Genomic DNA, 72,089 nt, shown 5'->3' with positions numbered 1-72,089 from the left:
GTGTGTGTAGGTCCAGCGGAGGGCTGATCCTGCCTTGTTCCTGTTCTGAAATCCCTTGCCTTGGTTCCAGTCCTGCTTTGTTCTTGCTCCACCCATGCTTGCATGCTCTCACCTCCCATGGTGTGCCTTGGGGCTCCTCCCTGAGTCATGCCGTGGCTCAGGGGTTGACTCTCTCCCATGAGCTAGTGACTGTGCCTCCATGCTCTCAACATCCGCCGAAGTCTATGTTCACAACAGAATCCAAAGGCCATGAGCTCGGTGAGCGTGTGTCTGTGACGGGCTCAAGTTCCTGCATATTGTTTGAATCTTGTTCCTTGCCTAGAAAATTTTTTGCTCCTAGTTTCTTGGACTCTTTTGCCTGGTTAAAAATGTTTTTTTCTGTTTGCTTTGCTTTTTGAGTTTGTCTGGATTATCACCACCCACAGGAGGTTCCTGCATCCAGATTTTTTCAAACCAGTCCAGTTCTGGAACTCCTTTCGATCAGCAGGAGGCGCCTGCACTTGTTCCAGAGACCATCTCTGCTCGTCTCGCAGAGATGTGGTATTCCATCCTGGGTTTTACACGACCCGCAGGAGGCGCCTGTGCCCAGGTTTCCACATCAGTTACCAAATTCTGCTTCTTCGCTGAGCATCATCAAGCTTCAAGGAGTATATGCCTTCTTGAATTAAATTACAGCAGCCCCAGGTCCTTGGGTTTGAACGACCTGCAGGAGGCGCTTGCACACTAGACCTGGTTTCATTCCACCAATTCCAATTCAGTCCACGCCTCCCTCATCTCGGTGCTAGTCATTGGACTAATTTCAGCTAGCAGGCCACCTTCCATCCTTCTGGTATCCTTTGTACAGCTTCTGAGCTGAGAGTCCGGATTGGGAAATCCAACTTGTTCTTTATTCATCCATCTGATGCAGTCTCTGCTTCCAGACTAGGTCTGTGATGGCCACCATCAGGCTTGTCTGAAAAGCCTGCATTGTTCTTCAGCTCAGGTTTCCATCAGGAAGGACCCCTTGCTCCATCTAGGACTGCTCTTCATGGATGACCAAAACTGGCCAGCTTTCAAATTGTTTTCCACCAGTAAAAGCTGCCGCTATAAGGATTTCTGCTATCAACTGTATTTACCAATCTTCCTGAGGATCGAAGAGCGTTGCCTTAAACATGGCTGGAATGCTCCACTCACTCCAAGCCTTGCCTTCTGGAACCTTATCCCTCGTCTTAAAGCAGCTTATTCGATCTGAGTCCAAGGGATGGCTTCTACCACTAATCTGGAGATCTTCTTCAAGAAATGGTCCCTAGTATAAAGCTGGACATTTGATACTGTTGAACTTCTAGCTCCTTCTGGAACAATTCATCTCTCCACTTGTCAACTGCAACTCCATGTGCCATCTGTCTTTAAGGAGTATGAAATTGCCCCAAGACCAACTTCCCATCCTTTGAGCAATGTTTAAACTGTCTTGCTCCACCTGGCACTCCTCATACCAATGTTTACCTAAACAATTGGTATCTGCAAGCTTGCATTCTCCTGATACACCATCTTGCATTCAAGATGGTGTATCAGTGATGCCTTAAACCTACTATCTGGCTATCACTCTCAAGAAGAAGATGTTGTGGAGGTGTTACTCACTCACTTCTCAATTTAACAATAATCTGAACTGGACCATCCCGTAAGATGCTATTTCTACTTCTGTGCCTCCAATTAAATCTGGGTCATGTCGTCTTTTGATTTTCATCGTGTGTCTAAGTGTCTTCAGTATGTTGCTTCGCTTTATCGCTTCAACTCCTTCCAAACCTTGAAGATCTTATATTTGGACACCCAAGTTCCCCAGCTGGTATAGAAGATATGCCTTCTTGCCTTCAGCAGTTGAGAAGAGGCTAAAGGGGAGGCTTTGAGAAAGGGGTGCTGTTACAATCCTGCTCGCGGAGCCCATCCGATGAACAGGCCCTTCACTTAATCCAGGCCGCCGCTGTTGTCTGCCTTCATGGTCTAGTGCCGCTGCTGAGTTGCTGCTCCTTTGTGGCATGCAGCCGCCGCCACCAACCTTTTGTCTGAAACCTGAATCCTTGCCTGAGATCTTCTGAGTAACCTGAATCCTTGTCAGAGTCTCCTGAGTATCCAAGTCTTTGTATGAGTCTCCTGAGTACCCTAGTCTTCGTCCAAGTCGTCTGAGTAACCTGAATCTTCATTCCTTCCTAGTTCCTGAGTTCCTCTCTTGTCTTGTTCCTGCCCTCAGCCTCCGTCTAGGCTCACGCACTCATCATTCCCAAGCGGCGGGTCTGAAAGGGCTACTGAGTGGCTGGAGGGCTACTCTTGTGACCAGCATTGCATTGCCGGGTCACACTGGTGCATGTAGGTCCAGCGAAGGACTGATTCTGTCTTGTTCCTGCTCTGAAGTTCCTTGCCTTGGTTCCAGTCCTGCTTTGTTCTTGCTCCGCCCATGCTCGCATGTTCTCACGTCCCACGGTGTGCCTTGGGGCTCCTCCCTGAGTCATGCCATGGTTCAGGGGCTCACGCTCTCCTATGAGCTAGCGACCGCACCTCCATGCTCTCAATATCAGCTGAAGGCCACGTTCGCAACATTTCTATAATGACTTATAAAGTAAAGCAGCAGATACCTATCTATATCTTACAATTTTCTATAACTACAAGCAACAGAGTACAACAAAAGTATCGCTATCAAATAAGTATTCTTATATTTCTTTTTAAATGGTTTCTTTAAAAATAAGAGTAATCATCAGTAGTTACTCTTATTTCAATTGTCAAGAATTGATACTTTGTATGTTTATTTCTTTAATAATGAAGACAGTCTGTATGAATCAGATGAAACTAAATGGTAAACATACAGGTTTTTTTTGTTTCTTTTCATTCCTTTCTACTTTTTCTTTTCCTTTTCCTTTTCCTCTTATAGTAGTATTTATTTCTTTGTCTGAGCTCAGGCCTGGCTTGTCTCAATGTCTTATTTATGTGTGCACTTATCTGTTCTTCTTCTTCCTTTCTGTCTTTAGTCACTGGTCAGATATCTTCTCTCTTCTTAATTCTCCTTTCTTTGATCCTACTAAATTAAAAAGAGAAACTGTCTCCCTTTAACTGCTCCTGATCTTACAAATGCTACATCAGTAGTATTCCCTATTATGAGTGTCCACGAAGGCTTGTTGTAGCTGTATATTTACTAGCTAAATAAAAATAAAGGATAATTCTTGAGCCCAATTCTTGATGTCAAGGAACAGTTAACACTTGTCTGTGACCTGTCCACATCAACATATTTTTTTGCATGGGAGGCAAAAGTGTAGAGGCATCTTGGTTTTGAATAGATGGCCCTAGCTCCCTACCTTTGATTTAATCAGCTAGAAGGGATATACTATTCCCTACAGCTCATCCCCTTGAGGTTGCCTGGATGATATAATCCTAATCTGGTAAGTGGGGGGTGAATCTAAGGATAGTGAGGCAGTGTAGATTTGATTTGAATGAAGGAAGACATGTGTTGTGTGCACTCCAAGTTAGGCCCCCAGCCTAACTCAGAGAGGGAGAGGCAAGGCCCTGCCTGGTCTTTGTAATAAAGCTTGGAGGGAAGAAGGCAAAGAGAGGATTTTTAATTTTAAAATTTTTTGAATATCAGACCTGTATCTTCTAGGAGGCAGAAGAACCCTGTCCAGGAATGGAGGAGGAATGTTTAGACCTTTTTCACCCAGCCAAGAAGAGGTTACAGAGACCACAACATGCAACCTATTCTTCCCCCGATTTCAGGATCACCCTGTCTCTGGGTAGGGCAATTCTGGGTCACACAATGTTGTCCATTGCTGGGCCATGTGCTCCCTTAGGAGGTGAGATATATGCACTCATGGCTGAGATAATGATACCGCAGCCGGGTGGCTTGCTACTCTGTCCCAAGATTGCACTGGGCCTGCCCTGATGCCCTTTGGGTTTCCGGGCTGGTAATACAATCAGGTTCTACCAGGGTTTGTGCTTGCAACTCCCCGCTTCCCGTCTCCTGATGAAGCCCTCAGGACTTCTACCCTGGGGCAATCACTCTGAGTTTCTGCGGTTTCAAGAAGACTGAGGGCTCCATCTCAGTGGGATACTCCCTGCTGTCTTCGGCAGTGAGTTGCTTGCTTGGGGTTGATTGACAACGGGGCGACTTGTGCTTGCCCCAGCAGTCTGTCAGTCTGCCTCCGTGTGTTCTTTGCTCCTTCCGACTTCCAATTGGTTTGTAGGGGGTAGTGGAGATGAAGTTAAGAAGCCCATGGAATCTCTCCGTATACCTGCAGGGAGAGATACTGTCTTAGTTTTTTTCTCATTCTCTGGGTTGCCCAAAGGGCCTTCCTGCTCCCCTGTGACAGGATAGATGAACTGGTTCTGCCAGGTGCTCTTGAGTGAGCTTCAGGCCTATTTTATCTCCCTGCTGGGAAGCTTTGGGCTACAGGTCTGTTTCAAGGATTGTTCTCATCCACTGAAACCCTTGACACTATTCTAAGCAGTTAGCTAGGTCTGATGCTTCAGCACGTAGTGTCTGTCCCAGACCCTGCCATATGGGCCGATTCAGTAAAGTCCGTGGGAGAGCGGGCGAACGCTCACTCTCCCGGCGCGCGCAATTCAGTATTTTAATGAGGCCTGGCGGTAGAACCGGACAAAAGGAGGCGTGGGTTTGATAGCCAACGCTCAATTTTGCTGGCGTCGGTTCTCAAGCCCACTGACAGCCACGGGCTCGGAAACCGGACACCGGCAAAATTGAGCGTCCGGTTTTCGACCCGACAGCCGCCAGCCCATTTTCAATTTTTTTTTTCTTTTTTTTTTTACTTTTGTTTACCCTTCGGGACCTCCGACTTAATATCGCCATGATATTAAGTCGGAGGGTGCACAGAAAAGCAGTTTTTACTAGGGATGTGCAGAGCAAAAGTTTATGTTCATAAGACCATAAGTCGAAAGGGGGGGTCAATTTCGGTCAATATGGACATATGGAGAATTCCATAAGTTGAGTCTATGTCCATACGTGCAAATAAAAATGTAAACCCCTCACCCTCCTTAATCCCCCCCCCCAAGACTTACCAAAACTCCCTGGAGGTCCAGCAGGGAGTCAGGACGCCATTTCTGAACTCCTTTGCGAGGAGCACGTGACGTCGGCGTCACGTCGGAGTGACGCGGCGTCACGTGATTCCCCACGCGTTCACTCCGGGACCCTCGTTGCAAAGGAGTTCAGAAATGGCGTTCTGACTCCCCGCTGGACTACCAGGGAGTTTTGGTAAGTCTTGGGGGGGGATTAAGGAGGGTGAGGGGTTTAAATTTTTATTTAGGATCAACAATCGCGATTTCCAATGTATTCAACATAGCTATGTTGAATAAGTTGGAAATCTGATCATTTTCGCCTCATCACTTTTTTAAGTTAAAAAACAAAAATAAGTTGCGTTTTACATTTAAGTTCAAAACGAATGCACACCCCTAGTTTTTACTGCTTTTCTGTGCACTTTCCTGGTGCCGGCAGAAATTAGCGCCTACCTTTGGGTAGGTGCTAATTTCTTAAAGTAAAATATGCGGCTTGGCTGCACATTTTACTTACTGAATCACACGGGAATACCTAATAGGGCCATCAACTAGGGGTGTGCATTCGTTTTGAACTTAAATGGAAAACACAACTTTTTTTTTTTTTTAACTTAAAAAAGTGATGAGGCGTAAACGATCGGATTTCCAACTTATTCAACATAGCTATGTTGAATACGTTGGAAATCGCGATTGTTGATCTATATAAAAATTTAAACCCCTCACCCTCCTTAATCCCCCCCCCCAAGACTTACCAAAACTCCCCAAGCTGGCCAAAAGTTCCGTGAGGGTCCGGGAGCGGACGCGTGGGGAATCACGTGACGTCCGCGTCACTCCGACGTGACGCCGACATCACGTGGTCCATCGCGGTTCTGCTCCCGGACCCCTCGTTGGACCCAAACGGCACTTTTGGCCAGCTTGGGGGGGCCTCCTGACCCCCCCAAGCTGGCCAAAAGTGCCTTTTGGGCCCAACGAGGGTTCCGGGAGCGGACCCGAGGGGAATCACGTGACGCCGCGTCACTCCGACGTGACGCCGACCTCACGTGCTCCTTGCAAAGGAGTTCAGAAATGGCGTCCTGACCCCGCTGGACCACCAGGGAGTTTTGGTAAGTCTGGGGGGGGGGGGGGATTAAGGCGGGTGAGGGGTTTAAATTTTTATTTGCACATATGGACATAGACTCAACTTATGGAATTCTCCATATGTCCATATTGACCGCAAATGACCCCCCCTTTCGACTTATGGACTTATGAACTTAAACTTTTGGTCTGCACATCCCTACCATCAACATGTACTGTATCGGCCCGGTAGTTAGCTGCATATTCTTCAAGCATGATGTTGATTTCTTCTGCCCATTCAGCCTACCAACCATACCTGGGCACTCTTCTCCAGACTTTTGGCTGTCAATGGTCAACAGTCTCTTTCTAGAGGGATCTCGGACCCCAAAGAAACTGTGCAGTTTTTGTCCTAGAGTCTCTCTTGTTACATTTCTGGTTCCTTCCTGTATCCAGGAGGATCTAGATTGACTGTTTTTCTCAGAAACCCTGCTTGTACTGTTTTCTGTAATGCACTGTTGCTTCTGCTTGCACTTGCATCACTCCCCTGCCTCAGGCATCCCTGCTGTCTCAGTCTCTTTCTTGGTTTCCTTTGTAGAATCCAACTCTTCTCTAGCTTGCACCCCTGGTGGGTCGGCTGCCACTCAGATAAAGGAGGGAATAGTGCTCCAGCACTATGTGGTTTACCGCTTTGTCCTGCTTGGACAGCCTGTAGCTCGGTATTCATCCATATGTGAAAGCTAGCATCCTGCTTGTCCTAGAAGAAAGCAGAGTTGTTTACCTGTAACAGGTGTTAGTCCTCACAAAACCCTCCCGCCTCCCCTGGGAGTTGGTTTCTCCATGTATTAGCTATATCATGAACTGAGGGACTCTGCCTAGGGGACAGGGTGATGACTACAGCTGCACATGTTCAGTGGGGCATGCCGAAAGCTCTAGAATCTTTGAGATCAAAGTTTTGTGCCGGGCTCCATCCGATGATGTCACTCAAATGTGAGGACTACCATCCTGCTGTTCTAGGAGAACACCTGGTACAGGTAAGCATCTCTGTTTTAGTTGTGCTTCTAAATTAAATTAGAATGAAGTTGAATAAAAGAAAAAGGATTATTTTGATCTCTGTAGATATGAGCTCTGCTTTTGATGCTATAGATCATGAGCTTTTGTTAGGTCATGTAGCAGATTTGGAGATCTCTGGGATGATACTTAAGTGGTTTAGATTCTTTCTTTCAGACTGCTGGTTCCAAGCATGCTGAGGGAATGAAATCTTGTAATTGAAACACATGACCTGTGGTGTTTCTTAGGGATCAATTTTATCCCTTTTACTGTTTAATTTATCCCTAGCCCACTTAGCTCCTATGATTCAGAGTCTTGGATATAGTTGCTACTTTTATGTGGACAATATCCAGGTATTTGCACCAACTACAGATCAAACAACTGATGTTGCTAACTTTAACGAATGCTTGGATGAAATTGCCTTATTGTTATTGGAACATAAACTTAAATTAACTCTTTTAAATGTGAATTGATTTGGTTCTTATATCAGAAGGAAGAGAACCAAATAGCCCTTATGATGAAAGTGACTATTAATATTTTGCTATTATTAAAGGTTATTACAATTTTAGGTGTAAGGCTAGATTTCTCCCTATAAATGTTAGCTCAATTTTTAGGACTGACAAAATCAGATTTTTTAAAATTATCCACATAGGGGTAGAATTTCAAAGGGTTACACGCGTAACCCCCGAAAACCTACCCCTGCGCGCGCTGCCTATTTTGTATAGGCTCGGTGGTGCGCGCTTTCAAAAATGGTGCAGGGATTTCAAAAATGTGCGGTCCGGGGGCAGGGCCAGGGTGTGGTGGCAGTCCGAGGGCAGTCCGTGGGTGTTCCCGAGTCCTCCGGCACAGCGGCCGTGCCGGAGGTTCGCACGCCGGAGCTGGCCGGCGCGCACAAGTTACGCCTACCTCGGGCTGGTGTAACTTTTGAAACAAAGGTAGGGGGGGAAATTAGTTAGGGCTGGGGGGTGGGTTAGATAGGGGAAGGGAGGGGAAGGTGGGGGGGACTGAAAAAAAGTTCCCTCCAAGGCCGCTCCGATTTCGGAGCGGCCTTGGAGGGAACAGGGAAAGCCATCAGTGCTCCCCTCGGGCTCGGCGCGCGCAAGATGCACATATGTGCACCCCCTTGCGCGCACCAACCCCGGATTTTATAACATGTGCGTGGCAGCGCACGCATGTTATAAAATCGGGTGTACATTTGTGTGCGCCGGGTAGCGAGCACAAATGTATCCCGCGTGCATAATATTTAAAATCGGCCCCATAATTTGTAGGTTAAAACTTTTTTTTTTTAGCAAAGATATGATCTGTTGTTGCTTACTTTTTTCTCACCTGGATTACTGTAATTCCTTGTATATAGGTATAACAGAGACCTCTCTGAAGTGCATTTCAGTTATTGCTAAATACTATGGCGAGAGTGATTTTTAGGACTTCAAAATTTGATCATATCACACCCTTTTTAAAGGAATTACACTGGCTTCTATTCTGAGCAAGGATCACTTTTAAGATTTTGTGCCTATAGTGTGGTAAATTTCAGGAATTCCAGCTTGAATTCCTTTGTTAGTTATGCAGACAGAAGATTTGAGACTATGTAGTTAGGCTAGGCAATATGGCAGAAATGCTAAAGGTAAGAGAACCAAATATGACATAGTTAGTGCATGCAAGGAATTGACAGTTCCTCTTTAGGGGCTGATGTTTACCATATTTAGTAATAAGTAAAGCTGTTTACTGCATATAGGACTGTTTACATGAATATTGAAACAGAGACTCAAATACTGACTGATTATTTGTTAATTGCTTATTATCAATATTTCTAGATCATATATAAAGTGTGAATTAGATCTGTGCCAGTAAGAAATCTTAGGTTCTTGGCTTTGATTGGTAACCTGTTTCATCAGTTTGTATGCAATCTTGCCCCCGGATTCACCCTCTTGTTTTCCTGTCCCTTGGACGGACCATCAAATTATTAACACGACACTCAAACTCTCAGGACATCCTCCCACTTCATTCCCAAAAACCACTATTCAATTCAGGAAACCCTGTTCCACAGACCTTCTCAGCAACCATCTCTCTAATGAATTATCTCAACTTGATCTCTCCAACGCTTCTACAGCCATATCTTCATGGTGCAACATCACCAATAAAATCGCTGATCTAACCTGTCCTTCAATCACCAAAGTAGTACAACCTTCGCCTGACAACAGGAAACCCTGGTTCACCACTGAACTGAAGCTGCTTAAACAAGAACTAAGAAATAAAGAACACACATGGAGAAAAAACCCATCCCCCACAACATTAGCTGTATACAAAACCACTCTCAATGCCTACAGGATCAACATTCTTAAAACAAAGAGAGATTTTTTCTCTAAAAAAATACATCATTTCATCTTTGTATTAAACAATTTTTATTATTAAAGCACATAACATAACAGCATAACTGCAACTTCTAATTTCAAGTAATCCCCTTGAGAGGGCCTTTTCCCTTAACCCTTCCCGCTCCCACCCTGTCTCCTCCCCCCTCCCAAACCCACCCACTATTGTACATAGTATTGTTAAGTACATTAGATTCCGTACTGGTGAAGTCCGCTAAACAGCAAACCACATTCAGAGCCCTCAGCAGTTAAGAATGAGACTCCGGGCCCGATGAGGCAACGCCTGGATGTATACCGACCACACCTGAAGAAAGCTTTGTCGTTGTTGGGTGTTGGCGTGGGAGGTCATATTGTCCATTTGCATCATACGGTGAAGATGGTTTCTCCATGTCCAGTATGAGGGACAGGTTGTCTCCTTCCAATTCATCAATATGACTTTTTTCCCCACCGCAAAAGCTTTCCGGGCAAACTTACGGAGTCCTGGTTTCCGAATTACAGTTGTGGGAATACAGTCAAATATGATCATGTATGGTGATACAGAGAGATTTACTACTAACAGACTGTTCAGATAGGGGTAGATTTTCAGAGCCCTGCTCGCCTAAATCCGCCCAAAACCGGGCGGATTTAGGCGAGCAGGGCCCTGCGCGCCGGGAAGCCTATTTTACATAGGCCTCCCGGCGCGCGCAGAGCCCCGGGACTCGCGTAAGTCCCGGGGTTCTCGGAGGGGGGCGTGTCGGGGGCGTGTCGGGGGGCGGGCCCGGTCGTCGCGGCGTTCCGGGGGCGTGTCGGCAGCGTTTTGGGGGCGGGTACGGGGCGTGGCTACGGCCAGGGGGCGTGGCCGCGCCCTCCGTACCCGCCCCCAGGTCGCGGCCCGGCGCGCAGCAGGCCCGCTGGCGCGCGGGGGATTTACGTCTCCCTCCGGGAGGCGTAAATCCCCCGACAAAGGTAAGGGGGGCTTGTAGACAGGGCCGGGCGGGTGGGTTAGGTAGGGGAAGGGAGGGGAAGGTGAGGGGAGGGCAAAGGAAAGTTCCCTCCAAGGCCGCTCCGATTTCGGAGCGGCCTTGGAGGGAACGGGGGGAGGTAGCGCGGCTCGGCGCGCGCAGGCTATACAAAATCGATAGCCTTGCGCGCGCCGATCCAGGATTTTAGTGGATACGCGCGGCTCCGCGCGTATCTACTAAAATCCAGCGTACTTTTGTTTGCGCCTGGAGCGCAAACAAAAGTAGGCTGTTCGCGCTCGTCTGAAAATCTACCCCATAGCGTATAAGTTTCCCCCAGAAAATTTGAATCGCTGGGCATTCCCAGAATACATGAAGCAGAGAGCCTCGAGAACAGGAGCAACGAAGACAGGACGCTGATTGCGTCAGTTTCGCATAAAACGCTATTTGTGGGGTCACATACGCCCGATATAGCAATTTCAATTGCATCTCTCGATAATACATGTTAGGGGTGGTCTCCATCAACCGTCTCATGCTGGCCTGAAGTACCCCAACAGGAACTTGAAACCCCCCATCCTTATACCACCTCTCCGATACTTTACGAAACATCTCAGCCGATGTAGTGGGATTAAGCGTGTGATAGTAAGTCGACAGGGAAGGTCCGCCCTCCTTGCCCAAAAGAAAAAATCGTTCCAGCGCATTCAGGTGGGCTAGATCCTTATGAATTGCCGGTATGGCCTGATAGTAGTGTCGGAACTGCAGGTAACCAAATATGTGGGTACTTGGCAATCCGTGTTCCGCCTGAATTTCGGCAAAGGAAAAGAGGGTCCCTGAGTAGTTTATCAAATGACCCAACCGGGTAATACCAGTCTTCTGCCAGTCCCGAAATACCCGGGATTGCGAGCCTGGCGTGAAATGAGGGTTCCCCCTAATGGGTAATAAAAAAGCACTATAGGCCGATAGCCCCAACTTTTGAGTTAAGTATCGCCATGCATAACGGAGAGGTGCAATGAGTGGGTCTCTACGGACAGACTCTGCTAAATCTGTGGCAGAACACATTAGAGCAAAGGTTATGTCTAGGGGTGTCAACAGCGTGTGTTCCGCTAGGCGCCCAACGTAAACAGAGCCATCGGATAACCAATCCCTGACCACCCTAAGATTGGCCGCCACCTCATAACGTTGCAAGTCAGGCACTCCCATACCCCCCTTGCCCCACTTTAGCTGTAACCAACGTAGCGGTATGCGGGCCTTTTTTCCGTGCCACAAAAATGTGCGCAGCAAGGCCTCGAATTTCTCCAAGTCCTTCCTTCTGATATGAAAGGGAAAGTTCTGCAATACATATAACCATTTGGGCAATAAAATGAGTTTAAATAGATTAACCCGTCCTCCCACAGTTAAGGGTAACTCCCGCCATCTCTCCAGCTTGTCCTGTGTTGTTTGGAGCAATGTAGGTATGTTGAGGGAATATATAGAGGCCAGATCAGTGGATAAGAGAATCCCCAAGTATTTGAAAGCCATCCCCGTCCACCGAAGAGGGAAGCACCCTATCCACCGCTCCCGCAGAGTGGCCGGGTAGCCCATTGCCTCAGACTTGTCCCAATTAATGCTAAGCCCCGAGAACTCCCCAGAATCCTGAAATAGGGTCAAGAGCGGAGAAAGTGAACGCTCTGGTGACGTAAGAAAAATCAAAATATCGTCTGCAAACGCAGCGTACTTGAAAATTTCACGCTCCGTGTCGGAATAGAATAGCAGACCCCGAATGTTAGGGGCCGCCTGTAACGCCAAAAGCAGGGGTTCCACCGTAAGTAAAAAAAGCAAAGGGGACAGGGGACAGCCCTGACGGGTACCTCGTCCTACTGATATGGGAGGAGATAGTTCCCCATTGACCAACAAGCGCGCTTGAGGATTTGCATATAACAATTGTATGGCTTGTAAGAAAAACCCTTGAAAACCCATTTCCTCCAGCAACTGGAACAGTAAGCCCCATTCCACTTTGTCGAAAGCCTTTTCGGCATCCAGGCTGACCACCAAAAAAGGGAGGTTAGTGCGTTTACATAAAGCCATCGCCACTGCCACCTTTCTAATATTTGTGAGCGCATAGCTTCTCTTAACAAACCCTACCTGGCCTGGTTGGATCAATGAGGGCATTATTGTACCAAGACGGTCCGCCAGAATTTTTGCCAGAAATTTTTGATCTATAGTCAGCAAGGATATTGGTCGGTAACCCGTCGGCTCCAGCAGGTCTTTACCGGGTTTTGGGATAAGGGTCACATGTGCCGTATTTCCGGATGACGGGAAAGATCCCTGGCGTATTAGAGCAGTGAACACTAAAGGAAGGAGACCCGATAAGGGTTCCACCAAGCATTTGTAAAATTCCGAATTATACCCATCTGGCCCAGGTGTTTTGAATGGTTTAGCCTGCTGGATGACCCTCCTTATCTCTGCTTCCTGAATAGGTTCATTAAGCCATCGCTGTTGGGCTACCGTAATGGAGGGAATATTGATTTTAGCAGAAAATGCTTCCCATTGGTCTGGGGACCATCCACCCGAGCGATATAGTTGGGCATAATAGTCTTGGAAGGTGTCCAAAATTTCTGCAGTAGTGTTTACTATCTTTCCGCCCTTGGTGCGCAGCGCTGGCACATGTCTAGAGCCCCTGACAGAGCGGACCAAATTGGCCAACAATCTCCCCGATTTGTTACCGAGATGATAAAATTTGTGTTTATAATAAAAAATGCTTTTCATCGCCCTCTGATGCAATAACGCGTGTATGGCAGTTTGCAAGGCTACGTAGGTGGACCTCGCGTGGACAGAGGGATGTGCCATCCACTCCCGTCTGGCTTTTTCCAACTGAGTGTGCAGTCGAAAAAGCCGTTTATCTAACGACCTCCGCCAGTGTGTTACATAGGAGATGATGTCCCCACGCAACACTGCCTTCGCAGTGTTCCAGAACAAAGTCGGGTCCCCTAAATGCTCCTGATTAAGGGTTGCAAAGTCCTCCCAACGCTCCCTGACATAGGCCTGAAAAGCTGGTTCCTGCGCTAAATAATAGGGGTACCTCCAGAGGGAACGTTTTTGGCAAGTTGCATTTACTGCGAGTTCGATCCAGATAGGCGCATGATCAGAGAGTGGCACATCTCCTATGTCTGCCCCCGTCACCTTTGAAAAATAGGTTGCACTCACAAAGATGTAATCAATACGAGTTTGGGTTGCATGTGCTCTAGCTATGTGGGTAAAACCTTTCTCTAGCGGGTGCAGTGTTCGCCAGGAATCCACCAGGTGCATGTTCTCTTCTAGGGCTTTCAACTGCTTACTAGGCTGCACAGCCGAGGGACCTGCTGCAATTCTATCCCAAGCTGGGTCCCGCAGGGCATTGAAATCCCCCCCGACCACCAGGTTTCTGCCTAGGTACGGGAGAAGTACCCGCTGCAGGCCTCTGTAGTAACTCACCGATTGCGTGTTGGGGGCATATACATTACAAAGCACTATGGGAGTTTGAAATAGTTCTGCCTCTACTATGAGGTATCTGCCCTTTGGGTCTTTAATCTCCTTCGTAACCTTCCACGGGATATTTTTCCGGACTAAGATAGCTACTCCCGCTGACTTGGACGTACCTGATGCGAAATGGACAGTCCCCACCCAGTTTTGGCGCAACTTGGGATGTTCAGCGTCTGTGAGATGTGTCTCTTGTAATAGGGCCACATCTACAGATTTCCTTTTGAGAGCCTGAAGAATTTTATATCGCTTTACGGGCGTTTGTATGCCACAAACATTCCATGAAATAAGCCTAGATCCCAATCTAGCCATTCTCAGGGAGCAATAGCGTTAATTGAATGCATTCTATCAGCCATAAACCAAGGGAGGGCCGTCCCAGCAAAGACCCTCCCCTGACCTTTACAGAGTCACCAGCACGGAGTATCACATGCAAACCAATTGGAAAATCCCCCCCCCCGACCTAACGTACGATCTGACCCCCCAACCCCCCCGAACCCACCCCTCTCCACCCCCCCTCCCTTTCAGAACTCTCCCCCTTCTTTCCCCCCCCTGTCTCCCGAATCCTCTGCCTCCTTGCTTACTCCAAACTAACCCCAGGATCGAGACCACGTATAACACTATTAGCTCCCCCCCCCACCCTCCCCCATCCCACTCCCAACTCACAACCCTTTTCTCATGCACTGTCTGCCCATTGTATGAACAGTATAACATGGCTCAGACAAACAGCAACTCAACACAACAATAGATGAGGCTTTGAAATGTTTAAGTTCAACCAGAACTGATATAGCACTGTAAACTATTTTCTCCGCTGCCTTCAGTCCCGAACAGTCGGTGACCCGAGCCAAACTGTCCCTAAGCAATCCCCTTTCGCTGAGAAAAGTTACTCTAACGGTCTCCATACCAGGGAAAACTAATGAAGGAGGCAGGCGAACAGCATCGGAGGTCGACCGCACACCGGAGGCACCGAGGAACCTGCCTACCGGGCTCCCCAGTGCGCGATCTAGCCCCCGCTGCCCATCCGCCCCCTCAGCCCGAGCGGCCGCGGGCCAGCGACAGCTTCCAATTTCGGCGCAGGGAATCTGCAAGGTTGCCATTTTTCACCGCCGCTGTCCTCCGCCGCTCCCCGCCAGTCGCGTGATGGGTCCCATGCTGAATCGGGGAAATCCTCCACGGAGCGAGACATGCCCAGCCAAATTTCAGAAGGGAAGGAGGACAAGCAAACTCCCCTCCCTGATCCTCTTCGCCTCCCACGGGGAAACCGTCCCGCCATGCTTGCACCGCGGCAAAACAGTCAAACTTTGTCTAAACTTGGGAAAAACAAACCTTGCCGCTGATTAGCCGGGTCCCTGAAACTGCCCTTCGGTAAACCTCCTGCCTGTTTTAACTAGAGGAAACGGCCCTCAGCAGCATACCACACGATTGCGGTCCCCGAAGGCAGAGAAAAGTCAGCATGTCTTCGGCGCCCGTGCTGCAGCGGCCATCTTGCCCACATGGTCCCTCTGTTAGGAAACGTCTGCAACAGCTCGGCTCCCCCCTGGCAAAGAGGTAAGCTTCTTAATATAGTCTTGCAATTCGCCAGGGCTGGAAAACCATCGGGGTCCCGAAGGGCCATCAACCTTAACTCTGGCCGGGTAGATCAGAAACGCACGGTGCCCTAAATTATGCAGCTGGGCACAGAATGGCGACAGGGCTCGCCTCTGAGCAGACAATGCCGCTGAAAAGTCCTGAAAGACCAGAATTTTGTGGCCCTCATATTGCAATGCTTTGCCCCCTTGAACGGCCCGCAGTATCTCCTCTTTATGTCTGAAATTTAAAATTTTTGCGATGACAACTCTAGGCCGGTCCTGCTGGGATTTAGTATTGCCCAGGCGATGGGCCCTCTCCACTCGCAATGGGCCACGGGACAGATCCAGTGCCAGCTCCCTGGTAAGCCAGGATTCCATCCAGACCGGCAACTCTCTGTCGGGCAGAGACTCCGGGATGCCCACAAATCTCAAATTGGATCTGCGTGACCTGTTTTCTAAATCTTCTAGTCGGTCAGTGTGGAGAGCCACTGTTTTCTTCAGCAGATCCAGTGTCGCCTGTGTTTGCTGTAAGCCATCTTCTGTGTCAGAAATTCTGTGCTCCAGTTCTCCAAATCGGGTCTCATAGCCCGCGATGGAAGCCGATACTTCACCCATCTGTTGCGAAAGCTTTTTAAATTCTGGCTCCAAGGCTTCTACGACTGCGGCTTTGATTTCAGCCCAGGTGTTAGGAGCAGGTAGGTCAGGCGGGCCTTGCTCGTCCTCCATAACCAGGTCTGTAGGCCTCAACTTGTCTTTTTCTTTCTCCTTTTCTTTCCTTGTTGTTCTGGTGGCCATAACAGCAACAAGCGGCACCAGACCCCTCTGCAGAATTAGGGTTAGTTATTAGAGAGCTATTTTCGGTGCTCGGGGATGCTGGATGGGGTTGGATGAGGGGAATAGGAGCCAGAGAGAGAAACCTACATCCGCTCTCTCTCACAGCATCACGTGATCTCATTTCATCTTTGATTCGAAAGCACTCTTCTCCTACGTTTCTGCCCTCACTAAACCATCCCCACCTACCATTCCAGATGATCAAGCTCTCAACAAAGCCTCCGAACTAGCTGATTACTTCAAGGAAAAAATTGATAAATTGACTGTCTCTTTCTCTTCATCTACTTCTTCTCCTCCATCTCCACCCAATACTCCACCCAAACTAAATACGACTCTAGAAACTTTCGAAACCACATCAGCTCTTGAGATTGAAAATATTCTCAAGAAAATGAAACCTTCCTCTCATCCCTTAGACACAATTCCAAACAACCTCCTCATCGCTATAAGGAATACCATTTCAAAGCCAATTGCCAATATCATTAATTGCTCTCTTTCCCAAGGTCTAGTTCCTGACCAACTTAAACTAGCAATTCTTAAACCTCTTCTTAAAAAACCTAATCTTCCGGCCACAGATCCAGCTAACTTCCGCCCAATAGCCAATTTGCCAATGATCGCCAAAATTATGGAAAAGATAGTCAATAGACAACTATCAGAGTACCTTGAAGAAAACTACATTCTCGCACCTTCCCAGTACGGTTTTCGTAAATCGTTAAGCACTGAATCCCTACTTATCTCTCTCACCGACAATATTCTAACTAATATGGATAAAAAACAACCTCACCTCCTTATTCTTTTAGATCTCTCTGCGGCCTTTGACACTGTCAACCATTCATCCTTATTACAAGGTCTGATAGACATAGGCATTAAGGGAACAGTACTCAGCTGGTTCAAGTCCTTCCTGGTTAATAGACAATTCAAGGTAAAGATAAACAACAAAGAATCACACCCGGTCCCAGCAAATCAAGGAGTCCCTCAAGGTTCCTCCCTCTCTCCAACCCTTTTCAACATTTACCTTCTCCCTCTCTGTCGACTTCTTAAAAATCTAAACCTAACACACTACATTTACGCGGATGACATCCAAATAATCATCCCAATCTCAGAATCCCTTCACAAAACCTTGATTCACTGGAATAATTGCTTGCAACTAATCAATCATCTTCTATCCAGTCTCAGCCTCATTCTCAACAACAACAAAACAGAGATCTTAATTATCAATCATGACGTTAATAACAATCTAACATACCCAGCTGTCCCACTCAATTCTACCACTCCTATAATTAATCATTCACCATATGTACGTGATTTAGGCGTCATGATAGATAATCAGCTTAACTTCAAAAAATTTATAAGCACCACCACTAAAGACTGTTTCTATAAACTTCTTGTCCTGAGAAAATTGAAACCACTTCTCCACTTCAATGATTTTCGGATGGTTCTACAAGCCATTATACTAACAAAAATTGACTATTGCAACTCGCTCCTTTTTGGCCTACCAACCTCATCCATCAAACCCCTCCAGATGATTCAAAACTCTGCAGCTAGAATCCTTACCAATACGAATAAAAGAGACCACATAACCCCCATACTAAAACTCCTCCACTGGCTGCCTATTAAGCAAAGGATTCTCTATAAAGTATACACAGCAATTCATAAATCTATTTACAATATATCCCCACTCCACTTAAGCACCCAACTACGTTTTCACTCTTCAACTAGACCTATCAGAGGAGCTTATAAAGGCACACTCTATGTTCCTTCAACAATATCCTTACATCAGAAACGTACCATTTCTTTAGCAGGACCTGTCCAATGGAACATGCTCCCACCAGACATCCGCCTTGAGATCTGCTTTGCTTCCTTCAAAAAGAAAATTAAAACCTGGCTCTTTAGCCAAGCTTTTCCAGAACTTTGATTATTTTTACCTCCAGCTATCAAGATTTTCTCACCATCGCAATCCCTTTTGCAGATCACATTTATCTTAGACAATTACGCCTTATTTTATGATTTGATTTCTCAGAGACTTTGCAAGTTTATCAGTGTTATTATTCGAATCTGTTTTCCATGTTTTCCAAGTTCTATAACCTTGTTATATGTACCGCCTCTTGGCATAATTTTTATGTTTCAATGTAAACCGATGTGATCTGTATTTTAATACAGGAACACCGGTATATAAAAATCTAAAAATAAATAAATAAATAAATGATAATAAAAAAGCAAGTCTATAACTGCATCTGCCTGTCACTATTTCTTAAAGATTTTGTTTTTGCATAGAATTTGGAAGAAATATACAAAGCCAAGCTTGGAACCTTCTGGGGAATCCCAAAAGGGTTTTCCTTTAGAGATTTTCCACAATAGATCAGTACATAGAGGGGTCTCTATGTATATGAGTAATCTTTTAATTCCATATAGACCATCTAGAATATTAAGATCATCCCAATTAGAATTATTAAAACTACCTTCCCTTCATGAAGTTAGGATAGAAGAGTTTAGATGGTCTCTTCAGTATCAAGCACCTGTCCTATGGAATCCTTTACCACTGGATTTATGCTTAGAGAAAAACTACTTAAAGTTCAGGAAATTAGTAAAGATGTGATTCTTTGCTCAGGTTTTTGATGAGTAAGAATGGTTATATATGTTTTATTGTTAATTATAGAGTTATTTCAGGATATTTTATATTATTTTATGATTTATTGTTTTGATTTATATTTGTATTTTTAGAATAAAATGTGTGTCTGTAGGTTTATGTTATTTTTCATTTTTAATATACACTGTTTTGATTTATAGAAAGATGGTTTATCAAATAAAAATTATTATTACCTTGCATCTCTTCTCCTTTCAATCTTATAATGCCACCTGTGGCCTTCCTCTTTTCTAATATATATCTAAAAAAGTTTTGTCTCCATGCTTAACATATTTGGCGATCCTTTCTTCTGCTTAAGCTTTCACTAACCTGATTTCTTTCCTCGTTTCCTTCAGCTTTACCAATTAATCTTTCCTGTGTTCTTGAGTAACTCCTGGGCTCAAAGCCAGTACAAGAGTATTTGGTGTCATAGGTGAACTTTCGGGCATGCGCCCCTACCCACCTGCCCCCCAATTTACTTCTTGGTGACAGTTCCAATACAGTGTTCCCTTTTTTTGAGCTATTGGCTCTGGAACAGCATCCTCCTGTGCCTTGTGCTAGCAGGATTTTGCTGCCCCCAAAATTTCAGCAGTCTAGGTAACTGTCTAGTTTGCCTAATGGAAGCATTGGCTGAGGTTCTAATTGAAGCACAGGCTGAGGTTCTCATTGAAGAATCCAAGGGCTAAATTCAATTCTAATGGTTTATTTATTTATTTACAATTTTTTGTATGCCGCTTCTTCATAGGGAAATATCAAAGCGATTTCCATTCAAAACATACATACTAAAATAAGATCAGCAACAATACAAACAATCAAAACAACAAAAATGTAAGATAATAAATTTCTCATAAAAAAGGAAGGGTTGCATGAACTTGCATCAAAAGTGGAGAAATGGAGCCTTAAACAGGAGCTAAATGGTAAAATGCCAAGCTGCACAAATAGGTTTTTAATTTCTTCTTGAATTCTTTAGAGCTGGATTCAAGCCTTAAGGAATCAGGGAGAAATTCTATAATATAAGACCTGCAACCTTTCATAATCCCACTATTGAGGAGAGAATAATCTCCTAGTCTATGAGTATTGTTTTAACAGTCTTTAAGATATAGAGTAATAATCATGCGAGATGATGAATGCAGTTTCAATATAATAGTTTTTTATTTTTAATTTTTTCTTGAATATTTTAATTTGTACTGTTCTATATACTATGTAAGAACATAAGAACATGCAATATTGGGTCAGACCAAGGGTCCATCAAGCCCAGCATACTGTTTCCAATAGTGGCCAATTCAGGCCATAAGAACCTGGCAAGTACCCAAAAACTAAGGGCTGGGTTTTCTAAGTTCGCAGAACTTAGAAAATCCGGTGGTCACAGGGGGCGGGGCGAAACGGGGGGCGATCCTGCGCTAGCCGGCATCGCGCCGAATAACTACACCATAAAAGGTGTCGTTATTGGGCGTGAAATAGGCAGCAAAAAGGCTCCTTACCTTTTCGCTGTCCTCGCAGAGTCGGCCCCGGTGATGCCCCGACTCCTCCTCTTCCGGGGCGGTCTCTGCCCCGATGTAGGTAGCGCAGGCGTGCGCTACCTTCGCAACTATCGCAGGCGTGCGCTACCTTCGCAACTATCGCAGGCTTGCGCTAACAGCGCAAGCCTGCGAAAGCCTTAGAAAATAAGGCCCTAAGTCTATTCCATGTTACTGTTGCTAGTAATAGCAGAGGCTATTTTCTAAGTCAACTTAATTAATGGCAGGTAATGGACTTCTCTTCCAAGAACTTATCCAATCCTTTTTTAAACACAGTTGCACTAACTGCACTAACCACATCCTCTGGCAACAAATTCCAGAGTTTAATTGTGTGTTGAGTGAAAAAGAACTTTCTCCAATTAGTTTTAAATGTGCTACATGCTAACTTCATGGAGTGCCCCCTAGTCTTTCTATTATCTGAAAGAGTAAATAACTGATTCACATTTACCCGTTCTAGACCTCTCATGATTTTAAACACCTCTATCATATCCCCCCTCAGCCATCTCTTCTCCAAGCTGAAAGGTCCTAACCCCTTTAGTCTTTCCTCATAGGGGAGCTATTCCATTCCCTTTATCATTTTGGTTGCCCTTCTCTGTACCTTCTCCATCGCAACTATATCTTTTTTGAAATGCGGCAACAAGAATTGTACACAGTATTCAAGGTGCGGTCTCACCATGGAGTGATACAGAGGTATTATGACATTTTCCATTTTATTCACCATTCCCTTTCTAATAATTCCCAAAATTCTGTTTGCTTTTTTGACTGCCGCAGCACACTGAACCGATGATTTCAATGTGTTATCCACTATGACGCCTAGATCTCTTTCTTGGGCGGCAGCTCCTAATATAGAACCTAACATTGGGGTAGATTTTAAAACCCCTGTGCGCGTAAATCCTCCCGGATTTACACGCGCAGGGCACTCGCGCACTGGTGCGCCTATTTTGCATAGGCCGCTGGCGCGCGCAAAGCCCCAAGATGCGCGTAAGTCCCGGGGCTTCCTAAAAGGGGCAGGAGGGGGCGTGTCCAGGGGGCATGTCCGAGGGCAGGGGGCGGTCCAGGGGCATGGCGACGGTTCGGGGCGGGCCGGGAGGGCGGTCCTGAGTCCCCCGGCACAGGCCGCAGTGCCGGCAGATGCCGGAGCAGCACGCGTAAGTTACGCCTGCTTCAAGCAGGCGTAACTTGCCCAACAAAGGTGTGGGGGGGGGGGATTTAGGTAGGGCTGGGGGGGTGGGGTAGATAGGGGAAGGGAGGGGAAGGTGGGTGGACACGGAAGGAAAGTTCCCTCCGAGGCCGTTCCGATTTCGGAGTGGCCTCGGAGGGAATGGAGGCAGGCTGCGCGGCTCGGTGCACACAGGCTGCCGATTTTGCGCAGCCTTGTGCACGCCGACCCTGGATTTTATAAGATACTCGCGGCTACGCGCGTATCTTATAAAATCTGGTGTACTTTTGTTCGTGCCGGTGGCACGAACAAAAGTACACGCGCGCGTATTTTTTGAAGATCTACCTCAGCGTGAACTATAGCATGGGTTATTTTTCCCTGTATGCATCACCTTGCACTTATCCACATTAAATTTCATCTGCCATTTCGATGCCCAATTTTCCAGTCTCACAAGGTCTTCTTGCAATTTATCACAATCTGTTTGTGATTTAACTACTCTGAACAATTTTGTATCATCTGCAAATTTGATTACCTCGCTCGTCGTATTTCTTTCCAATCATTTATAAATATATTGAAAAGTACGGGTCCCAATACAGATCCCTGAGGCACTCCACTGTCCACTCCCTTCCACTGAGCAAATTGTCCATTTAATCGTACTCTCAGTTTCCTGTCTTTTAGCCAGTTTGCAATCCACGAAAGGACATCGCCACCTATCCCATGACTTTTTACTTTTCCTAGAAGCCTCTCATGTTGTACATCATTTTTAGCAATTTTTAATCAGTGAAGTGATATATAATTATTATTAATTAGTTCACATAATTCAAAGTCTCCTTTCTTATACCTTGATTCAGATGTCATGAATAGGCTTCTTACTTCTTATGCAACCTCCTCCTGATGATACTGTAGTGGTTAACATCAGGTGGGTGCCACCATTTTCCTTTCTTCCTGTTCTCGCTTCCTTCCTGAAACAAATGAAAGTCCATTCTTTGTATGACCTTTGGAAGGTCATTATGCTTCTCTGGGTGAAAGACTCCTCTGGAAAAACTCCTTTTCCAATGATGGTATGTAAATTCCCTTGGCCAGGGGGAATTTAGATGGCTGTCAAAAATTAAATCAGATCTTCAAACATAGAAATAAAAAGGGAAGGAAGTGTGGATAAAAACTTTCTTTAAAAAATTCTAAAAGCAAAGAAACAGGTATTACTTAAGAGTGGGAAAGAAGACACCCTTTTTACTTTTGTTGAACTCAAACTGGATGGAATTTGGGACAGGAAAGCATGGAAATTAGTTACAAGAAGGCAAAATCATCTTGTATGTCCTTTAAAGACAGCTGGGATTTGCTTTTCACTGCTGGGATAGCCAGCATATAAATAGTTGCAACATTCCCTACAAGTATTTTTAAAACTCAAAGCTCCATTATACTTGATTCGTTTTGATGCAGAAATATATAAACCTGGCAGAAAACCTCTACAGGCATTTGGAATTTCTGAACCCACTGACCCTCTATGATTTAGGAAAAAAATCAAGAAAGAACTAACTATTTAAATACTGACATCCTCAAATTCCAAGCATATTGAAAGATATTTATTTATTTTATTTATTTATTTAAAGGTTTTTTATATACCGCGGCACGTTTGGAATATCACCTCGGTTTACAGTGGAACATAATGCAGCAACATGCTTTACAATGAAACAGATAATGTACAACAACAAAGTTTGAAATATAAAAGTTAAATATACAGCAATGTTTGAAAATACATGGTAACTGTGTTCAAAAGATGTAATCGTATTATGCATAACGAAACATTAGTTAATCATTACAAATCATTATTTAAGGTCTAAATAAGTGTTTGAAAGATATCATTAAGGTCTAACCTGGGTAACAATGAATATGTAACAATGAATCTTTTTTTTTTTATATATAAATCTCTCACGCTCTCCCCCAGTGGTTATAGGTAGGAAATACAACAATTCTGGCACTTATCGTGAAAAAGTTATCGCAGTTTGCACTAATACCTTTGTGAAGCGCTAAGATAGCGCACTTTGCGATAAACAGCCTATTACCATAAAACACACCCCTTTTCCTATCGCATACGATATTTAGTGCATATTGATAAATCCAGGCCTAAGTTTGTAAAACCTAGATGTGAATAAAAAATCCATCAGATTAGAACTGGATTGGAAAATGACCTTGGTTAATCATATAAATTTCGGTCCAGTATTTTCAGATCTGAATCTGGATTTGAATTTGCTTGAGGGAAATTTATCTATCCATTTATTTTATACATTTTCTCTCTCATTGCAGTCAATTCTCATTGACTTTAATCACTTTGCAGTCATAACATATTGTTTTACATTTATAAGGGCTTTTTCCATGTACAAAAGAGCTTGCCCCATGTTATGTCAATGGCAAAAATGTTTAGTGCTGCTAATCAATGCTGTAAGAGCCTCTGAACCCTGATTAATTTGATGAATTTTGATATTGTTTAACTATGTGTTCCCAAGTTGGGTGCTTTTATCCATCATTTTGGGATAGATTGGGTCTGGATCAGGGCTAGTGATAGCTTTGTTGCTGCCCTGGGCAAACAATTGCTGTGCCGCTCCCCTCCACCACAATTCATTCAGTCTCTGTGCCAGGCTCGTCAAATAAAGCCCAGCTCCCTCCAGAAATCTATATTTTTAAAAACTGACACCCATCCACTCCTCCATGGAACCATTGGTCAAGGGAAGGGTATTAAATATCCTAGGAAAACTTTACAGCCTTGCACACACCACCCTCCCTACAGTCCCACACCCTCTGTAGCCACACAAAATTTAATTATTGATTTATAACAAATTTTAAATGAAAAAGAGAATTCAAAAATAGTCTTCTGAGGCAAAATATCACTTACAATATATATATTATATTTACATGCACTGCTGTTTTGCCAACCAGAAAACTCTGCAAAAAGACACTTGGAACTCCTATAGAATTTATAATGGCACCTCAGAAAGCCATGAATAAACATAATTACCATTTCAATATAGTAAACCACCCATACCAAAACAAGCCTTACTGCCAGTATTCAAACAGTAGCAAACTTATTTCTGAAAAGGCAACACTGCAAATAGTTCATCTGACCCTAGAACACCAATACACCTCCTATTGGGAAAACAGCACAAGCCAGGCTGCTATAGATAGATCCCTACACATAAACTACATGCCAGCAAAATAGCTCATCTCAGTCACATATGTAGAAAATAGACAGAACCAGACCAAATACAGAATAAAGAGTCCAGAAAGTAAAAATAGAAACATGTTGAGAAGAAGTGAACTGAAACCCAGAACAAGCCAGCCTTTATATGCAGAACAAGAATGGAAAAACAGAAACATTACCACTCTTCATAAATAATAAAATAAAAAAAATAAAACATAATAGTAAAATCATATTCATAAAAAGAATAAATATTTCAAACCAGTTAATGAATAGAATATCCAAAATTTCCCATACACCAATGCAATATTTTAAAAAATCCAATAATTAAAAAATGCTGTAATATTTCCCCAAAATACAAATATTTCAAAACAGAAAAACTTCAAATTACACCCAATAATTAAAACTAAGGATTAAAAAATCTCCTGCTTTCTATGATGGAAATGTTTTCATTTCCAGTTACTCAGATTTTCATGGATTTGGGGAGATAGAACCACACAAACTTTATCTTTTCTCTCTCTCTCTCTCTCTCTCTCACACACACACACACACGCGCGTGCTTTCATACAGACACAGACAGGCTCTGACCCAGACATACATACATACATACATACATACATACATACGTTCTCACACAGACACACACATACATGGCCTCCTCTTCTCTTTGGGTCTGGTAGGATGAGCTCCACCATGGCCTTGTGGGCTCCTCTTGTCTTCAGGCCTTGGTGGGATGAGGTCTACCATAGCCCTGTGGGCTCCTCTTTTCATCAGCCCCACCACAACCCTGTGGTCTTCCTGCTCTTGGTGGTGGTGGGGGGGGGGGGGTTGGCGCTGAAGTGGGAAAAGCTGTGCGTGGGTGCACACATGGCATATTTCAGGGAACACCGTGACGGCGCAGTATTTCCTCTTCAGACACCGGTGGGTTTAACTTTGCCGGCAACCTATCTTTCTCTTCAGCGCCAGTGGGTTTGGCGGACCAGTGCGTGCGAGTTACGCCTGCCTGTGGCAGGCATAACTTTTGCGATAAAGGTGGGGGGGTGTAGATAGGGCTGGGGGGGTGGGTTAGGTAGGGGAAGGGAGGGGAAGGTGGGGGGAAGGTGGGAGGGGAAGGTGGGGGGAAGGTGGTGGGAGGCCGAAGGAAAGTTCCCTCCGAGGCCGCTCCGATTTCAGAGCAGCCTCGGATGGAACGGGCAGCGCCGACCCCGCTTTTTATAAGATACGCGTGGCTACGCGCGTATCTTATAAAAGCCTGCGTACTTTTCTAAAATCTACCCCATAGTGAGCACTAAGTCGCGCATGCTCGATGGTGTCCCCAGGGGCCATTTTGCTTCTTCAATGCGCAGTAACTTTTACAGAATTACCAGAAGCCAAGCAGAGACATCGAGAGCGCAGTGAATCCTGAATCTGATCTGACTAGAGCAAGAGCATAACAACTGTAAGTATATAAGATTTTGTTTTAGTTTTTCTATAGTATATAGTTACTAGTTAGTTAACTGTGATCGCAGTTAAAAAAAATTTTCACTAAATTTATTTAATTTTTTTTGCTAAAGAAACATAAAATATAAAAATAATATTAATTGAAGGACTTTATTTCATTTTAAGTTAAGTTACATTAGGGGAAATAAAAAGTTTAACACACAAAGTACTTCATTTTATTTTATGCTACTTTAGTGAAAAAAAAAGTTTAACACAGAGACTGACAATCTGGCCACAGTTTTCTCACCAGTTTTGTCAGCTGTCCTTCAGAGATGGGGAACTGCCTGGCCCATTACCCCTTCCCCTCCCCCATATACCAGCCAGTGAATGGTTTGTGGGTGTGTGTGTGGGGGGGAGAATCATGACGGGTGAGACAGCTCCCTGCATTAAGGTGTGAGCTTCTGAACAGACAGCTGTCCTTCAGAGATGGGAGAACTGCCTAGCCTGTCACCCCCTCCCCTCCCCCATATACCAGCCAGTGAATGGTGTGTGGGTGTGGGGGGGAGGATCATGATGGGTGAGACAGCTCCCTGCATTAAAGTGTGAGCGTTGAGGACGCTGATCCGAGACGGAACTCAGATAAAGCAAGATGACTCCTCAGCACCATCTGATGGAAGGGCCCATCAGTGCCCTACACACCCCAGCGGGGGTGGTCACGGACCATTGGACCAGTACGCGCCCTACTCAGCCCAGCCAGGCTGGTCGCGGACCAAGAGGGACAGGTCAGAACAGAGTTGAAGACATCTGGGCGAAGATATCAGGACTGAAGACATCAAGGCTGGAGTGAAACATCAGGACTGGAAGACATCAAGGCAGGAATGGAAGACAAGACGAGGGACGTCCAAGATGACGAAGACGTTTCAACAACGAAACAGGAACACCTATCAGGAGACAAGAGCAGGAAGTCCTGGAGAGAACTTACTTCTTGCAAAGGTGAAGATGAAGTGGCAGCTGAGCCCTTTTGTAGGGCTGAAGAAGGAAGCCGCCCTTGACGACATCACAGGCACCACTCCCTCACTGGACCTTTAAGTGAGGGAAAGAGACACGGGCCCGCCCCTACAGGGCAGGAACAGGAAGTCTGCAGGACCCTGGACAGCGGTCCTGCAGAAGACGATGTCGAGGAGGAGCCAGATCAGAAGCTGGGCCATGCAGGCCCCGACGCTGAAGCGGCGGTGTCCTGCCACTCAGAAGGGAGAGTAAGGCCATGGAATGGCGTGGGCGGTGGCTCAGTGCCGCACAGAAGGGCCCTGAAGTCTGCAGCTCCCGCTGCGACAAGGAGAAGCAGGCAGTGGCCTCCAGCCATGTAGGCGGACCGCGACGCGGCTCCAGCCACGCCGGCACGCTGGCAGCCTGGGCCGCGAGGTAAGAGGCCTCCCATGACACCAGCCATGGGGAGATTCACAACAGCATGTCCCCTCTCTTCTGTCAGGAGGGCAAAAACCAGGCACAGGACATCTAGGACAAAGATGGTGCAGGCGCATCCTGCAGTTCGTGGAGGAAGAAGCAAGAAAGTCCCAAAAAAAAAAATGTTCTTGGGCCAAGGAACAGTCCAGAACAAGACCTGGGACAAGGACAGTCCCACCGGGCACATGGCCTTTGCAATCTGTTGCGATATGGATAGAAGGGAGCACCAGGGGGTGCTCCCCAGAGTGGGACAAGATGTGTGCCCTTGCAGTGAAACGTCCATATCCTGAGCCTCGACCAAAGCTGCATGCTTCCTTGAGACCACCAATGCAATGGTGGCCTCTGAATGGTCCTCCTACCATTCGAAGCCCTTTCGGACTGCCGCTAGGGAGCGACGGGAAGGAACAGGTTGGACAGAGGACATATGACACAGGACAAGACTCAAACGTAGGGATTAGATGAAGACTCAAGCTTGAAAGTAGACGAAGACTTGGAAGACGAAGACTCAGGCGTTGAGGAAGACGAAGACGGAAATAGATGAAGACTCTAAGGGTAGTACCGAAGGGCCCCCTTCACAGCCAATCAATGCCAGGGACAGACTACACCAAGGATTGACAAGACAGAGTTCATTTGAGGACACAGGCAGACTCGGCTTGGAGATAGCCGAAGGCTCAGACGTTGAGGACGCCAAAGGCTGAGACGATGAGGGTAACGAAGCTCAGTCGTTGAGGACGACGAAGCTCAAATGTGGAGGATGACAAAGTTCAAATGTGTGGGTTCAACTTTTGGTGAAAAAAGAATGGGATTGGAAAATTTTGGATGTAATGGGATGCAGAAGAAAAAGACATGTTTTGGTAGAGTTTTCCCTATCCAATGAGAGATACTTCCTCACCTCTGTGCCAGGTCCACTATACCATCTGCTTGGCCATTTTTTCTTTTTTTTTTGAACCCATGAGAGATTGGTGCTTAACTCACAAATGGACATCAGACACACTTTTATTTTATGGGCTACAATTCAGACAAGATATATGCAGCTCATACTAAGGGTCTCATTTTCCAATATCACATTAGGGGGTGTTACCAATGCAAATGAGGCTTCTTTCGTGCAGTGGGGAAACATCGCGTGCGGTGATGTTTTTGCCATTTGCGAAAACATTAGCACAATTCACCATGGTTTCCCAGTGTGTGATGATTCTTTGGGTGTTTCATCACAGTGCATGATATTTGCATCACAGGCCATGAGAGTTCTGAGAGAGAGAGAGAGAGACTTACTATAGTGCCTATGCCCTAGACAGGTATTTTAATCCCTATGGGAGGGCCACCTACTAACTCGGGGTGGGGATTAGGTATGAGCGTCGGGGGTTGGGGGCCACTTTCGCATTCCACATGAGACCTACGGAAAGAACAGTGGTCTCTAGTGAAGATTTGCTGGCCGTCGGAGTGAGGAAACTCACTCCAAGAGGAGATTTGGGCAACGTTCTCTCCACCTAGCTTGCTGGACACTCTACCTGGGCAACAACAAGCTAGGTGGAGAGAACGTAGCCCAAATCTCTTCTTGGAGTGAGTTTTCTCACTCCGACGGCCAGCAAATCTTCACTAGAGACCACTGTTCTTTCCGTAGGTCTCATGTGGAATGCGAAAGTGGCCCCCAACCCCCGACGCTCATACCTAATCCCCACCCCGAGTTAGTAGGTGGCCCTCCCATAGGGATTAAAATACCTGTAGGGCATAGGCACTATAGTAAGTCTCTTTCTCTCTCTCTCTCTCTCTCTCTCTCTCTCTCTCTCTCTCTCTCTCTCTCTCTCTCTCTCTCTCTCTCTCTCTCTTACAACAATGTTGACTTAATGGTAAGCTACTTTAAACATGACAAGCAAGCTTTATTTTTTTTTCCACAGCAATATACATGTTTAGAGATCTTTGTTTTCAGTTTTTATTTTATTTTTCCTGGGAATTTCAATGTTAAAATAAAAGTCAGTGGGAAAATGACTTTGTGGAAAAGTCATTTTTCAACTGATTTAGGCCTGGATTTTCTAAAATCGCAGGGCTTTGTGAATCGTGTGGTAACAGGGGGTGGGGGCGAAGCGGGGGGCAATTGCACCACCGCGGTGTTATCGCTGCCGGCTTTTGCACCCAATAGCACCATCATGAAAGGTGGTGCTATTGGGCATGCTACTGGCAGCAATCAGGGGACTTACCTTATCGCCACCAGCAAAGCTTCCACAGCGTCCACCCCGACACCGCCCTGACTCCTCCTCTTCTGGTGCCGACGCCGCCCTGACTCAACCCCAATCTACCTATCGCACGAGAAAAGTCCCTTTTCGCGTACGATAGGGTTAGAAAATAACCCCCTTATTTTGTTAAAACATTGAAATTGCCAGGAAATTAAAATCTGAAAATAAAGATCCCTAACCATGACCTACAGAGTTGAATCTTAAGGCCTCGCATTGTCTTCCTAAAAGTCAAATATGAAAAGGGTTCGCTGTAATTAAGGCTTTTGTTTCCTTATGAAATTTTCATCACTGGCTACATCCACCCCAAGGAGCAGATTTCTTAAGGAGATGCACTCTTTCCGCTTTTTTTATTTTTTTATTTTTTTAATGTTCTCCTTTGAAACAGCCCCATGTAGTGGCCAAAACATGCCAGGACTTTTGTATGTTGTGGATACCTGGAACCTGATAGAAGCAAGACTGTGATTTTTGCTGTTGTAGTGTCTGTCATTTCAATAGGGTGAATGGAACAGTTATGATTAAAGCCTTTATTCATTTTCCAGCCCCTTGGCTCACTAGCAGCACTGTGCAGTACCCTGTGAAAGGTCCCTGGCTCAACAGCTCAAGTCTTTTGTTCCCTGGGTCAGCTGGGGAGGAGGTGACATTCACCGGCCCCGGGAGGAAAGAGTCATTGTCATTGCTTAATTGTGGCAGCTAGATTCATGGTTCATGATTTCAGGGTTCTGAAAGGATCCCTGGTCCATGGTCTGTTGCCCATGACTGTTGCTTCAATGACTAGACTAGGTCTGTTGAGTGGAGGATAGAAAATAGAGGAATGGAGTCTCATGGCACCAGATACCTGGTTGTTTCTAACTGAATTGGAAATAGAAAAGTTCAGGAGAAAAGGTCAGGATAGAAAAAAAAAAGTCCTATAACCATGTTAGATGTAACTGGTTAATATGCAGTTTGTATTATGATAAACATTTCTACTTCTTGACTTTTATTTTTGACTTTGGATTCTTAGATGAATAAGAAAAATTCAAAATTAAGTTCACTGCATGTATATAAACATGTTATAATTTATTTCTTGCAGCATTGATCCCAAGTACTTTCATCACTTTCACCTCCATAGACAAATGAAGGGAGCTCCAAACAGAAGGGCAGATGTCCTTGTAACTTACACAACTGAGAGATGAGAGCTCGGATCAACCTAAATCTACCTAGGCAATCTCTCGTTCATCTTCTGATCTTTCCCGGGTCAAAAAAACGTTTGCACCCGTAGGCTTTGTGACTTTGATAATGAGCATAAAAAAGGAGATGCACTCTTACATCCACTAAGGAACACATTAAAGTAAGACATATGCCTCTTTTTAAAAAAAAAACAACTTTATTTATGATCCATTCAGTTCTTGCAACTTCGAAGCATTGCTGAGGAAAACACATGCAACCCCAATTGAGGGTACAGGGTAGGGATGTGCAGAGCAAAATTTTATGTTCATATTTTTTATGTCCGAAAGGGGGTCCCACTTGCGGCCAATATGGACATAAAAAAAATCCAATGAGTTGGGTATATGTACATATGTGCAAAAAAAAAAATTAAACCCCCTCACCCTCCTTAATCCCCCCCCCAGACTTACCACAACTCCCTGGTGATCGAGCGAGGAGTGAGGACGTCATTTCTGCAATCCTTGGCGAGAAGCATGTGACGTCGGTGGCACGTCGAGTGACGCGGCGTCACGTGATTCCCGGCTTGTTCGCCCCGGACGGCTCGTTCGGCCCAAAAAGAACTTTTGGCCAGCTTGGGGGGGCCTCCTGACCCCCCCAAGCTGGCCAAAAGTTCTTTTTGGGCCGAACGAGCCGTCCGGCGCGAACGAGCCGGGAATCACGTGGCGCCGCGTCACTCAGACGCGACGTCACGTGATTCCCGGCAAGTTCGCGCCGGACGGCTCGTTCGGCGCGAACAAGCCGGGAATCACGTGACGTCGCGTCTGAGTGACGCGGCGCCACGTGATTCCCGGCTCGTTCGCGCCGGACGGCTCGTTCGGCCCAAAAAGAACTTTTGGCCAGCTTGAGGGGGTCAGGAGGCCCCCCCAAGCTGGCCAAAAGTTCTTTTGGGCCGAACGAGCCGTCCGGCGCGAACGAGCCGGGAATCACGTGACGCCGGCGTCACTCGACGTGCCGCCGACGTCACATGCTTCTCGCCAAGGATTGCAGAAATGGCGTCCTCACTCCTCGCTCCATCACCAGGGAGTTGTGGTAAGTCGGGGGGGTGGGATTAAGGAGGGTGAGGGGGTTTATATTTTTATTTTGGCTCAACAATCGCGATTTCCCACATATCGAACATATCTATGTTCGATATGTGGGAAATCCGATCGTTTATGTCGAATCAATTTTTTAAGTAAAAAAAAAAATATGAGTTGCGTTTTACTAATGCGGTCAATCCGAATGCACACCCCTAGTACAGGGAGGATAATTGTATAACTTCCCGCATAGCAGTAAAGTCTACGTGTACAATACACATGCAGACTATACCAAAGGGGGGGAGGGTGGGGGTGCGTTTAGGTTGCAAGAAGAAAGATATGCACGTAGATGGTATCAAAATGTGTGCATGCTTTTGTTTTCAGAATTACTGCAAAGCTCAGAGGTAAAACATACTTGGGGTCCATGTCCCAATGGAAACAGTTTGAAAATAGTCCCCACACTATGGGCCTCATTTTCCATCCGGATCGCACGCGATACCAAAATGGGGGCAGAGTCGGCCCCGGAAGAGGAGGAGTCGGGGCGTCACCGGGGCCGACTCCGCGAAGACGCCGAGGATGATGAAAAGGAAAGGCCCTTTTCGTGTCCGAGTTCATGCCCAATAGCTACACCTTCTATGGTGGCGCTATTGGGTGCGAAACCGGCAGCGATCGCACCGGGACGGTGCGATCGCTGCCGGCTAGTGCAGGCCCGCCCCCCCCCCCCCGTTTTGGCCCCCCGCCCCTCATTCCCTAAAGTATCGCAGGCCTGCGATACTTTAGAAAATAAGGCCCTATATTACAATGTATATAAAATTCCATAGTATCTTCTGGGGGTCCTTGTTCTTCATCAAATAAAATTATGCCCATCTTTTACAGTTTACCTCCAGCTTCCGTACAGGCCTTGGAAGCATTAAGATTTATCATCATAATATTACTGACCCTTTTAGACATGCCAACATGCAAATCCAGAAATGTTTTCTGATAAGAATTACTGTATTTGAACAGCACGATTAATAAACCCTTTGAATTTCTCGAATAATGGGAATAGTAGGCACCAGAAATCTTAACTTAAACATTTACAGAGGAAAATATGCAACGCTGCGGGCCTGATTCACTAAAGTTTTTTCTGTCATTCTGGTCTCCAGGCAAATAAGCCTATAGTGAATCATCAGTACATAACACTTTCCCTGATGACTCAGGTCAAGGTTACAAGTTTCCAGCATTAACAATCTGATTTCTTCACTAGCAATATCTTTTTTCTTTTGAGCATTTTTTAAATTCAGAGTTCCTGGAATGGACTGTAAATAAATACAGGGTACTGCTACATGACCTTACTATTTTATCAACAAGAATATAATCTGCAACTTTTATTTAGACTGAGCAAAAGTCATTCAAGATATGATTCAGTGTGTATTTACACAAGAACATAAGAACATGCCATACTGGGTCAGACTGAGGGTTCATTAAGCCCAGCATCCTGTTTCCAACAGTGGCCAATCCAAGACACAAGCACCTGGCAGGATCCCAAACAGTACATAGATTCCATGCTGCTTACACCTAGAGAAAAGCTGTGGTCATCCCAGGCCTAATTGGTTAATAACTGTTTAGGGACGTTTCCTCCAGGAACTTGTCCAAACTTTTATTAAACCCAGATACTCTGTCTTTACCACATCCTCCGGTAATGACTCCAGAGCTTAATTTGCATTGAGTGAAAAAATATTTTCTGCATTTGATTTAAATGTGCTACTTAGTAATTTCATGGCGTATCCACCTAGTATTTTTATTTTTTGAAATTGCGAGCAACTGATTTGTATTTACCCATTCCACTCCACTTATGATTTTACAGTCCTATCATATCTCCCTTCAGTCGTCTCTTCTCCCAGCTGAAGACCTCTAACCTCTTTAGCTTTTCCTCATCGTGGAGTCATTCCATCCCCTTTATCATACTGATCACCCTTCTCAAGTTCTGCCATATCATTTTTAAAACATGGTGACCAGAATTGCACACAGTACTCTAGAATAGATGCAGTCACACCAGCGAGCAGTACCAAGGTATTTTGACATTACCTGTTTTATTTTCAATTCCTTTGACCACTGCCACGCACTGAGCCGAGGATTTCAATGTATTGTCTAAGATGATGCCCAGATCCTATTCCTTAGTGGTGACTCCTAATATGGAATTTAGCATCTTGTAACTAGAGTTCGGATCATTTTTTTCTTTGTGCCTCACTTTGTACTTGTCCACATTAAATTTCACACATTGCAATTTGGATGCTGTCTTCCAGTCTTGCAAAGGTTACCTGTAATTTCTTACAATCTGCTTGTGATTTAACAACTTGGAATAATTTTGTGTCATCTGCAAATCTGATCACTTTACTCAGTGTTCCTTTTTCCAGATCATTTATAAATACATTAAAATGCATCAGCCCCAGTACAGGAACACTCACTATTTACTTCCCTCCACTGAGAAAGTTGACCACTTAGTCATACTCTCTGCTTCCTATCTTTTAACCAGTTTGCAATCCACAATAGAACATTGCCTCCTATCCCATGATAGGAGGCAATGTTTTTAATTTTCTCTGGTATCTCTCATGCAGTTTATCTGAAAATCCAGATAAACTGCATCCACTGTCTCACCATTATCCACATGTTTATTAACCCTTTCAAAAAAATGTAGCAGATTTGTGAGGCAAATTCTATCTATGTGTTCAATGGGACAAATGTAGGAAAGGTTTGATAGTTTTTTGTTTTTTTTAAGTATAACATCTTTAATTACAATTCAAGAAACATAATACATTAAGGGGTAGATTTTTAAAAATTGTGTTTGCGCGTCCATGTCTGCCGCTACCCGGCACGCACACATGGACATGCAATTTTATAACATGTGTGCGCTGATGAGCGCATGTTATAAAATGCCAGGCTGGCTCGCGCAATGGGGGAATAATTTTGCTAATTCACACGGCGACGCATTGAGGCCTTCCCCAGTTCCCACCCAGTCCGCTGCAATTAAGGAGCGGACTGGGAGGAAACTTCCCAACCCCCTAGCCTAGCCTCCCTTTCCCTTCCCCTATCCTGCCTCCCCCTATCCCTATCCTAAATCCCCCCAAAAATCTTTGTCCTATCTTTTACTCCTGCTTCTGAGCAGGAGCAAGTTGCATGCACCGGCACCCTGCAAATGGCCGCTGTGCCAGGTGCCTCTAGCCCTGCTCTGCCCCTGGATCGCCCCGCCCACCCCCCAGACCTCCCTGCCCTGTCCCCCGGACCTCCCTTTTCGCTAACCTCGGGACTTACACGCATCCCAGGGGTTTACGCGCGTGGCCGGGCCCTTTGAAAATTGGCCCGGCATGCGTAAGGCCTGGCCATGTAAGTGATTTAAAGTCCGGCCCTAATTTTCCAAATAATTGATCATATATTACAATTTCAAAATAACTAAAAATCTTGTATAGTGAATACATAAATTTTAATAAAATATTCACAAATTCATAAGCACAACATATATACATATTGACAGATTAAAACATACAATATTGTATTATAAAAAACAAACACAAAAAAATGAAAAAAAAAACCCAATGTAAACCTTGACTTGAATTATAATTAAAGCTATTATACTTTAAAAAAATATACATACTTTCCCTACATTTGTCTCACTGTATTTTGGTGGGTTAGCGAACTTTACCAGCTATATTTCTTTATCTATATGTTCAGTAATTTGGTTCTTTAGAATAGTTTCTATGATTTTTCCTGGCACTGGCTATAGGTCTACTTATCTATAGTTTCCAAGATCATCCCTGGAGCCTTTTTTAAAGATTGGCATTTTTATTTTATTTATTTATAGATTTTTATATACTGTAGTTTGGAGGTACCATCACAATGGTTTACATAATTTATAGAAATACAATAAGATAACAATAATAAAAGTATAAAATCTACAATGGAATTCAATCAGATAGTATGAAATTAAATGAAAGATTAAATAATAAATAAATATACAATTAAAATAAAGTAAAATCAAATTGATATCACACAAAATTTTTTATTAAAAATAGGAAATAAAAGAAGAAAAAACATGAAAGGAAATAAATTGCTGGATCTTATATCAATCAATGTCTTGATAAGCTTTGCCAAATAGCCAGGTCTTTAGGTCTTTTTTAAATCTTTTTATATTTGGTTGCAGTCTTAATTCCGTTGGAAAGAATTCCAGAGTTTAGGACCTGCGAGTGAAATGGCTCTCTCTCTAACTTGACTTAAGTGTGCTGAGTACATCGAAGTGATGGTTAGTAGGTCTTTATTTGCAGATCTTAAATTTCTTTGTGGTGTATGAATGCAGATGGCTGCATTCATCAATCTGTTTGTTCCCCATAAATTATTTTATTAGCTACCCTCCGATCTTCAGGTACAAAACACAATTTTAATGATGGGTTATAATTTCAATGTTTTATTTCTTTCAAAACTCTGGGGTGTATACATTTAGTCCAGATGGTTTGCCATTCTTTAGTTTGTTAATTTGCCCTATTATATTTTCCAGGTTCACTGAGATTTGTTTCAATTTCTCTGAATCATCACCATTAAATACAATTTACAAAGCATTTGGAAGGAAAATGCTTTGGTTCAAAGCACACCCAGTGGCAAGAACACCCCAAGATGTAGAACCTGGAATGTGGCAGCAAAGCAAAGCGTCAGAAAGAATTCCAAGGTGTAAAATCTGGGTACAGCAGCAAGCTTGAGTGGCAGAAAACCCCCTCCAAAGGTTAGCATGAGGTTTCTGAAAGTTGCAGATTAGCTGAAATACAAGTTAATATAAGGAGATAGGAAAAGATTAACAGGAGTGGCAGAAATTCTCCAAGGCACAATCAGAAGAGCAAAGAAGCAGCAAGTGTAGAAAGAACACCCCCAAGGCTTCAAAAGAGGTCACCAACAACAGTGCTTCGAAGGCAGCATGAAAGGCAAAGTGGCAGCAGCAAGGCAGAGTGGCATGTGAGATGTCTGTCTTCCTGTTGATGCACTTGCCAGATTTAGTACAAGAGAATGATCTGTCATCAGTATCATTTTTGTGACATAAGCTTTATTACATTCTTTATGTAATGACCCTTTGGAACTCTTGGTCTAGAACAGCCAAGTTAGTAATTAGAGGAGGCACCATTCAGTATAGCCCCTCCCTTTGAGGGTATTGGGATGGCCATACCCTTGTGAGGAAATAAAAGCAGCTCTCTCCCTGAGAGCATGGAGCAGTGCTGCTTGATTTTTGGAGTTAGAGGAAGTTCAGGAACTTTTGCCTATTTTGGAATTCTGGGCCTACCTCTGGACTCAGGCACCACCTCTTGAAGTCCTGGGAAAATGCCAGCCAGCTGCCTTTCCAGTCCACTCACTGGCTAGTTGGGTTTTTGCCATTTTTCATTTGTAAGAAGCTTAGCGAGACTCCTGGTTGTGGCCAGGAGAGAGATTATGGGGTGAGGGGCAACCAGGATAGGAAGTCCTGCCCCTTTGTACCCTCCTGGAGGACAGATCCATGGTGGTGACCCATTGCAAGGATCTTATGATTTGTTTATTTATTTTAAGATATTTATTTTCTACCAATCAACAGATCTTGGTGGATAACAGCCAAACATACATAATCAAAATAGACAAAATTATAAAGAAACAGAAATATTCAATTACAAAATAAAACAAAATCCATTGTATACATATATTGTGTATCTCATGTACAGGAAATCAATATAACTCTCAGCTGATTTATTTATTTGAGTTTTTTTATATACTGATATTCGTTTGCACATCATATCGGTTTACATGGAACAGATGTAACAAGGAGAGCGAGAAATACATGGAACCAATGGTAATAACATTAGAGCAGTCAGAATCACAACAAGTGAACATGTTAAAAGTAAATCAACTGTGAAGAATTATTTACAAGTTATATACAAATTCACATTAGGCAGGATGCAAAAAGAGAGGCAGCAGAATAGGAGGGGAGGGGTATTGGAGCAGAGCAGGTGATGGAAAAAAGTGTGAGGGGGGAGAGAGGGGCGGTGTTATGGGAAAGCCTCTACGAAGAGCCAGGTTTTTAGTATTTTTTATAAATTTCTGGATGTAATGTTCTTGGCACAGATCTGGAGACATGGAGTTCCAGATTGAGGGCCCTGTGATGGATAATACCCGTTCCTTCATGGAGATGAGATGAGTGAGGTTAGGAGAGGGAGTATATAGGGTTCCTTTGTAGGTAGATCTGGTAGGTCTGTTAGAGGTGTGGAACTGTATGGAGTCATTGAGCCAGTGCATGTCCTGGTTGTGTAGGGTTTTATGAATTATCGTGGGAGTTTTGTAGAGGATTCAGAAGGAGATGGGGAGCCAATGGAGGTCTTTGAGGATGGGGTCAATGTGGTCTTTCTTGTGAGTGTTGGTTAAGATTCTAGCTGCCGCGTTTTGGAGCATTTGAAGGGGTTTAATGGTAGCTTTGGGGAGGCCAAATAGTAGGGCGTTGCAACAGTTGAGTTTGGAGAATATAGTGGCTTGTAGAACCGTGAGGAAGTCATTGTGGTATAGTAGTGATCTTAGTTTCCTGAGGGTGTTAAGTTTGTAATAGCACTCTTTCATGGTTGAGCTGATAAATTTTTTGAGGTTTAGGTGATTGTCTATGGTGATTTCTAGGTCTCATACATGTTGTGATATGGATGTTGCGGGGGGGGGGGGGTGATTGTTTATGTGAGCGGTGGTCATAGTGTTGTGGTGGGGTGAAATTATAAGTTCAGTCTTGGATGTGTTGAGTGCGATGTTAAGGTTAGAAAGAAGATTGTTGATCGCTGAGAGGGCATTTTCCCAGGTTTTGAGGGAGTTGGGTAGAGAGTTGGTGATGGGGAAGAGTATTTGGATGTCGTCTACGTAAATGAAGTGAGTGAGGCCTAGGTCAGAGAAGAGTTGGCAGAGTAGGAGTAGGTAGACTTCATTAGGGCACTCTGAAAGTGCAGGACTGGAAGGCCATGGAAAAAAATGGTCCTTAAGAATTTTTCTGAACCTTAAGTAATCCTTCCTTGTCCTTATATCTTCCGGGAGGTCATTCCATAAAGTCAGGGCTACAATCCTGAACATATGATTTTTTTGATTCTGTTAAATGTATCTTTTTTACTGAGGTGATTTTCAATAAACACTGGGAAGCTGAGCAAAGTGAACGTCTAGACTGATATTTATGAACTGTGGTCACAATATTTTGTGGGAGCAAATTGTTCTGGCCTTAAAAATTAAAACAAGAACTTTAAATTTGATCCACCAAGAGACTAGAAGCCAGTGTAAGGCAGCCAGTACTGGGTTGTTTTTACTCAGTTTTAGGGAAAAAATGTTTTGTTGAAAGAACTGAGAGAGAAAGTTTTGATACCCCCTTTCTGCTCTGATAGAAGAACATTAGAGATCTCTGTGTTCCTGTGTGGATCCTTTCCAGCTAGGGATTCTGAGCAAGAAAGAGATTCTGGAGAACTGTAAGGCCATTTTGCGATCTTTGGAGTTCTCTCACTTCGAGTCTTCACCTATGGGGAAAGAGAGATTTAAGACTTTGTGCAGAGACTGTTGTTCTTTTTGCTGGCTGGTTTGGATTGGGTATTTTCTGCCTAAATAAGAATACCCCTAACCATTTGGGACCTTACTTATCCAATCCCTGGAGTTGAGTGTGTCCCTCACCCTGGTATAAAGAGACCCTTGCACAGATAAAGGAAAGACTGTGAACAATAAAGGCCATCTGTGATGATAAGAACTATTAGAACTGTGCTATTTACTTATTCAAGAACGCCTTCAGTAAAGTTAATTTTCAACACTCCATCAGAGACTTCTGCATTGTTATTGGCACTTACAACACCCACAATGGTAAATAATTTATACCTGTCCCGGGTAAAAGAGTTACAGTGCCACCCCTGCCATCCAGGGCCTTGGAGGATAAATTTCTTCCTCCCACCAGTAAAAGAACTCAGCCTTGGGGCAAGAGACTTTTAAGAGAGACAGTGGAGGTGGAGCCAGTCCCTAGAACTATACATTTTTTTATGGGTAGTTAGGCATCACCCAGAGATGGGAATACACCTACTTGAAATTGATCTTACTGCTGGGTATAATTTTGGATTTCTTGTCAAATTTGCTTTCCAGTTGAAACTTTTGTCACATTCAGAACATGACAATGGTCTCTAATCAGTGTGGCTTTCCTAGTAATTTGTGAGGCTTGCTTTTTGAAGAAAGCATTTCCCATATTCTGTAGCTGTGCAGTCTCTTCCCTTTGTTGACTTTTTGGTGTTGCATTAGCTCTTTCTTCCAACTAAAAATATCACATTCAGAACATGTAAAAGGTCTCTTCAATGCATCTTTTCCACTGTGTCTGCATATGTTTCATCTGACTGGGTTTTAGGAACAACACATCCTAATATAACCAAGAAAGAAGAGGGGTGGGAGAATTAGATTGGGATTCCTAGAGAGGTACAACAAAGCAGTAAGGTAGAGAACCAGAAAAGAGCTAAGGTGGGAGGAAAAATGTGTACTTTTTTCTCTTTTCAGTGGGTTTCTGGGGAAAAATCATCCCAGTATAACCAACAAAGAAACAGGATGAGAGAATTAGGTTTGAATTATACAGGGCTACAACAAAACTAAGAACCAAGCAGATTGTGATAAATTGCAGGAAGACCTTCTAAGACTGGAAAATTGGACATCCAAATGGCTGATGAAATTTAATGTGGATAAGTGTAAGGTGATGCTTATAAGTAAAAATAACCCATGTTATAGTTACACAATGTTAGGTTTCATATTAGGAGCCACCACGCAAGAACGAGATCTAAGCATCATAGTGGATAACACATTGAAATAATCGGTTCAGTGTGCTGCAGCAGTCAAAAAACAAACAGAATTTTGGGAATTATTAGGAAGGGAATGTTAATAAAACAGAAAATGTCATAATGCCTCTATATCGCTCCATGGTGAGACCGCACCTTGAATACTGTGTAGAATTCTGGTCGCCGCGTCTCAAAAAAGATATAGTTGCGATGGAGAAGGTACAGAGAAGGGCAACCAAAATGATAAAGGGCATGGAATGGCTCCCCTATGAGGAAAGACTAAAGAGGTTAGGACTTTTTAGCTTGGAGAAGAGATGGCTGAGGGGGGATATGATAGAGGTGTTTAAAATCATGAGAGGTCTAGAACGGGTTAATGTGAATCAGTTATTTACTCTTTCAGATAATAGAAAGACTAGGGGGCACTCCTTGAAGTTAGCATGTGGCACATTTAAAACTAATCGGAGAACGTTCTGTTTCACTCAATGCACAATTAAACTCTAGAATTTGTTGCCAGAGGATGTGGTTAGTGCAGTTAGTGTAGCTGTGTTTAAAAAAGGATTGGATAAGTTCTTGGAGGAGAAGTCCATTACCTGCTATTAATTAAGTTGACTTAGAAAATAGCCACTGCTATTACTAGCAACAGTAGCATGGAATAGACTTAGCTTCTGGGTACTTTTCAATATATTTATAAATGATCTGGAAAGAGATACGACAAGTGAGGTAATCATATTTGCAGATGATACAAAATTGTTCAGAGTAGTTAAATCATAAGCAGATTGTGATAAATTGCAGGAAGACCTTCTGAGACTAGAAAATTGTGCATCCAAATGGCTGATGAAATTTAATGTGGATAAGTGCAAGGTGATGCATATAAGGAAAAATAACCCATGTTATAGTTACACACCCAAGAAAGAGATCTAGGCATCATAGTGGACAACATATTGAAATCATCGGTTCAGTGTACTGCGGCAGTCAAAAAAGCAAACAAAATGTTGGGAATTGTTAGAAAGGGAATGGTGAATAAAACGGAAAATGTCATAATGCTTCTGTATTGCTCCATGGTGAGACCACACTTTAAATACTGTGTACAATTCTGGTCGCCGCATCTCAAAAAAGATATAGTTGAGCTGGAGAAGGTACAGAGAAGGGCGACCAAAATGATAAAGGGAATGGAACAGCTCCCCTATGAGGAAAGACTAAAGAAGTTAGGACTTTTCAGCTTGGAGAAGAGACGGCTGAGGGGGGATATGATAGAGGTGTTTAAAATCATGAGAGGTCTAGAATGGGTTAATGTGAATCAGTTATTTACTCTTTCAGATAATAGAAAGACTAGGGGGCACTCCATGAAGTTAGCATGTGGCATATTTAAAACTAATTGGAGAAAGTTGTTTTTCACTCAACACACAATTAAGCTCTGGAATTTGTTGCCAGAGGATGTGGTTAGTGCAGTTAGTGTAGCTGTGTTTAAAAAAGGATTGGATAAGTTCTTGGAGGAGAAGTCCATTACCTGCTATTAATTAAGTTGACATACTGTAGAAAATAGCTACTTCTATTACTAGCAACAGTAGCGTGGAATAGACTTAGTTTTTGGGTGCTTGCCAGGTTCTTATGGACTGGATTGGCCACTGTTGGAAACAGGATGCTGCTCTTGATGGACCCTTGGTCTGACCCAGTATGGCATGTTCTTATGCTCTTAACCAGAAAGGAGAAGGGGTGGGAGGAGAAACTTGTACTTTTTTCAGTTTTTTTTTCTGGGGATAAAACACCCCAGTATAACCAACAAACAAACAGGTTGGGAGAACCAGGCTGAAATCCAAACAGCAAACAACATAGGGGTCCAAAAACTTCCATGAAGGTACATAATAGGCATGACAAGTAGGCATATTAACTGCATGACCCCCAAAGTAGAATATCAGAGGCAAGGCAGGTAGGCAGAGCAGTAGCAGCAAGATCCCTAAAGTGGTATATCTGGGGCATGGAATGTAGGCAGAGTAGTGGTCAGATCTCTAAGTTTATATATAAGGTGCAAGGTAGGTAGGCAGATTGTGTTATAGCCGCGGTCGCCGGGTCCTTACCTCCTCAGCGGGGTCTGGTGTTCGGCCGCGAGCCGCGGGATCCAGGGCCGGCCTGGCCGCATGGCGACGGGCTCTCCGCGTGGGAGATGCCGCCGAGCCCCACAGATGACTCCTCCCCCGTGGGGGAACGCGCGTGCGCGAAGGGTGGGCTTTTGACAGTCCAGCACCCGGATGTGCTGAACCGCCCCCTGTCTGACGTCAGCACCGGCGGGGAATTTAAGTCGGCTTCTGTCCTTCCTGCTTTGCCTTGCAACGAGGTCACTTCTGTGGGTTAGTTGCTGTTCCAGGTGCTCCTGTTCCTGCTTGCCAGTTTCAGTGTTCCTGTCTCTGATTCCTGTTGCCTGCCTTGACCACGGATTGTCTTCTCGCTTCTGATTCCTGCTGCCTGCCTTGACCACGGATTGTCTTCTCGCTCCTGACTCCAGCTGCCTGCCTTGATCACGGTTCGTCTTCTCTCTCTCTCCTGCCTTCACTCCTGTTCCAGTTCCGGTCCGGGTTTTCTTCCACGCCAGTCCTCTCCTAAGTCCCAGCGGTCCGGGTCCCTATGGGTTCCTCCTGGGGGGACCTCGGACTTCCAGGGTGAAGTCACCTAAGTCCTAGCGACCTGGGCGTTCACAGCTCCTCTGGGGGCGTCACGGGTTTCCAGGCGAAGATCTATCTACGGCTGTGCGTGTCTGCCTCCCGACCGCTTCCCAACAACGGTCGGCCCAAGGATCCACTTCCAGATCATAACAGTTTGCAAGGCCATGGATCCGGCAGACCTCGCCGGCCTACAGGCCATTCCGGGTCTGGCTCAGCGTCTGGTCCAACAACAACAAGTGTTAGACTCCCTGGCTGCCACCATGGAACGGTTGGCTGCGCGCATGGACCCCGAACCTCAGGCACCGGTTCCGGTACCTGCACCCGCACCAGGCCTAGTGGTAACACTTCATTTGCCTACGCAGCTTCCGGCTCCATCCCGATACTCCGGAGATTCCAAGGCTTGCCGCGGTTTTTTAAACCAATGTTTCGTGCGTTTTGCTCTCCTGCCCAATCAGTTCCCATCGGATGGCGTCAAGGTGGCCTATATCTTTTCGCTGCTGGATGGGCGGGCATTGAATTGGGCATCTCCCATGTGGGAGAAGAATGATCCGGCATTGAGTAATTTAAATCGATTTGTGGAGGATTTCAAGGCAGCTTTCGATGAGCCTGCACATCAGACTTCTGCGACCTCAGAGCTGCTCCAGCTCCGGCAGGGCCCGCGGCCCCTTGCAGATTATGCTCTGGAGTTTCGCACGCTCGCCCTAGAAGTAGGCTGGCAAGATGATGCTCTCCGAGGCGTGTTCCTGGAGGGTCTGGCAGCCCGGATTAAGGACGAATTAGCAGCCCGCGACCTCCCGGAGGACCTTAAATCCCTCATCGACTTGGCAGGACGCATTGACCGGCGGCTTCAACAAAGAGCTAAGGAGGGGCGTCTTCCTCGACGATTGCCTTCATTCTCTTCTGTGCCGTCCAGGTCAGCGAACTCAGGGTCTCGGGGTCCCAACGCTCCGGCTGAAACCTCCACGGAGGAACCCATGCAACTTGGGAGGTCATCTTTGTCGCCCGAGGAGAGGCAGCGCCGTCGCGATCTGAGGCTGTGCCTGTACTGTGGCGGTAAAGGTCACTTCCTCTCACAATGTAAAGAACGGGCGGAAAACTCCCGCGCCTAGGTTTTCGAGAGGAGTGTTCCCTAGGCTGCCTCAATGCAGCTCCTCAATGTACAGTACCGGTGACCTTGAGATATCCCGGTGGTTCTTTTCAGACACAGGCCCTCGTCGACTCCGGGGCTGGAGGGAACTTTATTACGAAGGATTTGGTGCAACAGCTACAACTCGCCACACAGCTTCGAGAACCCCCCCTAAGGGTTACTTCGATTCAGGGTACACCCCTGTCTGGCCGTATTTCCACTATTACCACACCACTTATCCTTCAGACTGGCTTATTTCACACCGAGAAAATTTCATTCTTGATTCTGGAAAAATCGGTACATCCTGTGGTTCTTGGATTACCCTGGCTCCAGCAACACTCCCCTGAGATCCGCTGGAAGGATTTTCAAATCACCCGGTGGAGTTCCAAATGTTTCCTCTCTTGCATCCGACCTAAGAAGGGGCAACAGATTCTGCTGGCAAATACCGGACCCTTATTACCGACTCCGTATGCAGACTTCGCAGATGTTTTTTCCAAGGAGAAAGCGGAACTGTTACCACAGCATCGACCCTTTGATTGTGCTATAGACCTGCTTCCAGGCTCCACTCCCCCTCGTGGAAGAGTATATCCCTTGTCTCAGCCCGAGACTCGGGCAATGTCGGACGATATTGCTGAGAACCTTGCTAAAGGGTTCATCCGGCCTTCGAAGTCTCCCGCAGGGGCGGGTTTCTTTTTTGTTGCAAAGAAAGATGGTACCTTGAGGCCATGTATAGATTAACGCGGGCTCAATGCCATTACTAAGAAGAATCGCTACCCGCTTCCTTTAATTCCTGAGTTATTAGACAGACTTCAAGGAGCCCGAGTTTTCACTAAGCTAGATCTCCGTGGGGCTTACAATTTGGTCCGTATCCGTCCCGGGGATGAATGGAAGACGGCTTTCAACACCTGGGACGGGCATTATGAATACCGAGTGATGCCATTCGGGTTGCATAATGCCCCCGCCGTGTTTCAACACTTAATGAACGAGATTCTTCGGAACTTACTGCACTCATGCGTTATTGTGTATTTGGATGACGTCCTCATTCACTCTTCAGACTTGTCCTCCCACCGGCAACACGTTCGACAAGTGCTCCAGATCTTGCGGGACCATCATTTATATGCAAAATTTGAGAAGTGTCTCTTTGAACAAGAGTCTCTGCCCTTTTTAGGGTATATCGTCTCAGCAACCGGATTCCGTATGGACCCCAGCAAAGTGTCCGCCATCCGGAAATGGCCCCGTCCGGTGGGTCTAAAGCCTCTGCAACGCTTTTTGGGGTTTGCAAACTTCTACAGACACTTCATTCCTCAGTATTCCCGATTGGTGGCACCCCTAACCACTCTGACCAGGAAGGGTGCAGACATTCGAGTATGGCCTCAAGAGGCTTGTAAACCCTTTGAAGACTTAAAAGAGGCATTCCTCCAGGACACCTGTTTACGACATCTGGACCCTACACGACCTTTCTTCGTTGAGGTGGATGCCTCTAGTATAGCCGTGGGGGCAGTCCTATCTCAGAACTCTAGTTCCGGACACCTTCTACCCTGCTCCTACTTCTCCAGGAAGTTCACTCCAGCTGAAGGCAACTATGGAATAGGAGACAAGGAGTTGTTAGCGATTAAATTGGCGCTGGAAGAGTGGAGACAGTGGCTGGAGGGGTCCCTTCATCCGGTGACCATTTACACGGATCACAAAAATTTAGAGTTCCTGAATCAAGCCCAACGGCTTAATCCCAGACAGGCGCGTTGGTCGCTTTTCTTTAACTGGTTTGATTTCGTCTTGAAATATCGTCCAGCTTCGAAGAACGTCCGGGCGGATGCTCTGTCTCATTATGAAGTGCGGGAAGAAAAGGAAGATGTCCTTCAACACATCATCGATCCTGCCAAGATCCAGGTAGCCAGTATCACAGTGTCTGCTCTAGGGTGAGTAGTGGTCGCTCGCAGAGATCGCAAGAAAGTCCTCGCTTGGGCTCACGACTCCATCTCCGGGGGTCACGCCGGAAGAGAAAGGACACTTGATCTTCTAAACCGCTACTATTGGTGGCCCAAGATATGACAGGATGTACGCCTGTATGTAGATTCATGTCCGGTCTGTGCAAGACAAAAACCTCCCAGTGGCCGACCTTGGGGTCTTCTACAGCCATTACCCATACCCACTGAGCCATGGACCCACATCGCCACGGATTTTGTAGTGGACCTACCGCCATCTGAGGGTAATTCGGTGATATGGGTCACTGTGGATCGCTTCTCAAAAATGATTCATCTGGTACCACTGCCCAAACTACCTTTGGTGCCTGAGCTAGCGCTACTATTCACGCAGCACATCTTTCGGGCCCATGGTCTTCCGCAAAGTATAGTATCCGACAGAGGACCGCAATTTACTGCCCGTTTTTGGCATGCCCTTTGCAAGAAATTTGGGGTACAGCTGAATTTGTCCACTGCATTTCATCCTCAGAGTAATGGACAAACTGAGCGCATGAATCGATCATTAAAAACTTTCCTTCGAAGCTTCATCTCCGAGAAAGGGACTAACTGGGTTTCCCTGCTTCCCTGGGCCGAGTTCGCCTATAACAATCATACTCACTCAGTTACTGGGCAAACACCCTTTCAGATAGTATTTGGTCGCCATCCAAGACCTCCAGTACCTGTTCCAATTACCGTTCCTTCACCAGCTGCACTGACAGTAGTCCGTCAGTTCCATCATCTCTGGAAAGTAATCCAAAGAAGACTTTCCACGGCCGCGGAAAGAACTCAACGAAGCGCCAATTGCCACCGACGACCAGCGCCAGTGTTTTTACCTGGTACCAAGGTATGGTTAAGTACCATAAATATACAGCTACCTAACCGATCTCGTAAGTTGGCACCGAGATACTGCGGTCCCTTTCAAATAGCAGAACGAATTGAATTGGTATCCTACAGACTTCGTCTTTCTTCTTCTCTCCGCATACATAGCGTGCTCCACGTTTCTCTACTAAAGCCTGTGGTGCTCTCACGGTTCCATCGACCAACTACTGATGCGCTATCTTCTTCTTCAACTGGAGAATCCACGTATCGAGTACGGGAAGTACTGGATGTACGTTTCCACGCCCGTCGTTGGGAGTACCTTCTAGCTTGGGAGGGTTGCGGTTCCGAGGAGAATTCTTGGGAACCGGCTCGGAACATCTTGGACAAGTCACTCCTAACTCAATTCCATCAGGACAATCCCGAAAAGCCAGGGCCTCTGCGGAGGGGGCGTAAGAGGGGGGGTACTGTTATAGCCACGGTCGCCGGGTCCTTACCTCCTCAGCGGGGTCCGGTGTTCGGCCGCGAGCCGCGGGATCCAGGGCCGGCCTGGCCGCATGGCGACGGGCTCTCCGCGTGGGAGACGCCACCGAGCCCCACAGATGACTCCTCCCCCGTGGGGGAACGCGCGTGCGTGAAGGGCGGGCTTTTGACGGTCCAGCACCCGGATGTGCTGAACCGCCCCCTGTCTGACATCAGCACCGGCGGGGAATTTAAGTCGGCTTCTGTCCTTCCTGCTTTGCCTTGCAACGAGGTCACTTCTGTGGGTTAGTTGCTGTTCCAGGTGCTCCTGTTCCTGCTTGCCAGTTTCAGCGTTCCTGTCTCCGATTCCTGTTGCCTGCCTTGACCACGGATTGTCTTCTCGCTTCTGATTCCTGCTGCCTGCCTCGACCACGGATTGTCTTCTCGCTTCTGATTCCTGCTGCCTGCCTTGACCACGGATTGTCTTCTCGCTCCTGACTCCAGCTGCCTGCCTTGATCACGGTTCGTCTTCTCTCTCTCTCCTGCCTTCACTCCTGTTCCAGTTCCGGTCCGGGTTTTCTTCCACGCTAGTCCTCTCCTAAGTCCCAGCGGTCCGGGTCCCTACAGGCTCCTCCTGGGGGGACCTCGGACTTCCAGGGTGAAGTCACCTAAGTCTTAGCAACCCGGGCGTTCACAGCTCCTCTGGGGGCGTCACGGGTTTCCAGGCGAAGATCTATCTACGGCTGTGCGTGTCTGCCTCCCGACCGCTTCCCAACAACGGTCGGCCCAAGGATCCACTTCCAGATCATAACAGAGTGGTAACAACAAGACCCCCTAGGATAGTATATCTGGGGCATGGCAGGTAGGCTTATGGCAGCAAGATCCCTTAAGGTGTTATATAAGGGGTATGGAAAGTAGGCAGAGTGGTAGCAGCAAGACCTTTAAGGTGATATATCTGAGGTATGGAAGATATACATGTGGCAGCAAGACCTATAAGGTGGTATATAAGTACATGGCAAGTAGTCATGTGGCAGCAGGAACTCCAAGATGGAATATCAGGGCATGACAGGTAAGCAAAGTAGTAGCAGTAAGACCCCTAATGTACATCTTGGGCATGGCAGGAAGGTAGAATAGTGATAAGAACCCTAAGGTTTATCAGAGCCATGGCAAGTAGGCAGAGTGGTAGCAACAAGAACCCTAAGGTGGTATATAAGGGGCATGGAAGGTAGGCATGTGAATAAGACTGACAGCCTGGTAAGACTGTTCTCTTCAGCCTTTGAACATGCACTGCTCACGTAACTGGTGTCCGACAGAGGTAAAAAATCACTAGCATTGCTGCAACTGCAATCTCCACAATGTCTCCCACCCTGACCCTCCCTAGTGAAGATAAAAATCATCAGCAGTTCACTGCTTCTCTTTCTGACATAGTGAATATATGAGACCACTGCAGCATAGAGAAGAGCAGAAACAGCCATTTAATAGTTCCAAATCCCAAAGTTATTAAGCTTTTTAAAAACTCTATGAGAACTTCCAGTACCATGTCTTTCATCAAGAGCTAGAGAGGATCTACAGAGATTCTTGGACTTTCTCAGACAGTGTAGAGGGAGAGGGTCAGCATCATGTAATCCAGATAGTTGCTATAGGCTAGTTAAAAAGATGTTGCACTGTGATTTGCCCTCTAGCTAGTTTCCTTGACAACTTGTCCTGCCTCTTGCCTGAGTTCACGCAGGCAAGAGCTGGTTGCTATAGTTACCAGTTGTTTGTTTTTTTTCTCAGCAGCACACAGCCAGAGACTTAAATGGGCCATAGAATTAAATGAGAAACAAAAATGAATGGGACATAATTATTTGTTTCATTCTGAGACTTCTCCATTTGTTTCAGAGGGCCACAAATGAAACATATATGGACATATTCATTATGTTTTACCCATTTGTTTCAAATGAATGCACATTCCTAGTGATTTATCCCCTGGCTGTTACTGGGAATTACCCTTGGATCTCCAGTGTCTTAGTACTGAAGCTTACTGGTGCGGAAATAGCTGGTAGTGCAGAAGAGCTTAATACAGCGTTTACTCTGCCTGCAGTAACCTGTGCTGCTGTCATCTGAGTTTGTAGCTTTGTGGAATAAATCTCACTTGGAAAGCATGCAGAAGTGCGTAATCTTCCTTGTGGAAAGAAAATAAAGTTCTTTATTTCACAGGATAGGTGGAGATTGTTTTTATTTGTGTAGCAGTAAACGAAGCAAAGATCGGTGTATAAACAAAAACCCTTTATTGAAATTTTTGATTTGCGGCTGGACTGGCTACAATACACACCGCAGTCTCATATATTTCTTCAGTGCTTTGAAGATATAATTTGATTGAAGTGTTCTTCACAATTGGTCATTAATGTCATTACTACATGTTTTAAAGAACAGGTTAAAAGATCCTATACAATAGTGGATTCACAAACATTGTGGCCACAGCCCCGCAAGCGTGCGATTAGTCCTGCTTCAATTTATTGCCCCTGAGGCAGCTCTCGACCAAAGAGCGAAACCCGGCCAGGGTCGGGCAAATTTCAATAAAGGGCTTTTGTTTATACACCGATCTTCGCTTCGTTTACTGCTACACAGCTAACTGGATCGGCCTCCGATTGTTTTTATTTTACAGGATTTTACAGGATCTCCCTTTGCTTTCACTCTCTACTTTTGAAGCCCCAAGATTTCCGTGACTTCTCCAAACTCATTCCTAAGTCCCTTCTCCTGATTGGCTCTTGCTCCTCTATAGAGATATCCAGTTCCTGATTGGCTGATGTGGGTTGCAAGATTAATCTTATAGCTGCAAAAGGAAAAAAACAAACCTTAAAAACTGTACTTTTATGTCAGGATTCTTGAAGTGAAAAAGGAAAGATATTAATACTGCAAGTATCTTTATATATAATTGTCTATGTTTGTGTCTTGGCTACTCAGTCAGTCACGCACCACAAAGTATATTTGTGCTACCTTTTTAGGATAGTTATTGACTGATTTTGTTTTGTTAGGGTGTACTTTCAGCATCCCACCAAAAATTGTGCCTTTATAACTTTAATTTATGATGAAATAAAAAATGATTTTGTTACGGGACCCACCGATGGCAATTTTCTGCATGTTTCCTGCAGATGAGTATATGCGTAAAACATCTTTGGAACATTGTTCGACATTTGTGCGACTAAAGCATGTGCATAATGTTTCATGTACTTTCTGTCTGTGCCTGAGAAAGGGGGCATTCCTGGTGGTGGGGGGAGGTCAGGAAGTGATGCATCTAAATGCATTTTTTTTTTACCAGTCATTTTTATGTGCCCTTATATTAGTAATATACAACTTAGGAGCGGAAATAGTGAAAACAGCCCAGGCCTACTACATCTGCAAGAGATTTTTTTAACTTGCTTTTTCAATTAAATGAATTATTCAAATGCAATGTCATGAACAAACTTAAAAGGAAATACTTTCATATCATGTGACAATTAAAAAAAGGAAAAACAGAAAGCAAGATGAAATCATTCAAATATGAAATAACACTGGAAATAATTTTTAACTGTTGTTCATAAAAGACAAACCGATTTCTTTGTGATTTCATAGTATATTTACAGAGAGTGGAAACAAGCCCATTTCCTAATGGTTTCTCAGCCCCCACCTGGGGAATTATCCTGGTACTGGCAAAGCATCCAGAACTCCCAGGCTTGTATAGGAGACCTGCTCTGATATCACTACATTCACTATTGTGGCCGACTCTCCTGCCTGTGGTCCAAATATCACTCCTGATAGTATGCTGCTTCCCCCTTTGACAATGTCACTGCTGCTACTACTTGGGTCTGGTAAAAGCACAGTGAAGGCAATGCATAGAAGGGACCCACCATTAGGTAGCAGTGGAATCCTTGCTTCAGGCCGTCTAAGCTCAGGAGAGACTCTGGCTAGCAGGGGCGGATTGTGGGAAAATAGTGGCCCGGGGGATTTTTCTCCATACTGGCCCATGGGTTACCAATTACATATACAATATAATTTACATATATAATTTACATATAATTTACATATATATATGTACACACCCCGATATTTCGGTGTGGTCCTCCCATATCAACACAGTACTATTTGCCAACACTCAAAGTAACAACCCCACCTATGAAAAAGAATACCACAAATATTACACCAGAATCTAAAATATCAATACTCCTATCAGGAAAACAGAACAGGCCAACCTACTACAGATCCCTACAGAGAAACCACATGCTAAAAGAATGCTTCATCTCAGTCTTTGCATGCAGAACACAAACTCTCACCAAATACAGAATACAAAATGAAGGAGCACAAATTAGACAAAAACTTTAATGGAAACCCCAAGAAGCCAGACTCTGTGTATTAACAGTGGAAAAACAGAACCACCATTCCTCATAAAACAAATAAAATCAAGAAACATAAAGCATCAGTTATAATAGTAAAACCATACTAATAAAAGAATATTTTAAAACTACTGATAAATAGAATTTCTATTAATTAAAATCATATACATTTTTTTCAATGTCCCAAACACTAATAAAATATTTCAAAACAGCACATATATCAAATAACATTCAATAATTAAAACTAATAAGGATTTTAAAAAGCCCCTGCTGTCCCCTTCTGTGGGAGCTCTTGATTTCCAGTCACCCTGATATTGTCGAGGATTAGGAGGTTATCCTCTCTCTCTCTCACACATTCTCACATGTCCATTCTCTCTCACACATACACTGTCACATACATACACATTCATGCTCCTATACCCACCATAACCTCTCGCTCTCACAGACACTGACACACTCTCAGGTGTAAGACACTCTCTCCCCCAACACACACTCCCCCCCCACACACACACATAAACTCTTACTCCTTTGGATTTTCTCATACACACTCATGCTCTCACACTCATTGGCTCCCTCACATACACACAAACACACACACCCAGGAAAGCTCCCAGTCATTCTCACACACACACACTGACTCTCAGGCAGGCACCCATGCATTCACACACATACACCCCCAGGCAGACTCCCATTCATACACATGCACACACTAAAGGCAGACCCCCCTCTCTTTCTTTTGCCAGCAACCTCAGAGCCTCTCTCATTCCTCTGCTGCCACTGTCACTGCTGCCACATGGCTATTGGGGAGGCGCCGATTGCTGCTACTGACACTAAAGCCCATTCTGCTGCCTCCTCTGTGCAGGCCCCGTGGGCTTCCACTTTCTCCATGCTGATCTCGTACATTGTGAGATCCGCATAGAGAAAGTGCTATTCTTGCACATTCCCAAAGATTACATGTGCCAATCACTAAAAAGTAATTTTTTTTTTTTTTACCTTTGCTGGCTGATCTTAGTTTTCTAATCGGTTGGTCACAGGCTTTTTTTTTTTCCACTTTCCCTTTCTTATTTTTTTGCCAATTCCTTTTATATTGTCTTTTTTTCTATTTCCTTTCTCTCCATCTTCTTCCCTCAAACACACACTCAGGTTCTCATTCTCACATGCTTTCTCTCTCTTCTCACACACACACACACAGCCTCTCACTGTCACATGCTGTCTCTCAAACAATCATTCATACACACAGGCTCTCACTCTCACATGCTGTCTCTCATACAATCATTCATACACACAGGCTCTCACTGTCACATGCTCTCTCTCATACAATCATTCATACACACAGTCTCTCACTGGCACATGCTGTCTGACTCCCACATGCTGTCTTACTCAAGCACAGGCTCTCACTGTCACATGCTCTCTCTCATACAATCATTCATATACACACACACAGGCTCTCACTCACACATGCTGTCTCTCTCACACACACAGAGGCTCTCACATGCTGTCTCTGCAAACATTCAGATCCTCACTCCCACACACAATTTCTCAACTCATCTCATACACACACACTCTACAGACCCACAGCCTCTCTCTCACCTCTGGGCCTCCTCTTCGCGGGTTGCCGCAGGATGGGCTCTGCAGCGGCCCTGATCTTCTTGGGCCGCGGCGGCCCTGCTACCGGGCCTCTTCCTCTTCTCGGGCCGTGGCGGCCCTGCTACCGGGCCTCTTCCTCTTCTCGGCCTCGGAGGGAAGGCTGCTCGGCTTGGCGCATGCAAGTTGCACAATTGAGCACCCCCTTGCGCGTGCCGACCCTGGATTTTATAAGATGTGCGCTGCTGCATCTTATAAAATCGGGCCTAGATTTGTTTGCACCGGGTTGCGCAAACAAATCTACACCCGTGCGCATGTTATAAAATCTGGCCCAGAGTATTTCACACTTAGCACATATAGTTCAATTGGATTACTGCACCCAAGTGCATGACTTGCACTTCTCGGCATTGAAACCAAGCTGCCAAAACCTTTCACCACTCTTCAAGCTTTCTTAAACCATTTTTAATTTTCTTTACTCCTTCAGGTGTGTTCACTCTATTGAAGATCTTAGTATCATCTGCAAAAAAACAAACTTTTCCCTCCAACTTCTCTGCAATATCACTCACGAAGATATTGAACAGAATCGGTCCAAAATTGATCCTTGAGAGACTCTACTTAACACTGTTCTCTCTTCAGGGTAGGTACCATTAAATGCTGTGTCTTGACAGTCAACCAATTTGTAGTCCATTCCACCACATTGACACTCACTCCTTGGCTTCTCATTTTATTTATGAGCTTCCTATGTGAGTCCGTATCAAAGACTTTGCTAAAATCCAAGTAAACCACATCAAGTGCTCTTTCTTGATCTAATTATCTCGTCACCCAATCAAAAAAATCAATCAGATTCATCTGACAGGACCTTCCACTTAGCTCAGGTCAAGCAATCCCCTAGATTGTAGATAGTTCACTATCGCATCTTTCAGCAGAGTCTCCATTAATTTTCCAACTGCTGAGGTAAGGCTAACCAGATGTAGTTTCCAGCCTCTTCCCTGCTATCACTCACTTTTGTGAAGCAGGACCACAAATGCTCTTCTCCAATCTAGTGGCACTACTCCCATTTCCAGAGATGGATTAAACAAGTCTTTCAACGGACCCACCAGAACATTTTTTAGCTCCTTTATTAACCTGGGATGTACCTCATCAGCCTCATATTCTTGTCCATTTTCAGTTTTCCTAGTTCTTCCCCATACATTCTCTTCTGTAAATGTGGTTGTGTCTACCCCGTCATTATTTGGTCTTTTGTTAAGCAGCAAAGGTTCTTCTCCAGGGTTCGGGTTTTTTTTTTTTTTAGTGAATACAAAACAGAAGTATTTGTTTAATATTTCTGCTATTTCTTCATTACCCTCCACACATAGCTCCTTGTCTCCTTTCAATTTTACAATACCATCTCTGGCCTTCCTCCTCTCTCTGATACATGTTTTGTCTCCTCGCTTAACCTCTTTGGCAATTCTTTCTTCTGTTGGACATATTGCTTTCCTGATTTCTTTCCTTGTCTCCAATTTAATCAGATGTTCTTCCCTGTTCTCTTTTTGGTATCCTTTGTATTTCTTGAACACTGATCTTTTAACCTTTATTTTTTTAGCCATCTCCTTTGAGAACCAAATAAGTTTATTTTTCCTCTTCCTTTCAGGATCATTTATCAAAATGCATTATGGTGTATAAATGCAAATTTTTGAGGGGGCAAAGTTTTAGTTAAATTAGGGGGCCATCTTATACAGCTTTAACATTGGAAATAGATATACCTTTTTCCCTGGTATGAGAGTGAGAGAGAAAGACTATCTACAAGAGCCTCATAGTAGTTAATTATTTATATCTCTATAGGAGGGCCCCCTGATAGGTCAAGGTGAGGTGTTAGTGGTAGTTTAGGGTTTAGGGGTCAGTTTCACATGTATGGTGAGACGTACACAATACTCCCTGGTGAAGATTTGACGTCATTTGGAATGAGGAAAGTCTCCAAAAGATGACATTTTGTACTATGTTCTCTCACCCTAGCTTGATGGTACCCTGTTATAGAGTCCATGAAGCTAGGGTGAGAGAACATAGTAGAAATTTTATCTTTTTTATCTCACTTCAAATGAGTTTCACTCTCATTTGGAATGAGACTTTCCTCACTCCAAATGACGTCAAATCTTCACTAAGGTGTACTGTGCTGGTTGTACATCTCACTCTACATGCAAACTGGCCCCTAAAACCTAAACCACCAGTAACACCTCACCTCAACCTATCAGGAGGCCCTCCTATAGAGATATAAATACTTATCTACTACAACTCTCTCTCTCTCTCTCTCTGTCTCTCTCTCTCTCCACTATGAATTTTTTTGATGAATGATAGGGTTACATAGAGATTTTTTGCCTTAGCTCCTTTTAATTTGTTCTATTGTTGATCCACTTCTCCCATCTTTCTCCAGTCTTCCAGTTTCTCCTCAATGTATGTCCCCATTTTACCAAAGTCTTAAGTTTTTAAATCCAAAACTTGGATCTTAGAGTGAGTTTTCTCCCTCCTGGATGCAACATCAAATGATATCATCTAATGATCACTGGTGCTCAGGTGAGCACCTACCTGGATATTAGAGACATTATTCCCATTTATAAGCACTAGGTTGAGTGTCACTTTCTAAGGATGTGCATTAGTGTTTTAAATAAATGCGCAAAATGCGAGAAAATTAATTGAGAGCCCCTAGGATGAAGCAAACCTTATTCATTGCATTAGTTTAAAAAGCAGGGGCCATGGCCTACACCCGAGTATGATCACGGCACTTCGGCCTAGGCCTAGGCTCAAAGAGAAGGTGTCACCTAGGTTATAGGCCGAGGCCCAAAGCAGGGGCTATGACCTAGGCCTGAGTGCAAAGTGAGGTCTCGGCTTAGGCCTGGGCCGATGCTGTGGCCTCAGCCAAGACCTGAGCCCCCTGGAAAATTTCACTTACCTGATCTGTTATTTGTATTTATTTAAAATGTATTAATCGCCTAACACATGAAGGTATAAGCGATTTACAATATCTGAAGAAGCCACCAGGCCAGGTTCCAATGCCAGGGCCTTGACCTGGACCCTGGCTGCAGAGTCAGGCCAGGTCCAGGCCTGACACTGCAACCAGCCTGGGATCTCACACCAGAGCCTTGGCTTGGACCCAAGTCTGACACCAGGGCCTGGCCCGGAGACCAGGTACTGACACCTAGAGCTTGGCTTAGGCAAATGCCCAGGCCCAGGATCAGTGCAATTGCTTTGTTCAGAGGCTGAGTCTCGACGCCAGGACCTCGGCTTGAACCCAGGTCTGACGATGTTATTCTCTTCTTTCTTTGTAATCTGATGCTGTCCGCTGGGGCCAAGCTGGAGTTAACTCAGGCATGATCCCATCCAGAGAGCATCAGTTTACAAAGAAAGAAAAAGGACACTATCATCGGAGCTGCGAGGCCTAGGCTCTGAGCATGCGCCTGAACCTAGGTTGAGACCCAGGTATCAGCACCTGGCCTCTGGGCCAGGCTCTGGCATTGGGATCTGGCCTCCAGTCTGGGCCCCAGTGTTGGGCCTGGGTCTGGGCTGTGGCCCCCATTGTCAGGCTTGGGTACAGGCTGAAATCCTGGCATCAAGGCATGGCCTTCAGATTGGTTTCTGGCATCAAGCCTGGGTCCCAGCCTCGGGGCTGGTCCTTGGCATAAAGCTGAGACCCAGGCATCAGGACCCGGGCGTTGGGCCAAGTTCCCGCATTGGGTTTGGGTCTAGGCCTGGGCCAAAGCCCTGGCATCAGGACCCAGCTTTTGGACCGGGCTGCGGCAACAGGCCTGGGCCTGGTCTGGACTCTGGCCTCCAGGTCGGGCCCCAACTTTGGGACCTGGCTTCTGGGCTGGGCCACAACCAAGCCTTGGCCTAGCCCGAGGACCAAGTTTTGGGACTTGGCCTCCAAGATGGACTCTGGTGTCAGATCTCTACCCAGGCTGTGGCCAAGGCGTTTGCCTTGCAGAGGCTGAAGCCGTGGTTGTGGCTTCCTACCACATCCTTGACCTACACAAGGCCTAGGCTTCAGTTTGAGCCTAGGCCTCATAGGTAGATCCCCACTGGACTGGGTATGTGAGGGCCAGCAGTATCGTGGCTCTGGCATTTTTCCAGATGGGAGGGATGGCTGATGGGAGGATTTGGGAAGCCTCATTTTCTTTTTTAAGGTTTGTTTTTGGGGATTTTTAAAAAAATGTTTGCTTCATTTTTTCACATCAATGAAACTAATCAAATATTCCATGAACTGAAATTTACGGGAAAAAAAATCCCCAAAAACGAACGAAAAACAAAAATGTATTTCTTTAAATCCCTGCACACTCCTATCACTTTCTCCCATTTGGTTCTAGCACCATTTGTTTGAGCATAGCCTCTTGAAGGACATTCACTATCTCTCTACTTCTTGCAGAATTTGTAGCAGAAATACTCCAATCCACATCACATAGATTAAAATCTTTTAGCAGCAAGACTTCTCCCTTCCTTCCCACCTTTTTGATGTCTTCTGCCAGATCTCTGTACAATTCTTCAGTCTGATTTGGAGTTCTGTAGACCACACCGATGGAAATGGAAGTACCATCTTCTTTTTTAAGACAGCCCACAGCATTGGGTGTTCATAGAGGCTTCCATCAGCTGGTGTTAGAGTTATAGAAGGAAAGGTTCTCATCTTACTTTGCCTCTTGACCATTTTTAAGAAATAGTTGTGAAGGAATGTATGAAAAAAGGGTCATATTTTAAGGAGCTCACTTCTTTTGTGATTTGCAGGATTTTCTAGTCAAGCTCCACCACAGTTACGGGTTCCAGGGTGCTGCACACAGCCGTTGCTGCAGTCATCTTTGGCGTATCAGGGCCAAAGCTCCCCTCCAATGTGGAAGCGGTCCCGGAAGCAGAAACACTTCCCGGGTCAGCATCTCTGTCTCCTCCGTCATCTCTTTACGCCGGTGGCCTCCTCTGATCCGGACTCAGCGACGCCTCCTCCAGGGGCACTGGGGGCTCTCCCGCTCCCTCGCTCAGCGGGATCCTCGGCTAGGGATGTGAATCGTTTTAGGACGATTAAAATTATCGTCCGATAATTTTAATATCGTCTTAAACCGTTATGGAACACAATACAATAGAGATTCTAACGATTTATCGTTATAAATCGTTAGAATCGTGAGCCGGCACACTAAAACCCGCTAAAACCCATCCCCGACCCTTTAAATTAAATCCCCCACCCTCCCGAACCCCCCCCAAATAACTTAAACATTTCCTTGCCAAATCCTACCTCCTTCAATCCCCCCCCCCCCCCCCAAATGACTTAAATTACCTGGGGGTCCGGAACGGCAGCGGTCCGGAACGGGCTCCTGCTCCTGAATCTTGTTGTCTTCGGCCGGCGCCATTTTCCAAAATGGCGCCGAAAAATGGCGGCGGCCATAGACGAACACGATTGGACGGCAGGAGGTCCTTCCGGACCCCCGCTGGACTTTTGGCAAGTCTCGTGGGGGTCAGGAGGCCCCCCACAAGCTGGCCAAAAGTTCCTGGAGGTCCAGCGGGGGTCAGGGAGCGATTTCCCGCTGCGAATCGTTTTCGTACGGAAAATGGCGCCGGCAGGAGATCGACTGCAGGAGGTTGTTCAGCGAGGCGCCGGAACCCTCGCTGAACGACCTCCTGCAGTCGATCTCCTGCCGGCGCCATTTTCCGTACGAAAACGATTCGCGGCGGGAAATCGCTCCCTGACCCCCGCTGGACCTCCAGGAACTTTTGGCCAGCTTGTGGGGGGCCTCCTGACCCCCACGAGACTTGCCAAAAGTCCAGCGGGGGTCCGGAAGGACCTCCTGCCGTCCAATCGTGTTCGTCTATGGCCGCCGCCATTTTTCGGCGCCATTTTGGAAAATGGCGCCGGCTGAAGACAACAAGATTCAGGAGCAGGAGCCCGTTCCGGACCGCTGCCGTTCCGGACCGCCGCTGGACCCGCAGGTTATTTAACTCATTTGGGGGGGGTTCAGGAGGGTGGGGGATTTAATTTAAAGGGTCGGGGGTGGGTTTTAGGGGGTTTTAATGTGCCGGTTTTGCGATTTTTAGATTTTTCACGATTTTTCACGATATTTTACCCCCCCAAACGGCAACAATACGATTCCCTCCCCCTCCCAGCCGAAATCGATCGTTAAGACGATCGAGGACACGATTCACATCCCTAAGAGGTCTATTACACACTTCTTGATGCCCCAGAGAAAGAATCTCATACTCTTCTTGCTTTTAGGAGACAATATGATCAGAATGTTAAACTTATAAAGAGGAAGCTATGCAGGATATGAGTCAGTACTTGCGGAACATTCTGGAGAAGGTCAGGGTCATATGGGATAGTTTTCCTCAAAAAACATCTGATGACTAAAAGCACTAGGAGACAAGGGTCAGAAGTATGGAACACTTGGTCTGTTCAACCTTTGATGTTTTTGAGATGGCATTGAGAGTCTCTGCAGAGAGAATTGGTGCTCACAGATTCTCATGGCTACAAGCTTCTGACCATAGAACAGATGTGCAAGATAGACTTGCTGAAGGATCCTGTAAGGGAGACAATCTCTTCAAACAGTAGTGGGAATGCATAATCAAATTTTTACAACCCTTACATTTATTAGGCATGGTTTATGTTAGTTTGTTAATGACCTACGATAGGACTAAAATTAGTCATTTAGCAAAATCAGAGTAAATTACACATTGCTGAAATCCCTAACTTGAAAACTTTTGAAAAACTTCTCCTATTGAAGTAACAATCTACATATAAACAAATTTGACTGGGGTGAGTAGGCAATGGGGAGGGTTGGTTAGAAACAAATACTTGTGATTAATTGCCAAGGAGCCAACTCTCGCACCTTCCTAGTGTAAGCAAATTACTTTTTCAAACTCTCAAAATTTAATTCCCAACATACAACTATGAATTTATTTGTTTACGTATTTATTTAGTTGATTTATATTTCACTTTGCAGCCACTTCCAAGCAAATTATATTCAGGTACTATAGTATTTCCCTGTACACTCAGAATTAAATTTAAATCTTAAATTACATATAGAATTAATTCAAGCTCTAACAAGACTTTCCCAACACACAGGTACACTCACACTGTATACAGGATTAACTGAAGCTCTCAGACTACTTCCCAACCCACAGATACACAAACACAATAATAATTAAACCCTTAAACTAATTCCCTTCTGAGATTTAAGCACACTTTATTCATTTATTTTAAAACATTTGTATTCCACCAATCCACAGATCTTGGTGGATCACAAGAATACATACACAGTTGTAACATAAAATACAATAAAAGTCATTAGACTGTCAAAAATAACATAAAACAAACATCCAATCCAGCAAACCAATGCTTAAGTCCTGTTTACCTGCCAGCAGACACAGCTTCTGCAAACAGCACTCCCTCTCTTTACTCCCTAAACTGCAGCACAGGTGTTGAGCCAATACTGAATAAGGAATAGGGAAACTACAAAAATCAATTCCTTCTCCTTCAACTCCCCAACCAAATAAGTCACACCGAAACTGCATCACCTGCTAATATGCAAGCAGGAATCAAATATATGCAAATATGTCATGGACTTGCTACTCCATTTTGAAAACTGCTGCAGAATTTCTGACACCCTGCTCTTGGTTTCCTGCAATAGCTCCAGGGCAGATTCTGTGCTGCACATAAGGGAGGGCCTAGCTTATAAGTGATGTCTCAGTTTCTCGCCCTGTTACTATCAAAGTTCTTCTCTCCTCCGCAAGCAAACTAAATCCAGCATTTCAGTGTCATGGCACAGCGCTATGCCATCACTAATAATTTTGCCTATGAATTGAAATGTTCTTTTATGCATTTCTGCAATTTATTCAATGTCAGTCTGATTATTAACAACTCAAATATTATTATTATTATTATTATTATTATTAATAATAATAATTTGTATAGCACATATCAGATGTATGCAGCTCTGCACAGAGACATAACCAAACAATAGATTAAAATGCCCACAAGGGACGTCAACAAATGGTCAGAGTTTGAAGAGATATCACAAACTGAAGTCGAGAACATGATAAAAAGACTGAACCCTGCTCCTCACTCAATGGACACTATACCCATATTAGAATTAAAAAAACTTGCCAACACAGTTGGCCCAACTTTATCCAAAATAATCAACCTTTCCCTAGAGGAGGGATCAATGCCAGATATCCTGAAAGGAGCCATAATCAAACCAATCATTAAGAAAAAGAACCTTGACCCCCTAAATCTGATATACCAGTCTCCAACTTACCCCTAATAGCCAAACTAATTGAAAAAACAATCCAAAAACAACTATCAAACCAACTTAGAAAGCAATAACATATTATATCCTGCACAACATGGATTCCGCAAACACTACAGTACTGAGACACTACTATTAGCACTATCAGATAATATCTTAAGAGGCTTTGATACAGGAACACATTACATTCTGGTTCTTCTGGATCTCTCTGCAGCATTTGTCACTGTAAATCACAAAATACTAATCGATAGACTAAAAGAGATAGGACTCAATCACAAAACAATAAACTGTTTTGAATCATACCTAACAGGTGTTTCCAAGTCCAAATCAAACTATCAGACAAAATCAAACTACAAACAGGAGTCCCACAGGGATCAGCCCTGTCCGCAACTCTCTTTAACATCTACCTCCTCCCAGTATGTCACCTACTCGCAGGACTTGGTATAATACATTATATATATGCAGATGACATACAATTATTGCTACCCATTGTAAACACTATGGAACACTATGGAACACTATGAAACCATTAGGCCACTACAAATATTGCAAAATTCTGCTGCTAGAATTCTGACAGGCATAATGAAAAGAGACCATATTACAGGAACTCTTGCTGAACTACACTGGCTCCCAATTGAACAAAGAATACAATACAAGGCACTGTGTATAATTCATAAACTAATCCACAATGAAAAGGCTGACTGGCTCAACACAGCACTGCGTGTACATGTATCACACAGAAACCTGAGATCTGCTAATAAGGCTTTATTAACTGTTCCTTCTATTAAATCAGCACGTCTCACTCAAGTAAAGGAGAGAGCACTATCACTGGCTGGACCTGTGCTATGGAACTCAATGCCACTCGAAATAAGGCTACAGAGAAATTTGAAACTATTTAAAACTAATCTGAAAACCTGGCTTTTTAAACAAGCCTTTTACAAAGACAAAGACAAAGAGAACGAGGAAACAATCGATAGATAAGGACGCACCAAGCAAACAATTTTTTCATTTATATCTCCAAATGCATATTAAACGTAGACTTGAACCACTTAACAGTTTCCTAACCAACATATAAGTTCAAATCAACACATAGTTTCTCTTATTAAAATTTGTTACCGTTGTATGTTGGCACATGTTTAAATTGTAATCTATACCAATTATATATTTTTTTTCTTAGTGTGCCTCTATGTAAACCTCTATGTAAACCTTTGTGATGATGAATTAACTTAACAATGGAATAGAAGAGATTTTAAATAAATAAATAAATAAATAAATAAATAAATAAATAAATAAATAAAATGGACATCCCATTGTTTGAAATGTAGTGTCTAGTTAAGACAGACAGACAACACACACAACAAAGAACAAATAAGAGACTTTGAATTAAAATGTAAGGCCATGACTGGGAAGAATTAAATTAGGGGTTATGGCTGGAATAAAATGGAATATACACCAATTTATTTCACTAAGGTGCAAGAGAAAGAGAACAGCATTGTTTCAGTAATGAAAACAAGCAATCTGCTTCTGGGCGCTCTGTAGGGGGTGATTTTCAAATCCATCTATGCACATAAAAACCAATTTTATGCACTGAAATCACTATTTACAAATTACCCTTAAGGCTGTGTATTTAAAAGAGCACCCAAAAGTGATTTCACACATGCTTTCACTTACACTGCAAAGAGTACATTCTTTCGATTTTCAAAAGTATGGAGGTAATTTTAAAATGAGTTACACGTGTAAATGTAACATACTATTGTAGCAATTTTAAAAGCCATTTATGCAGGTATAGTGCACTTACATGCATACAACCTATGGACAATTCAATGACATATATTATAGCAATTTTAAAAAGTCCACTTACATGGGTAAAGTGAATTTCATGTGTAAAACCCAGTTTTACGTGTTTAAATGCTATTTTAAATTATCTTCAAAGTGCATAAACACACACAAAATCACACCTGCTCCAAGCAGATGCACTGTAAGATTGCTGTGGCCAGTTCTTTAAAGTGGTTTGAGGGAGTTTCCAGTATACTCTCTCACATTCGCTCCTGCTCAGCTCTTCCTTATATAGGTGTCTGCTTATACCAGGGACACCTCTCTGGATAGGAAATCTGCATTATATGTTGTATTTTATAGCGGAAAGGCTGTAGGGCCAGGATCCATCTCATCACCCTCACATTGGACTCCTTATTTCTATTTATCCATAGGAGCAACTCGAAAGAGAGCCATAAGCCTAGGAGGTCCCAAACTCTGGAATGCACTCCCAATTAGAACACAGCAAAATTCAAAAACCTTCAAAAAAGAACAAAAAATCTGGCTATTTACCAAAGCCTACCAAAACACTCAATGACCCTCGAACATTACTGCCCCTGACTGACCTTAAGCTGAATAGCGTTACATCCGATACAAACAAATAAAGTAAACAATATATATGTTATTTAAGTTAAGTGATGCAGATTAACAACCACAGTAACCATTTTCGAAACTATGTTAAACATCAAAACTGTGTTATCTAAATTATCTAAGATATACTATCTTACCTTTGGAAACTTTGTTAAACATTGAAACTTTGTAAACTGTTGTGATGGAGAAACCGAACGACAGTATAAACTCGATAAATAAATAAATAAATAAATAAGTGTGATCTACTGGCCCAGAGGGAAATAGTGCAATTCCTCTTTCTTGACTGTTGCATAACAACTCTTCCAAGGCATCAGCTTCTGGCTAATGTATGCCATAGGATGTTTTTGACCATCCTTCTCTTCTACTAAAACTGTTCCCAAGTCTACTTCTGAAGCATCAGTCTGCACCGTGAAGGGTTCGATGAAGTCCGGTCTGATCAGGGCCATTTCAGAGCATAATACCTTTTTCAGAGCCCAGAAGGCCTTCTCTGCTTCATCTGTCCAATGGAACATCTCTGGTGCTTTCTTCAACAACAGCCTTGTACAAGACTCCACCTTTTCTGAGTAATTTGGAATAAACCTTCTGTAGTACCCTGTAAGGCCTAGGAACGTTCTCACTTTCAGTTTTGTTTGCGGGACTGGCACCTAGGTGATTGCCTCAAACTTCTGGGTCTGCGGATGGACCTTGCCTTTCTCCAAGGTGTAGCCAAGATACTGGATTTCTTGCCCTCCCAACAAGCATTTCTTAGGGATGGCCATCAGTCCTGCTTTCCTCAGACTGGTTAGCACAGCCTGGAGTTGGCTTAGATATGTCTTCCAATCTGAGCTGTACACCACGATGTCATCCAAGTAGGCACTTTGATGTGGGTAGATCAGGCGGTTAACCAAGTATTGAAACACTGTAGGGGGCAACATGGAGTCCAAACGGGAGTATAGTAAACTGGAAAACTCTCCTTGGCATCAAGAATGCAGTCTTCTCCTTTACCACTGACATGAGAGATATCTTCCAATACCCTTTTGTAAGGTCCAGGGTAAAGATGAATGGGGCTGATCCCAGATGTTCAATCAGTTCATCCACTTGTTCCATTGGGTATGTGATGAGTTTTGAGACCTCCTTGACTTTTTTAAAATCAATGCAGAACCTTATGCTCCCATCTGGCTTCAGCACCAACACTGTAGATGAGGAACAATCACTATTAGACTCCTCTGAGATGGAGCATTTCCTTCACTTTGATCTCAATCACACAGCACCTGACCTTGGGAATCTGATAGGGTCGGTGCTGTACCATAACTCCAACAGGCGTAATAATGTCATGCACCACCAGATGGGTATGACCTGGTAGGTTTGAGAAGATCTTGTTTTGCTCCACCAGCTGCTTTATGTCAGCTGTCTGGGCAGTGGACACCTGTTCTCTGAAATAATCTGGGTTCGGTCCACTTCAGGTCCATCATCTGGACCAAGCTCTCCTTCTTGCACCACTCTGCACTCCTGTGCAACCCACTTCTTCAGAAAGTTTACATGGTAGATTTGAGTTGTTTTTCGTTTATCTGGCTAGGCTATTTTGGAATCCATGGGCCCTATTTTCTCCAAAAGTTCATAGGGTCATTGCCAACAGTCTAACAATATGCTTTCTGAAGATGGAAGGACAAGGACGTGGTCTCCCGGCTGGAATACACTTTGGACCGTGGGGTGATTGTAACTTTGGGCTTGGGTAAACTGAACCTTGTCTAGGTATAGGCAGCCACCTTGACAGCCTTTTTTAGGTGATCCTGTACTTGGAGAATGTAGTTAACGAAGTTCTGCCTGGGGTGCCTTTCATCTTTCCAAGTCTCGCAAACTATGTCCAAGATTCCTCTTGGTTTCCTCCCATACAGTAACTCAAAAGGGGAAAACCCACTTTGCAGATTGCGATCAGCATGTAGAGCAGCAATGTGTCCCAATTCTTGCTGTCTTCATCCACAAATTTTCTCAAAATTTGTTTGAGGGTCTGAATGAAGCGGTAAACAAGACCATTGGTCTGTGGGTGATACACCGAGGTACATAGAGTTTTTACCTTGAGCATGGTGCAGAGTTGTTCATTGCCTTGGACACGAATGAGGTTCCCTGATCTCCTTGGGTAGCCCAAGTCATAAAAAAATCTTCATTAGGGTGATCACCACCTTTGGGTTCTTCATATTTCATAGCGGTGCTATCTCCATTTATCTTGGGGTGTAGTCCAGAATGACAAGGATGTACTTATTTTCTCAAGTAGATCTCTCTATTAGCCCCACAAAGTGCATGCCTGCCCTTTCAAAAGGGTTCTCATTTATGGGCATGGGTATGAGAGGTGCCACCTGTACATCAGCAGGTTTTGTGAGTTGGCAGGTAGGACAGGACCAGCAATACAACTGGACCTGTTTATGTAAGTCCGGCTAATAAAACTGTGCCAATATTTTCTCTTGGGTCTTTTCCTCCCCAGTTGACACCCTAGAAGGTGGCTGTGTGATAGTTGCATAACCTTCTGATGATATAGTTTGGAAACTAGGAGTTGTTCAATCAATTCCCCCTCCTCACTTCCCTTTGTTACTTGGTAAAGTAGGTCCCATTTCATTATGAAATAAAGAGGAATAGGGTCTGTAACCTGCACTCCATGGATAAGCTTTCCATTTGCCCTCTGTATACGCTCCCGTGCCCACTTAAAGGACTTATCCTCCCTCTGGGCTCATCAGAATCTCCCTGGGTTGCCCCCTTTTCCCACTCAAAGGAGCCAGTATGACATTCTGAATGGGTTACTGCCCTTCCCCTGACTCTGACTCTTTCTCTCTGGCTGCCTCTAAATTAGCATAACTGTATTTGTTCTGTTGGCATCATCTTCAGGACTTAAGAATCTTAGAGACTTTATGGTATAGACCTGGATCTTCTAAGGTAAAGAGTTCTGGAAACACCAATTTTTCATTGTTATGGCTGCACAAATCTGTTGTGAGCTTGTTTCACACGTTTTCAAAGTTTGGATAGTCCCGGACTACCACCATGGGATAAGGTAGCCAAGGAAGAAGTCCCACCTCTATTCTATCTTGGTTGACTGGGATCTTCAGTTGTATCTGGCTTGTTGGATGGATACTGCCCTTGGGCCCCTTGGATGCATGCCAGGGTCATGACTCTGTTGCAGTCAATCTGGACCCACTTCACTAATTCTCTTTGATTGAGCATTTTTATACTCACAGAGTCCACTAATGCCTGAGTTGGAATGCCATTTAACTCACCCACAACCACAAAGGTAGAGACTCCCTGACTGGGGAGATGCATGAAATTACAAAAGTGTGTGGCCACATTATTATTTTTCATTGGCTATTCCTCTCTGTGAGGACAGTTCCATGCAAAATGGCCTCTCTCTTCACAGCTGAAACATGGCTGTCTGTGGATTTTGTGGCTGAGGTAAAACATCCAACCTATCTGGCTCCACCAGCTGTCTGGGTCTCCTGTTCTTAGGACTCTAGGTGGTCTCCCTTGAGCCCGTGGCAATTCAGGGATGGACTGAGCTTGGTAATGAGCCTCCACCAATGTTGTCTCTCATGTAAGATTCAAGTGTCTGCACACTCACTGCCACATACGGCATTCTAGGCCATCTAGGAATTGTTCCAGCAAAACCATGTTAACTACTTCCAGCCCAGTCTTCCTTTTCAGGCACAGCCACTTCCACGAGTTCTCCTCTGGTTGAAGCACTCCTTGCTAAAATCGCTGTCAGTAGCCTTCTGGGGTGAGTTCCTCTCTGTCTAAGATGGCTGCTTTGACCCCACCTCTTTTCAAGGGGTGGGGTTAGGGCATGGTTAAAAAGTTTTTATGCTGGTGCTGCTGTGGGCGATAATGTTTTATCGCTGGCAGTAGTGTCTGAAATAACACCACCTTTTGTAGTGACACTATGGGGATGAAAGTGTGCGGCACGGCTGAAACCATGGCGGGCAAAATAGCACTGCTGCGATACAGCCAGCTGCATATTATCGCCTCCCTGCCCCTTTTCTGGCCTTCTGTAAGATAGCTGGTTATATCCAATACTGTGTCTGAAGATAGACCTCTTAGTGTCTTTGTGTGGTAGTAAATACCCTGACTGAAGATGGGAGAATTTATAAAGACATTGATGTGTATAAAACATGAGTTTAACAAAAAAAGGGATAGATCTCAAGTCCTTAAAAAATCTTTATTATTATAAAAGCAAGTTGCTCAATAATAGCCCAATTCCAGCCAAGTTTCACCACATAAAATGGGCTGCTTCAGAGACTGTATGAGCACGATATCAATCATAAACTGTCTTGCAAAACCTGTTGATTGGTAACCATCTATGGTATCTGTCAAAATCTCCGGTCGGCGGCTGCCTGCACATGCATGTGTTGAGTGAGTCGGATGCATGCTTCTCAGCTGTCTGTGCTTGTAGAGCTTTGGTTACCGGCTCAGGCTCCTTCGAGGCTGCTGCTGTCGTGCTGATTTACAGAGGGTGCTGCAGGCAGCCGCTGACCTGTAATGTTTTCTGATTACCTGTGTTAGCTAAATAGTGATGTTCCATGTGATGGCCACTGTGTCTGATAACCTTATCTCGCCTTCCTCTTGTGCCTGATAGTTTGGATTTTTTCTTGTTGCTTTTATGTTATGTTTTATTTGTTAATGGTTGCACACTGCATTGGGCAACCTCACTGAGGTTGGAAATTTAGCATAAAAGTTGTATAAGTTAAAGATTCTCCCAAAATGCACCACTTTGCTGTTATGCCCGTTGGTTGCAGACAACTGCGACCACGTCTACTTACATCCTGCACCGTTCTCCTGCCCTCCCCAGGACTGCTTATGGCACAGGCTAATCTCCACCGCCGCATTCCCCATGGTTCCTCATGGCGGCCAAGATGCTGCCACCACCTATGTTGACTTTGGGCCTTCCTGGGCACGCGCGCGCCACCAGGCCCTCTTTTGAAGCCTCTTCGGCGGGAACCTTTGGGGGCGACTCTGATTATGATGTCATCGGATCAAGGTACTTAAGCTCCATCTTTGCCCTCAGCTAGCTGACTTAGCAACGAGTTCTTCATGTCTCTACTAGCTTCTGCCTCCGTGTTCCTGTGGCTATGCTATTGGACTCCATTGGACTTTGGACTCTGTCTAGTAGGGATGTGAAATGTTTTTCTGATGATTGAAAATATCGGACGATATTTGCAAACTTGGCAAAATTCGGGGGGGGGGGGGGGGGCCCGAAACCGATAGGAAAACCCCACGAAAATCTTTGTGTGGTTTTCTTATTGTTTTTGGGGGGGAGGGGCGGGAAGAAAGGGCACACTGAAAAACAACCCCCAAACCCACTCTGAGCCTTTAAATCAAATTGTTTCAAAGTATTTCGAATCCCCCACCCTCCCAACCCCCCAAACCTTTTTTAAAGTACCTGGTGGTCCAGCGGGGGTCCCGGGAGTGATCTTCCGCTCTCGGGCAATCGGCTGCCACTAATCAAAATGGCACCGATGGCCCTTTGCCCTTACCATGTGACAGGTGCTATCAGTGCCATTGGCCGATAGCACCTGTCACATGGTAACACATGCCATTGGCCGATAGCCCCTGTCACATGGTAGGAGCAATGGATGCCCGCGCCATTTTTAAAGATGGCGCCGGCCGTCCATTGCTCCTACCATGTGACAGGGGCTGGCCAATGGCATGGATAGCCCCTGTCAAATGGTAAGGGCAAAGGGCCATCGGCGCCATTTTGTTAACTTGCAGCTGACGGCCCAAGAGCGGGAGATCACTCCCGGGACCCCCACTGGACCACCAGGTACGTTAAAAAAGTTTTTTGAGGGGGGGTCAGGAGGGTAAGGGATTCAAAATAATTAAATGTAAAGGTTCGGGGTGGGTTGTTTTTTTTTTCGGCACGAGTCAGCCGATAAAAAACGCTAAGAACTGCGGGAACAAAGATTTCCCACCGTTTTTCCCTGAACCCGATACTGGAAACGAGTCTGGTACTGATTCACATCTCTACTGTCTAGTACCCGCTCCTCGGGGGCCAGTCTGCACACCCTATGGGGACCTGGTCTCCTGGCCTCCCCTGCTCCTTGGGCTGGTCCTGCACTTCCTGAAGTCCTACCCTGCAAGGCGCTCCTCGGGGCTGCCCCCTGGAACACTTTTACCATTCAGGAGTTCTACTTGATTGCTTCCCTGCTCCTCGGGGTTTGCCTACGTGCTGTGCAAGACTGTCAGCGCTTCCCTGCTCCTTGGGGTTGCGCCTACGTGCTACAAAGACTGCTAGTGCTTCCCCACTCCTCGAGGCAGTGCTTCTGTACCATACAGAGACTGTTAGTGCTTCCTACTCCTTGGGTTTCAGCATACGTCATCATTGGAGACCTGACTTGGGCTTCTCTACTCCGCGGGTTGACCTATGTAACTACATCTGCACCTCCTTCGCTCCGCCCCTCGGGGCTGCCTCTCCAGAATACCTCCTGCATGCTAGTCTCGCGCCTCCCGTACTGTGACCTGCCTGGCGCCTTCTCCCCCGGGGGTCTCTGTCCAGGTATTATCTCTAGTCTGTATATCTACTGGGGAATTCCTCCTGACTCCTTCGGACCTCTCCACAGTCTCACTCAGAGCTCCCTGCTGTGCCTGACCTCCCGACGGTGTGGACCTGTGGGGCTCATCCCCACAGGTAGTAACAACTCGCATCTTGGGCCAAGGGTTCACATACCCACAAACCTTAACATTTGCATTTGTTTATATTAAATTTCATTTGCCACTTGGATGTCCAAATTTAAAATCTTTGTAAATCCTTTTTTTAAACAATCTGGTTATGTTTAAAGTGTTCTACATAGTTTAATATTGTGGGCAAATTTTGCAGCTTCATTCATCACTTCATGCCATAGAGCATTTGTAAATAAATTGAATAATACTTGGCCTAGTATTGACCTTTGGGCCCTCCACTATGTCCCTCCACTCTAGTTTGAGAACTGTCCATTCAGTCTCATTCATTGCTTCCTCCCTTTTAACCAATTACTGTTCCATGAATTATGTTACCTCCATCCCACAGTCCATCACTTTGCCTAATAATCTCTCATACAGTACTTTGTCAAACGCCTTTTAAAGTCCAAATATAATATGTTGATTTGTTCACAGACATTCATGTGCCTAATTACAATTTCAAAGAATTCTAATAGATTTGTGAGATGGTGTAGGCTAGAAATTTTTAAAATAAATAAATAAATGACTTGCGTTCCTGAAATCCATACTAGCTACTCCTAATTGTACCATTTTCTTCTACTGAGTACATTTTCAAAGGAGATATGTGCATAAAATTTGCATATACATGTGTAAGTAGCTTGTATTCGTGTGCATGCTTTGTGCATATTTTTGGTTTCCATGCACATTCACCGGCTCGGTCCAGGGAAATTCTAGGGCAAGGCCAAGAGGTAGGCACGTAAGTTGCTATTTCGTAAGAGATTTACACGGATACATTAGGCGACTTATCTGCATAATTTTACATTTGCTAATTATCTAGCTCAATTGATAGACTCCTCTGTCTGCTAGTTTTGGTGGGAGGTCTAAGTGAACGGGAGG

This window comes from Rhinatrema bivittatum, chromosome 1, assembly GCF_901001135.1.
Source record: "Rhinatrema bivittatum chromosome 1, aRhiBiv1.1, whole genome shotgun sequence".
NCBI classification, from domain to species: domain Eukaryota; kingdom Metazoa; phylum Chordata; class Amphibia; order Gymnophiona; family Rhinatrematidae; genus Rhinatrema; species Rhinatrema bivittatum.
Note: the sequence above shows the minus strand (reverse complement) of the source record.